Consider the following 72089-nt stretch of genomic DNA (forward strand, 5'->3'; position numbering starts at 1 on the left):
CGCGTAGCATGGCTCTGGACAAGCTTGAAACTTACTGATACGTCCATTTTGCATCATGTTTTCTTATTTTTTTTATGATGTTTTTATCCATAATAATGCTTTTTGGAGTAATTCTAATGCCTTTTTCTCTCATAATTTGCAAGGTACACACCAAGAGGGAGAATTTCGGCAGCTGGAAATCTGGACCTGTAAAAGCTACGTTAGGCTACCTATTCTCCACAACTCCAAACAAGCTGAATCTTCACGGAGATTTTTTATGGAATATTTAAGAATTATTGGAGCACATAACTACCAGAGGGGCCCACCAGGTGGGTACAACCCACCTGGGCGCACCAGGGAGCTCATGCGCGCCCTGGTGGGTTGTGCTCACCCAGGCCCATCTCCGGTGCCCATCTTTCGGTATATAGGTCATTTTGACCTAGAAAAAGATCATGAGAGGACTTTCGAGATGGAGCACCGCCGCCTCGAGGCGGAACTTGGGCAGGAGCACTTTTGCCCTCCTGCGGAGCGATTCCGCCAAGGGAACTTCCCTCCCTAAGGGGGAAATCATCGTCACAACTCTACCATCTTGGGGAGGGAAATCTCCATCAACATCTTCAACAGCACCATCTCCTCTCAAACCCTAGTTCATCTCTTGTGTTCAATCTTGTTAGCGAAACTATAGATTGGTGCTTGTGGGTGACTACTAGTGTTTATTACATCTTGTAGTTGATTACTATATGGTTTATTTGGTGGAAGATTATATGCTCAGATCCATTATGCTAACTAATACTCCTATAATCATGAGCATGTTTATCATTTGTGAGTAGTTACCTTTGTTCTTGAGGTCACGGGAGAAATCATGTTGCAAGTAATCATGTGAATTTGATATGTGTTCGATATTTTGATAGTATGTATGTTGTGATTCCCTTAGTGGTGTCATGTGAACATTGACTATATGACACTTCACCATATTTGGGCCTAAGGGAATGCATTGTGGAGTAGCAATTAGATGATGGGTTGCGAGAGTGACAGAAGCTTAAATCCCAGTTTATGCGCTATTCCGTAAGGGACCAATTGGATCCAAAATTTTAATACTATGGTTAGAATTTATTCTTAATACTTTTCTCGTAGTTGCAGATGCTTGCTGGAGGGTTAATCATAAGTAGGAGGTTTGTTCAAGTAAGAACAACACCTAAGCACTGGTCCACCCACATATCAAATTATCAAAGTACCGAACACCAATTAAGCCAACATGATGAAAGTGACTAGATGAAATTCCTGTGTACCCTCAAAAACGCTTTGCTTATCATAAGAGACCGTTTTGGCCTGTCCTTTGCCTCAAAAGGATTGGGCTACCTTGCTGCACTTTTGCTACTACGATCGTTACTTGCTCGTTACAAATTATCTTGCTATCAAACTATTCCACTACTTATAATTTCAGCACTTGCAGACATTACCTTACTGAAAAACTACTTGTCATTTCCTTCTGCTCCTTGTTGGGTTTGACACTCTTACTTATCGAAAAGAGCTACAATTGACCCCCTATACTTGTGGGTCATCACCTACCTTCGTAACTACCTAGTCACGGAGTAGCATTTGGTCGGCCCAAAGTAGGTCTGTCACCATCCCGAGTACATGCGCCAGCTCAGGTCTTAGGACATAGAACGTATGTTGTACTAGAGACTCACAGATGACATATCACCACGTCTCATAGTTGGGTCTGTCTGACTCGGACCTTATCTCGACTCGGATCCGACTACGTCGAATCCGATCAGATCCTTCCGAGTCCATATTATCCAGCTAGCTTCCAATGCTACATGGCTAGTGAGACCGAGCCATCCACTGTGTCATATGCTAGTCTAGTCGGCTGCGCGTGCACACAACCCTTTTGGCTAGGGACCTTTAGGACACTCATCATACAATGCATAGTCTCACAAACAAGTCACATACTTGTTGATACACATCACTGATAATGTCCAAGGACTATCTTTATTCATAAATGTATAGGAAATATCATCATACATGATTGCCTTTAGGGCATATCCTCAACAATTAATATAAACTCTTGATAGACATATACATTCTTCATAAAAATAAAAATAATTATATATACGCATGTATAGTATACACGTCATCCAGCACTAAAGAACGACTCGGACACTATTGGACTTAAAGTTCACTTCCTATACGAACTAGCATGCATGAGATGGCAAGCAGACATTAGCTCTACCACATATGACACCTAAACCAATTAGCAAACACACTAATAATTACCTAACTTGCTTAAACACAAACACTAAGTTAACAATATTAGAGGAAATATTGTAACCAACACATACTATGTCTATACCATGTCTGCTCTTGCTACGCTCCATACCCCACCGACACCACCCTACCGCATAGCCCACCAGTGCGCCACCTCTCCTCTCACTCAAACAAGTTCCATCACCCCCTTTTCAATGTCTAGAGGAGCCCCCTTTGACTTTCTCTCTCACCGCGCTCAGGAGTGTAACATCCCAAATTTTCAATTTGGAATGTTATACATTAGATCATCAATGCATATCATATTTTATTTGCATTTTGGTTGATCCTAGAAATTCTACGCAACTCAATGACCCACGGAGAGAGTTGGGGATTTCGTTATTTTCATATTTGAGTCTTCTCAAATTTTGAGAATAGGATCATTTGATTTTATTTATTTTATCATCAATTATTTCTATTACAAAAATATGAGAGAGGGAATAAAATGACTTTCCCAAAATAAAGAAATATTGAGGATTTAATAATAAAATCAAATAGGATTTTATTCCGGAGTTTTTCGGTGTTTTATTTGAATTTAGGAAAAAGTGTGTTTTTCAAAATTGCATTTAGGTCCCAAATAAATGTTCACCTTGTGAGGCTTGATTTTAGAAGCCCGTGAAAATTTATTTCGGAATTTTTGGAATCCGTTTAGTATTTATTTTTACTTTTCTTCCGAGCGGAATAATTTAAAAAAAATGAACCGACCTAACGGGCCGTGTTCGACTAGGACTCTGGCCCGACTAGGCAATATAAGCCGGCCCAGCCCCCCAGGAGGAAACCCTAGCCACCAGCCCCGCCCGCCCTCGATCCCCGCGCCGCCGCCGCCGCCCCGCCGCGCCGCCACCCCACGCCGCCCCGCCGACGCCGCTGCCCCGCCGCCGCCGAGGTTCGCCGCTGCCTCGTTTTCCGTGTCGTCTTTTAAAAAACCCGATCGGTTTTTGCCGGTTTATTAGTTTCGGTTTTTTTAAATAGATCGGTTTTCCGGGTTTTTTTAGCGAGCGTTCGTCGTTTTCCTTTTTCTCGGATTAAATCCGCGATTTTTCTGATCGCGATTCCTGATCCGATTTTCGTTTTAGTATAACTTTTCGCTCATTTATCGGAATCAGGCGATTCAAGCGCCTAGAGTTTCGTCTCGAAACCCTCTATCCGTTTAACCAACTTAAACAAGATTTTGCTACTGTAAAATTTGCCCTAGATCCAGATTACTAGAACGAAGTTGTTTTCTTTCGCCGTTTAACTTTCGTTGCTTCGTTCGATTTGATTCTTTTTGCCAACCGGAGTTCTTAAGTTGAACCTTCTGGTTAGATCTCTTATTTGAGTTTTACCTGTGCATTAGATGAGTACTTATTGCATGCTCGTTTGTTTGTTTGCGATAGAGTATCCGGAGTGCGCCGCCTGTTACTTCGAATCGCTAGGTTTCCCGGATCATCAGCAAGGCAAGTAACACTTTGATCATACCTTTTCTACTACCCAGTTTTATTGCATTAGATCAAACCTCACACATTGCATGATTAGGATCTAATTAAATTGTGGGATGGGAAGTAGATGAGGTAGTACCTATTACCAGTTTATTTTTAAAACCTTTGGGAGTTACTTCTACGTTTGCTTATCATGCCATGCTATGCTAGTAGACGTGGATTGGGTGAGTGAAATCCATGACAGATGTGAGATTGTTAATTAATGGTTTATCTAAGGTGGCAACTTAAACACACATCTGGGTGGATTGAGGCACCTGGGTATTCCAGGACTTGCCTGTTTTCTTTTGGACCGCCACCCAGGCTCAAAGGGATCATGAGACTATTCATACTAGAAACTTCCGTGTGCAGCCACAAGCTATTATGGGCTCTAGCATAGTTGACTAAGTTGTGTGAACTCTTACAGTGGTAGACTAGCAGATGTAGGGGATGTAGGTGGTACGGTCTACCCGATCGTAAGGTGCTAGCGCTTCTGAAAGACTATGTCTCAGTCATCCGTCTTCTCAAACACCATGTAGTGCGAGAAATCAAACAGAGGCGATCGAGTCCTGTGGGGAAAAGTGTGCAAACCTCTGCAGAGTGTAATAAACTAATCATGGTTAGCCGTGTCCCCAGTTATGGACATCTTGAGTATCTAGTACCTGGATTATCATGTGAATCTCAACATGTTACTCTAAATTAATTTTGTTGGGTTATGTTTAATGACGATGCTTAATTGGGATTGAGAATGCTGTCAACCATTCTCAATGTTTAACAACTACCATGATAGTTAAATAAAGTTATTCCTTTGAAGTAGGGAAAAATTGGCTTTACGCAAAAACTGTAACCATAGAGCTTTCCACCAGCCAAATATGCATATAGTATAGCTGTTTCATTCCATTACTCTCTATGTGTTACCTTGCCAGCATATTCCATGTGCTGACCCATTTTCGGGCTGCAACATTAATGTTGCAGACTTTTCAGACGACGATTAAGGTGTTTTTAGGTCGTGGTTCTATACTCAGTGATGCCGTTGGAGTTGATGGACTCACTTATCTTCCAAGCCTTCCGCTGTTATCGTTATTAGATGGCCTTAAGCCATATTTATTGTAATAAGTTCTCTTTTGAGACACTCGATGTAATAAGTGTGTGATTGCTACTCTGCTATAAATCCTCCGAGTACTGTGTGGTGTCAGCATTACTGATCCAGGGATGACACCGGAGCACAGAGATCAGACTGTTTGAGGTCTGGTCGCTACAGAGATGGTATCAGAGCACACGCTGACTGTAGGACACGGCCACTAAGCTAAAAGCCCTAGATCACTATTCACTCTCTTCTTTTCTGACTTCTCATCTTTTCTACTCTTTAGGATGGCGGATGCAAGGAACAAGTTCACACAACCGGATGAAGAAACACCCTTTGGACGACACTTGAAGGAAGTCACTAGATACCTGAACATAGGAGTACCAAGCTTCACGGGAACCTACAACGCCACTTTACCTGAAGAAGAGTGCTGGATGATTCAAGTTCAAGTTCCAGGAAGGACGTTCATGCCAGTCACTGAGCCCATAGAGTTTTCATTTGATGCACCAACTTGGAGTCTAGGAAAGAGCATGGCAGCTCACATCGCCATGGGACGCATTGGAGAAGTCTACCGCAAGGATCTCAAGGATACTATCTACCAGATTTGTGGGCGCCGAGATGAACACTGGGAGATGATCAGCACCAGGAAGGATAGATCAATCGCAGCTTTTATCCAGGAATTAAACCAGCACATTCGACGCCAGGAGAACCAGATGTGTGCCGACATGATAGATCTGAAGAAGGCTAAGACTAGAATCAAGGAACTGGAGGAAGAACTCAAGGCTACGCGGGAAGATTATGAAGAGGAAATTGAAGTATTGGTGGAGAAGAATGACGACCTGATCAAGAAGATTGGAATATTTATGGGAGGCCCGACACCAGTAGATGAAGACGAAGAACCCAAGGAGATTAGCACGGAAGACTACATCATCATCGACGGCACCGACTCGGAACCAGACAGTAGCGATGATGACTATGTTGATGAAGCTGGAGCAGATATCATGGAGTCTGCAACCGAAGAATATTTCTAGTAGACCACCTCATCAGTAGTAGTAGTCCACCATGTAAATATAGTAGTCCGAGCACTTTTGCGATAGATAGATCGATTGTATGCCCTTGTTTGATTGATTGAAGTGAAATGTTTGCTTTTGCCTCATGTGCATATGGGTAGTGTTTTCTCATTAGACCCCCTCTATTCTTATATCTCATCTTTTCTAAACCCTCAGATGCCTCCGAGACGTGACCCCGGATTTGCCTTTCCACCAGAGCTCACCCAGTTGATCCAGCAGCAGAACACATTGATGCAGTTGCTAGTCCAGAATCAGAATCAGGGGAACAACAACAATAACCCACCACCACCACCACCTGTTGACCACTTAGCCCGTTTCCTTAGGCTGAATCCGCCGGTGTTTTCCAGTAGCACCGAGCTGATAGTAGCAGATGATTGGCTCCGCAAGACAGCTAGGGAGTTGACCACAGCAGGATGCATAGATGCGGAGAAGGTGAAGTTTGCCGCACATCAGTTAGAAGGACGCGCAGCATCATGGTGGGAGAATTTCACAGCCACTTTTCCTGTAGACACCGTCACATGGGACCAGTTTCAGCAGGCTTTCCATACTGCCCATGTTTCAGTAGGAGCTATGGCCATGAAGAAGCGTGAGTTTCGTAACTTGCGCCAAGGAGGAGGACAGTTGGCCAGTATGTGGAGGAATTTAGTAAGTTAGCACGTTATGCCCCAGATGACGTCGCTACGGATGCAGCTAAGCAGGAGAAGTTTCTGGAATGACTGAATGATGAGTTGAGCATGCAGTTGATGGTAGCCACCTTCAACAACTACCAGGAGTTGGTAGATCGTGCTCTTATGATTGAAGGGAAGCAGCAGCAAGTTAAAAATTGCAAGAGGAAATATGGACAATGAAAGTACAATTCAGGAGCTCAGCAGAAGCCACGTTTTACCCCTAGACCGGGAGGACATTTTCAGCATACCCATGCAGGAGGTAGCTCGCACAATCACAATGGCACCAAAAATGGTAATGGCAATGGAGGAAGCAATGGCCAGAACCGCACCAACCCCTCAACCCCAGCCAAGAAGGACTTGAGCCAAGTCACTTGCTATAAGTGTTCGAAGACCGGACATTATGCCAATGAATGTCCTTAAGGCCAAAATGGCAATGGAAGTTCTGGGAAGAAGCCGAACCCTTTCAATAGGGGACAGGTGAACCACGTTAGCGTGGAGGAGGTTGAAGCTCAGCTCGATGCAGTAATAGGTAAGTTTTTGGTTAAGTCATTTACTGCACTAGTTCTTTTTGATACTGGTGCATCGCATTCATACATCTCAAGGGGATTTGTGGATAAGTATAACCTACCAACCCAAGCCCTTAGGTCACCCATGTTAGTAACCTCGCCCGGAGCAGAGTATGTGGCTAGTCTATGGTGTGATCGGTTACCATTAAGGATTGGTAACTATGTTTTTCCCTCAGACCTAATAGTATTGGAATCTCAAGAATTGGATTTGATATTAGGCATGGATTGGTTATCAAAGTATGAAGGGAATATTGAATGTGCTAGTAAGTCAATTTTTCTTACCACCCCAGAAGGGAGAAGGATCAAGTATGTATCCCGACATGTGCCAAAGAGGACCCAGGTAAATTGCCTAACAGGAGTTGTGCAGGAGGAAGTACCAGTGGTAAGGGATTTCCCTGATGTATTTCCATAAGAGTTTCCAGGCATGCCAACGGATAGAGATATTGAGTTCTTGATTGAGCTATTGCCAGGCACAGGGCCAATATCAAAGAGACCATATAGGATGCCAGCAAAGGATTTGGTGGAAATTAAGAAGCAGATTAAGGAGTTACTGGATAAGGGATATATCCGCCCAAGTTCTTCGCCTTGGGGATCGCCAGTACTTCTAGTGGAGAAGAAGGATGGATCATTAAGGATGGTTGTTGATTATCGAGGATTGAATGAAGTAACGATCAAGAACAAGTACCCATTACCAATGATCAACGATCTGTTTGATCGATTGCAAGGAGCTAAGGTATTTTCCAAGATCGATCTGTGATCAGGATACCACCAGTTGAAGATTCGAGAATAGGATATCCCGAAGATAGCTTTTACCACCAGGTATGGGCTGTATGAGTATACCGTTATGTCGTTTGGTATGACTAACGCACCTGCCTATTTTATGAACATGATGAACAAAGTGTTTATGGAGTTTTTGGATAAGTTCGTCGTAGTGTTCATTGATGATATCCTAGTTTATTCGAAGAATGAAGATGAGCATAAGGAGCATTTGCGTTTGGTACTTGGAAAGCTCAGAGAACATCAATTATATGCCAAGTTCAGCAAATGTGAGTTTTGGTTGAAGGAAGTAGGATTCCTCGGACATGTTATATCCGGTGAAGGTATAGCAGTAGATCCCGCTAAGGTTGAAACCGTGACCAAGTGGGAAGCCCCAACAGCAGTTGGAGAGATCCGGAGTTTTCTTGGACTCGCAGGATACTACCGGAGATTTATTGAGAATTTCTCAAAGATTGCGAAGCCTATGACAGAGTTATTAAAGAAGGATACCAAGTTCATATGGACAGAGGAGTGTGAGGCTAGTTTCCAGGAGTTGAAGAAACATTTGGTTACCTCACTAGTGTTGATTTTGCCAGACCAGACCAAAGATTATGAGGTGTACTGCGACGCTTCACGTCGAGGACTTGGAGCAATGCTTATGCAGGAAGGGAGAGTTGTTTCATATGCCTCAAGACAACTGAAGCCCCATGAGTTGAATTATGCTACGCATGATTTGGAGTTAGCAGTCGTAGTGCATGCTTTGAAAACATGGAGACATTTTATCATTGGTAATCATTGTGAGGTGTACACGGATCATAAAAGTTTGAAGTACATTTTCACCCAGAAGGAATTGAATCTCAGACAAAGGAGATGGTTGGAGCTTATCAAAGATTATGATATGAAATTGCATTATCACCCCGGAAAGGCTAATGTAGTAGCTGACGCATTAAGCCGTAAGAGCCATGTCAATACGTTAATGACGGGAGAAATACCCAAGGAGTTAGCAGAAAATCTTCGTGAACTATGTTTGGAAATAGTTCCGAGAGGCTATGTAGCAGCATTGGAGATTCAGTCAACTTTGATGGATAGAATCAGAGAAGCTCAGAAAACTAACAAAGAGATTGCCGATATAAAGGAGAAACTGAGCAAAGGAAAAGCTAAAGGATTTCGTGAGGATGAACACGACACCCTATGGTTTGAAGACCGTGTTTACGTGCCCAACGACCCGGAGATCAGGAAGTTGATTTTGCAAGAGGCACACGATTCACCATATTCAATTCATCCAGGAAATACCAAGATGTATCTGGATTTGAAGGATATTTTCTGGTGGACCGGAATGAAGAAGGATATAGCGGAGTCTGTAGCCGTTTGTGATGTATGTCAGAGAGTAAAGGCAGAGCATCAGAAGCCAGTAGGATGGTTACAACCATTGCCGATACCCGAATGGAAGTGGGATAAGCTAGGCATGGATTTTATCACGGGATTGCCTAGGACTCGTTCAGGCTATGACTCAATTTGGGTTGTAGTTGATCGATTGACGAAAGTAGCTCATTTCATCCCAGTAAAGACCACTTACACCAGTGCTAAGTTGGCAAAGATATACATGACCAGGATCGTATGTCTGCATGGAGTTCCAAGGAGTATCGTATCAGATAGAGGAACCCAGTTTACCTCAAAGTTCTGGAAGCAGTTGCACGAAACTTTTGGTACCAGGCTAGAATTCAGTACAGCTTTTCATCCACAGACAGATGGACAGACCGAGAGGGTAAATCAGATTTTGGAGGATATGCTGAGAGCTTGTGCGCTAGATTATGGATCTAGTTGGGACGACAATTTGCCATATGCAGAGTTCTCTTACAACAACAGTTACCAAACCAGTTTAAAGATGGCCCCTTTCGAAGCCTTGTACGGAAGGAGGTGTAGGACACCGTTGTCATGGGATGAAGTTGGAGACCGCCAATTGTTTGGACCTGACTTGATTAAGGAGTCTGAACAGAAGGTGAAATTGATTCGCGATAGGCTCAAGGTAGCCCGGTCCAGACAGAAAAGTTATGCAGATTCTAAACGCAAGGAGACAGTTTACGAAGTCGGAGACAAAGCTTATCTTCGAGTATCTCCACTTCGGGGAACAAAGCGTTTTGGAGTTAAAGGGAAGTTAGCACCACGATTTGTAGGACCATATCGAGTTTTGGAACGTATGGGGGAAGTGGCCTACAAGATGGAATTGCCCGAAGGATTGTCAGGAGTTCATGATGTGTTCCATGTTTCTCAGCTGAAGAAGTGTCACGCGGAGATGGCTGACATACCGTTGAGAGATACAGTGCCTTTGGAAACTATTTAGTTGGATAACGATTTGACCTACGAGGAGAAGCCAGTCAAGATTCTCGAGTTTGCCAACCGAGTTACTCGCAGCAAGGTTATCAAGTTTTGCAAAGTTCAGTGGAGCCACCACTCAGAGGATGAAGCCACCTGGGAGCGAGAGGAAGATTTGTTCAAGGACCACCCTCACCTATTTTCTAGCCAACCCGAATCTCGAGGGCGAGATTCATCTTAAGGGAGGTAGGTTTGTAACATCCCAAATTTTCAATTTGGAATGTTATACATTAGATCATCAATGCATATCATATTTTATTTGCATTTTGGTTGATCCTAGAAATTCTACGCAACTCAATGACCCACGGAGAGAGTTGGGGATTTCGTTATTTTCATATTTGAGTCTTCTCAAATTTTGAGAATAGGATCATTTGATTTTATTTATTTTATCATCAATTATTTCTATTACAAAAATATGAGAGAGGGAATAAAATGACTTTCCCAAAATAAAGAAATATTGAGGATTTAATAATAAAATCAAATAGGATTTTATTCCGGAGTTTTTCGGTGTTTTATTTGAATTTAGGAAAAAGTGTGTTTTTCAAAATTGCATTTAGGTCCCAAATAAATGTTCACCTTGTGAGGCTTGATTTTAGAAGCCCGTGAAAATTTATTTCGGAATTTTTGGAATCCGTTTAGTATTTATTTTTACTTTTCTTCCGAGCGGAATAATTTAAAAAAAAATGAACCGACCTAACGGGCCGTGTTCGACTAGGACTCTGGCCCGACTAGGCAATATAAGCCGGCCCAGCCCCCCAGGAGGAAACCCTAGCCACCAGCCCCGCCCGCCCTCGATCCCCGCGCCGCCGCCGCCGCCCCGCCGCGCCGCCACCCCACGCCGCCCCGCCGACGCCGCTGCCCCGCCGCCGCCGAGGTTCGCCGCCGCCTCGTTTTCCGTGTCGTCTTTTAAGAAACCCGATCGGTTTTTGCCGGTTTATTAGTTTCGGTTTTTTTAAATAGATCAGTTTTCCAGTTTTTTTTAGCGAGCGTTCGTCGTTTTCCTTTTTCTCGGATTAAATCCGTGATTTTTCTGATCGCGATTCCTGATCCGATTTTCGTTTTAGTATAACTTTTCGCTCATTTATCGGAATCAGGCGATTCAAGCGCCTAGAGTTTCGTCTCGAAACCCTCTATCCGTTTAACCAACTTAAACAAGATTTTGCTACTGTAAAATTTGCCCTAGATCCAGATTACTAGAACGAAGTTGTTTTCTTTCGCCGTTTAACTTTCGTTGCTTCGTTCGATTTGATTCTTTTTGCCAACCGGAGTTCTTAAGTTGAACCTTCTGGTTAGATCTCTTATTTGAGTTTTACCTGTGCATTAGATGAGTACTTATTGCATGCTCGTTTGTTTGTTTGCGATAGAGTATCCGGAGTGCGCCGCCTGTTACTTCGAATCGCTAGGTTTCCCGGATCATCAGCAAGGCAAGTAACACTTTGATCATACCTTTTCTACTACCCAGTTTTATTGCATTAGATCAAACCTCACACATTGCATGATTAGGATCTAATTAAATTGTGGGATGGGAAGTAGATGAGGTAGTACCTATTACCAGTTTATTTTTAAAACCTTTGGGAGTTACTTCTACGTTTGCTTATCATGCCATGCTATGCTAGTAGACGTGGATTGGGTGAGTGAAATCCATGACAGATGTGAGATTGTTAATTAATGGTTTATCTAAGGTGGCAACTTAAACACACATCTGGGTGGATTGAGGCACCTGGGTATTCCAGGACTTGCCTGTTTTCTTTTGGACCGCCACCCAGGCTCAAAGGGATCATGAGACTATTCATACTAGAAACTTCCGTGTGCAGCCACAAGCTATTATGGGCTCTAGCATAGTTGACTAAGTTGTGCGAACTCTTACAGTGGTAGACTAGCAGATGTAGGGGATGTAGGTGGTACGGTCTACCCGATCGTAAGGTGCTAGCGCTTCTGAAAGACTATGTCTCGGTCATCCGTCTTCTCAAACACCATGTAGTGCGAGAAATCAAACAGAGGCGATCGAGTCCTGTGGGGAAAAGTGCGCAAACCTCTGCAGAGTGTAATAAACTAATCATGGTTAGCCGTGTCCCCGGTTATGGACATCTTGAGTATCTAGTACTTGGATTATCATGTGAATCTCAACATGTTACTCTAAATTAATTTTGTTGGGTTATGTTTAATGACGATGCTTAATTGGGATTGAGAATGCTGTCAACCATTCTCAATGTTTAACAACTACCATGATAGTTAAATAAAGTTATTCCTTTGAAGTAGGGAAAAATTGGCTTTACGCAAAAACTGTAACCATAGAGCTTTCCACCAGCCAAATATGCATATAGTATAGCTGTTTCATTCCATTACTCTCTATGTGTTACCTTGCCAGCATATTCCATGTGCTGACCCATTTTCGGGCTGCAACATTAATGTTGCAGACTTTTCAGACGACGATTAAGGTGTTTTTAGGTCGTGGTTCTATACTCAGTGATGCCGTTGGAGTTGATGGACTCACTTATCTTCCAAGCCTTCCGTTGTTATCGTTATTAGATGGCCTTAAGCCATATTTATTGTAATAAGTTCTCTTTTGAGACACTCGATGTAATAAGTGTGTGATTGCTACTCTGCTATAAATCCTCCGAGTACTGTGTGGTGTCAGCATTACTGATCCAGGGATGACACCGGAGCACAGAGATTAGACTGTTTGAGGTCTGGTCGCTACAAGGAGTTGGGCTTAGAGTGGCCTTGGAGGTGGTATCAGTGAGATCCAAAGATTTGAAGGCGTTGGTTGCCGCTATGCCACTAGCGAGATCCACAATAGAGGGGGCAACCTTGGATCAGGAGATTGCAGTGGAGGAGGATTCGAGTGGAGAGAGCGGTGGAGAGGGTAGAGCACACATCAAAGAATGCACGGCTCGGGCCAACACTTGGTATCATGTCAAGAACCAATTAGGAATAGAGGGATCTTTTGTTTGCAATGGGTCCACCACTATCGATAGAGCTAATTCTCGCATGGGCAGCGGAAGAGGTTGTGTTGGCCTCTCAAGTGCAGAGAGCAAGATGGAGGATGTTCAGAGTGGAGATAAATTAGAGAGCTTGATGATTTTTATGCCACGTTGGTTGTGCTGGCTCAAGTGGATATGAGAAGAACTATCGTTTTATTGCTTCTGAGAGGTGCTCTGATGGGTTGGGTATGCCTCATTCTCCGTTGTTTTTTCTCGAGGATGATGGGGGCTTCAGTTTCAAACTGCAATGAGATTTTAGAGGGAGAAGGAAGATTGGACAATTCAACTAGGTGAAGGTGTGTCATTGCACAGTGGGCCCCGTCGTCAGCAAGGAAGATGAGGTGGGCATTATCTATTTTGCAAAGTCATGAGGGATCGATCAACTTTCCCCTACAAAGCTCAACCACCCTAACCTTAGGAAGAGGGAGTCGACGATCGTCTAGATCCCATGGAAGTTGCTCGTGGAGGTGAAGTTTAGGGTGGTTGACTGCTTCTCGACGAAAGGCTTTGGCAATTTGTTTGGCTCACTGGTGAATTTCAGTTGCTCATGCTTGTCCTGGTTTAGAGGCGCAAGGCCTTATTTCCGATTGATTCCATAGAAGTGCGAGATGGGTGATGGAGGCAGGGGTAGAGGTAGGGGTCATGGTGCCAATGGGCTGCAACAATAATATCATAAAGGGTTGCTAGAGTTCTGGGTGATGTGTGATACATCTCCAATGTATATATAATTTTTGATTGTTCCATGCTATTGTATTATCTGTTTTGGATGTTTAATGGGCTTTAATATGCTCTTTTATATTATTTTTGGGACTAACCTATTAACTGGAGGCCTAGTGCCAGTTTCTGTTTTTTGCCTATTTTAGAGTTTTGCATAAAAGGAATACCAAACAGAGTACAAACGGAATGAAACCTTCGCGATGATCTTTCTTGGACCGAAAGCAATCCAGAAGACTCTGAGTCGAAGTCTGGAACTTCACAAGGAAGCCACGAGGCACGAGGGCGCGCCCAGGGGGGTAGGCGCGCCCCACCCTCGTGGGCCCCTCGTAGCTCCACCGACGTACTTCTATCGCCTATATATACCCATGTACCCTATAAACATCAGGGAGAGCCACGAAACCACTTTTCCACCGCCGCAACCTTCTGTATCCGTGAGATCCCATCTTGGGGCCTTTTCCGGCGATCTGCCGGAGGGGGAATCAATCACGGAGGGCTTCTACATCAACACCATGGCCTCTTCGATGAAGCGTGAGTAGTTTACCACAGAACTTCGGGTCCATAGTTATTAGCTAGATGGCTTATTCTCTCTCTTTGATTCTCAATACAAAGTTCTCCTCGATGTTCTTGGAGATCTATTCGATGTAATACTCTTTTGCGGTGTGTTTGTCGAGATCCGATGAATTGTGGATTTATGAAAAAGATTATCTATGAATATTATTTGGTTCTTCTCTGAATTCTTATATGCATGATTTGATATCTTTGAAAGTCTCTTCTAATTATCGGTTTAGTTTGGCCTACTAGATTGATCTTTCTTGCAATGGGAGAAGTGCTTAGCTTTGGGTTCAATCTTGAGGTGTCCTTTCCCAGTGACAGTAGGGGAAGCAAGGCACGTATTGTATTGTTGCCACCGAGGATAAAAAGATGGGGTTTATATCATATTGCTTGAGTTTATCCCTCTACATCATGTCATCTTGCTTAATGCGTTACTCCGTTCTTATGAACTTAATACTCTAGATGCATGCTGGATAGCGGTCGATGTGTGTAGTAATAGTAGTAGATGCAGAATTGTTTCAACCTACTTGACACGGACGTGATGCCTATATTCATGATCATTGCCTTAGATATCTTCATAACTATGTGCTTTTCTATCAATTGTTTGGCAGTAATTTGTTCACCCACCGTAATACATGCTATCTTGAGAGAAGCCACTAGTGAAACCTATGGCCCCCGGGTCTCTTTCCTATTATATTACATCTCTTTTATTTACATGGCATCTCATTTACTATTTTGCAATCTTTACTTTACAATCTATACAACAAAAATACCAAAAATATTTACTTTACTATCTCTATTAGATCTCAATTTTGCGAGTGACCGTGAAGGGATTGACAACCCCTTTATCGCTTTGGTTGTAAGGTTCTTGATTGTTTGTGCAGGTACTAGGTGACTTGTGTGTTGTCTCCTACTGGATTGATACCTTGATTCTCAAAACTGAGGGAAATACTTATGCTATTTTGCTGCATCACCTTTTTCTCTTCAAGGAAAAACCAACGCATGCTCAAGAGGTAGCAATGCGCTGCCGCCCGCAGTTTGGTTATCCACCACCACTTCCCTATGACTGCCTTGGAGCACCACCATGGAAGTTTCCCGGTGGCTACCCTCCATATCCACCTCTGCCAATGTTTCATCCACAAAAAAAAAGAAATGGATTGCTCCAGTTCAACATCACAATGAAGGGCAACCTGAGGATCAACAAGTGCAAAATAAAGGGAGTCACCTAGATAGCAACAACAACATTAGAAAGAGAAGGGGACGCAAGAACAGAACAAGGGTGGGTAATTTTTCAAGGTAACAAAAATTGTTACTAGCACTTCACTCAGTAGGCTACGTACCAAATTTCACTTGTGGGGATCTATACCATCAACGACGCCGTTAGTCATCTTCCTAAGCATCACGGAAGTGTTGGCCCGACGAAGGTATTTTGGCCCATTATAGGACCATACTCAGTTTGGCCCAGCAATGGCCTGCTGCATTAATTAGGCCAACCCAAAGAGTTATAGGCCATACAGATTTCCCCCCAATGTGGCTCTATGTTTTTTTTCATCCATAAGTGTTTTGGTCCATTATGATGGGGGGTCCTATCTGCTCCCCGTGAGTGACAAATAGAGAAGGTTGTGCCTGAAGCGAGGCAGAACGGGCCGGCCTAGTAGCATTTCGTCGGGCGGGATCGAAACTTGTTCCGGTACATGTGTTTTCTTCGGTGTTGATTCATTTTTTCATTTGGTTCCTTTTTCATTTCTCTTTTTTGATTTTATGTCCAACTAGATGTTTTTTATATTTCCTTTCTGTGTTTGTTTTTTCTTCTGGTTTTATTTCGATTTCTTTGGTTTTGGTGGTCTTTTACGTCTTCTTTACTTGATTTATTTATCTTGATTTATTTTTGAAATATAAGTTTTTATACATTAAATATTTCAAATACATAGTGATTTCGTTTCAAATATAGTGAATATTTTCTAATATACGATGAACATTTTTTGCAATACATAATGAACATTTTTCAGTTACATGGTGAACAATTTTTTATATAAGTAGAATTTTTTAAAATTATAAGATGAACATGTTTTACTTAACACAATGAATACTTTAAATATATATATGTGTGTGTCTGTGTGCGCGCGCGCGTGTGTAGTGATACTATTCGTCACCTAGGGTGCAGAATAAGTTATTCTTCACCTGAGGTAATCTTACGATCATTTCATAATTAAATTACGTTTGGAATTCAAATAGTTACATTCCTATTGATTCATTACGTAAAATTTGGCATAAGAAAATAAAAATATAGGTCATAAGACAAGAAAATTTATAATTTATGTGTATTTTACACTGTTTTTAGGTTTGTAATTTTACATTACATAAAATATTTTTTACCACGATTATATATTTTTTTACGGTCTCTTTTTATGTCGAAAATAAGACAAAACTTACCAAACGTAAAATTACGGTGTATTGATGGTAAAATAGAGGGGTGAGAAGAATAATTTTTCCTCACCCAGGGTGACGAATAGTCAATCCCTGTGTGTGTGTAAGCTGAACATTTTTTATAATATACGGTGAACATTTTTAAAATACATGGTGAAAATTTGTATATACAGTGAAATTTTGCTAAAACAAACAGTCATATTTTTGGAATGTAGGATGGACATTTTGTGTATTGTTTTTACCTTTTAGTTATTTAGATTCATAAAATAATCATCAGCGATCTTTTTGTGTGAGGAGAAAATCTGCCTAGAAGATCGAAAAGAAAAACAGAATAAAAAAATGGTTCATGGGTTGGCTCCTCTATTTGACGCCAGTAGGAGTCAACTAGGAGCTCTCTATGAGTCCTATAGCTTTCGCCCATGGGACTTATGGATTTCAGCCCTTTGACTCGTATTGTTCTCGGTCCATGACCCATCTAAATTATTTTATCGTCTGTCTACAAAATAAAAAAGCTAGCATGGAGTGAGAATCGAACCCGGGATCTCTTGCCCCTGATAAACTACACTAACCATGCCTACCACAACACTTTTTTGTTTTAAATTCTATCTTTTCTTCTTTCTTTTTGTTTTGTTTTATTTTTTTCTCTACTTACATTTTGTGAACTTTTTTCCAAATCCGTGAACCTTTTCAAATTCACGAATGTTTTCGGTTTTTCGTTTTTCCCCCTTTTCTATTTTCTTTCTTTCTCAAATTTGATTGTGTACATGGGCCGGTGATGAGGACGTCAATACCATTGTTACACCTACAACCCCTGCTACTACACATACTGGATCAATTACTAGAACTCGCGCGCGCCAATTAAATTACCAGGTATTGTCGTTTCTTGGTAATGATTCTAATGTTCATGAGAATATGATGCCTAAATTATATATATTTGTTTTGCTTACAAATGAAGGGCCTAGCTTAGAGAAAGATGAACATTAGAGTAAGAACAATCATGGAGATGATGGCATGTGCAGGGGGAACAAGAACGGAGCATCAAGTGATGATTTCAGCACTTTGAAGCCACCGTAATGAGTGCATGAAGTCTTGGACAAAATATATAAGATGCCACTTCACAAATTTCGTCCAGAGACTATTATAGGTGTTGCGTCACCTTATTATTGGGCCAGGCCATGTAATTTTGAAATACTTAAGTATAGCCTGTTTTTAGAGTCCGTATGTGTGGGGAAAACAAAGTTAGGGTTGGTTTCGGACCCCTCCTACAAGGGGTCATGAAATTCCCCCCTACTCCTTCATATATACAACCCTTAGGGCGTTGTTTAGACTTTGTGTTTTGTTTAGATTAAAAGTTCGTCATAGCTGTAACTTCGCGTACTTCGTTTGTGTTCAACGACAGACCAAGACATCATAGAACCCCACCTTAATCAATAAAGTTTTCATCTTAAATTCACAATATCCAGATTGCAATCTTAGTTTCTTGCTTGTTCTTCATTTGCGTGCAGGAAATAGACCTTCGTGGTCAGGTTGATCGTGCTCCTGGGTGGTCAATAATCTTCCGGAGTTGGTTTAGCGATTGCTAAGGCACAATGTCCTCGCATGCTCGTAGTCGGATCTTTAAAGTCTACTCATCCGAAACGATAATCACCATCTCATCGAAAAGACGGGACACCGTTGCCTCTATCAGCTAGCCCACCAGCGCATACCCGTGGGCGCCATGGAGCTTCCTTGGCGCCTAAGGTTCTGACAAGGAGCTCCCCCGATGTCTTAAGTTTGAGCGGAGAGGTCGTCGTCAGCGCCTTAAGCGCCAACTAGTAAGCTAGCCCTCGCGTGAATGCGAGTGAGCCGCTGCACAACTTTATTCCAGCTACTCGCTTGCTTCACCCGCTCATCTCACCTGCTAGCTTTGTTTTTCGTTTTTTGTGATGTTGGACAGGTAGAAAAAACGCGACCAGTTTTTAATAATATTGGAGAAAAAATTGAAATAGAAAACTTTATGGATTTAAAAAAAATTCACTGATTTGGGAAAGGATTGCAAATTTGTAATAGTACATATCTTTTTTGCAGAAAATAGAAATTTCATGAATTTGCGAAGAGTCGTGAATTTAAAAATAGTTTATGAATTTGTAAAAAGTTTGTGAAATTTAAAAAAGTTCACCAAAGTTCAGAAAATACGTTCATGAATTCAAAAAAGTTCACAATTTTTTTAAAAAATTCATGATATTGGATAAATGTTCATGAAAAATGAAAAACGTTCATAGATTTTGAAAAAGATGTTCATGGATTTGAAAAGGTCCATCAATTTTGAAAAGATGCATTTGAAAAACATTCGTTCATTTGATAAAATAGTTCATGGATTCAAAAATATCATGGCTTTGAAATTTTCATGTATTTAAGAAAAAATTCACGGATTTAATTTTTTCTTCACAAATTTGAAATCTTCACTATTTTTAAAAGAGTGAGCGTATCTAGAAAAGGGGAGAAGAAAATAGAAAATAAAACATAACCGCAAAGAAAAAAAAAGAAAACTAGGTAGTAATGGCGCTGTGGTTTTTTACTGTTACATTTGACTCACAACAAGGAAGAAAGAAAGAAAATAAGTAGACACGGTACGTACCCTTTATGTCTTGTTACTGTGGTTTGTACTAAACCATGAGCTCGGGTGTTCAAATCTCACGCACGCACCCATTTTTTTGAAGCTTAAAGAAATGAAAAGAAAGTAAACGGGCCGAACCCAATACAGAAGGGGGGTATGCCGGTTTGTAGACTTGCCTAACTGACGCTCACGGCGTCAAATAGAAGTTGGGGTTAGAGGGTGGGCGAACCTAGGACGGAAAGGGGGCATGCTCTGGTTTGTAAACTTGCCTATAACCAGCGCTGAGGGCGGCAAATAGGAATTGGGGTTCGAGCGTGCCTGTCCTAAATGAAAGAAATTGAGTGTTCATATCCCAAACACCATCTAGTTAAGGCTAGCCACAATGATGAGTAACTAAGACTAGTGTCATGCATATGACACTAGTCTATATTATTACTTTCATAGTGGATAGTAGTATAAGTGTAGTATCATACAAACTTTTATTTATTTAGATGTAGATTCATTTTCCTTGGAGGTGCATTATGTTACGGTAACACATTATGTTGCCACAAACATCTCTTTTCGCATTAACTATCTGCCACATAAGTAAATTTGCCTTCTAAAGTGTTTTGTTACTAGCTAAGTTACTCCCACTATGACCAACTTAATGGGTCTATGTGCCGCTGCTGAGCACTGGTCGCCCGTGGCAAACCAATGGCCATGTAAAACAGTAAAAACACAAAGTTAACTACTACTATTTTCCTTTTTGAGAATAGAAAAGTTAACTAGAAATGAGTAGGGCATTTTGGAGACCGAGCTCCGTAGAGCCATTTATTTTGAAAAAAAATCAAAATTTAAAATTTTCAATGTGTGTTTAGAATGAAATACATTGAATTGCGAGCTGCACAAAGAAAACAAAATCATGGACTTTGAGAATGAACAATACATATGCTAAAAAGCCCCAGATTTGTCTTGTTTGTATAGCTCTCATTTTAATGTATTTTGACCTGAAAATTTGTACACATGTACATTATATCTATCTAAGCGTATCTTTATTTATCTTCACAACTTTTTGAAACTAAAACAATATATTAAAATTTGAAGTTTCCAAATTAAGGCCTTCATAAAGCTCGATCTTCGTTTGACATTTTCAACTAGAAATGGCCTACTTTGCATTTTTCCTTTTCATGCATAAGTCGGGAGGCAAACCGTTACATGGTTACTCGCATTGATCAAGCATGGCCCTGGGTCCCCGTGCACGTGCTGCTGCGCACCCACCAGTCTCCCCTCCCTCGCTGATAGTTATGTGAACCCGGACGACGCACGCACTAACCATCCAACACGCTACGGTGGCAGCAAGTGGCTTGCGTTGGGACCAAGATTTTACTATTTGCTGGCTTCTCACTTTCGTGCGTGCTTCGCGCAGACGTAAAAAGTATCTACAGTCGGACTCGACAAATCCGGCCACTCTCAAACGACCACGAACGCGTCCACCTCTAAAATATTGTGTCACACGTTCACATATCACAAATTTTGATTCTCAAATCCATAAAATTCATACACATTGATCATACGATACAAACTGTTCAAATGCCAAAATTCCAAACAAAGTGAAGCAAATCATAATTCAATAAATCGGACATGGCAAAATGAAATCAATGTCTGAGCGTGCTGGATGGCGGCTGGACGCCTGCTCCGAGTGGAATGTGTCGTGCTCCAGACGGAATGCGTCCTACTTGTCCTCCTCCGTCTGCATACGGACAGCCTCCTCCATCTGCATCTGGGCTGCCTGCTCTGCCTGCATCCGGTCTGCCTCCTCCGCCTGCATCCGGGCCGCAGTCGTCCTCGCCGCCTCGTACTTCCTACGGTCGTTGATCTTCACCTTCTTGTCCGCAAGCCACTTCTTCGCATGCTCATCCAAGATGGTCTATGCTAAAAACTGATCGGACAAGAGCAAAGAAAACGCATCGATTCTTGTTCGGTCATTCCGTCGAACATGTCGAGGGCAGCTCGGGCAGTGCCGGTGCCCGTGCTCATCCGTGCCCGAACGAGCTGCGGCGAGTCACACACGTCGACCGACGGCATCTGCGTGGGCGGAAAGCTATCCGGAATGGCTTAGCCGGCAGTCGCATCATCCTCTGTCCCAAGGGGGTCAGACGGCGTAATCCGCATTGGCGCTCGGAGGGAATGGGAGTAGGGATTCACGCGCGGCGGAGGAGACAACTGCTTCACCATGTACGAACCTTCCTACGACGCCGCCGTCGCCTCCGTCTCTCGCTGTCGGCGTCGGCGCAACTTGCAGGCGACGTTCTCCGCCTTGCAAGTCGCAGCCGACGAATTGACCCCGCAGACAGACGAGGTGGATTGCGTCTCCGTCGCGGCAGTGTGGGTCGAGCTAGACGACATCTTCGGCAGTGGATCGGGACCGAAGGTGAGGATTGGGAGTAAGGGTGGAGGACGGCGAGGGTCCGGGCGCGGGAAAGGTTGAAGGGCGGCGGGAGGAGGACAAAGGGTTTGGTGGTTTTGGTGTAACTTAGGGTGAGGTTGGGTTGTCGGGACCGACGTGGCGGGCGTGCCCGGGTGCCCCCATATCCGCCCCATATTTGGGCTGGATATGGCGGGTGCCGGTCAGCCTAGGCGTTTGAGGCCCGTTTAAGGAGCTCGTCTGGGTCGAAAATAACGTGACCGGACAGTGACCGGGTGGCCTGCCCGGGCATATGAAGCGGGTTTGAGGCGCACGACTGTAGATGATCTAACTCGCTGATCTCTTTTGACGTGATCGGTGATCCCGTGTCCTAGCCGCGGGGAAGGGGGTACTTGAATTAAATGAGATGTCAATTTTTTCCATTGGCCATTTCAGCTTTTTGTAGTGAAATAGAACCATATAAGACTTACTTCTTGATAAAGAAAACCAATATAATTATTCCAGCTAGCAAGTTAGTTCAATATGTACATTTTAGGGTAATTTATTAATCACACGAAACATATGTTTTTCACTAAAAATCCCCTAAAAAACAAGCACTATAGTTATGTATAAATCTTAAATATCGTGCAGACATTGCATGATTTATCCATCGAACTTTATTCAAATTTCAGTTGTTGGCACACATTAGATAGCCCCGCCTCTCACATGGCCCTTGATACGTCTCCATCATATCTACTTTTCCAAACACTTTTACTCTTGTGTTTCCCTCTAATTTACATGAAACTAATCCGGTTTGGCGCTATTTTCAGTATAACTATCTTGGTGTTTTTTATGCAGAAATAAAAGTTCTTAGAATTGGACCAAACTTCACGAAGATTTTTATTGAATATATAAAAATATTGGTGCAAAGATCTACCGAAGGGGGGCCACCAGCTGCCCACGAGGCAGTGGGGCATGCCTGGCTGCCTTGTGGGGCCCATGGGTGGTCGTTTGACCTAATTCCAACTCCATATATACCGTCTTCCCGAAAAAACCAGAGAGAAGTTTCGCCATGTTTTACGATACGGAGCCGCCGACACCTCCTATATTTTGTCGGGAGGCCTGATCTGGAGTCCGCACGGGGCTCCGGAGAGGTGGATTCGTCGCCGTCGTCATCTTCAACCCTTTTCTATCAACAATTCCATGATGCTCACCACCACAAGTGAGTAGTTCCTTTATAGGCTTGCTGGACGGTGATGGAGATGGATGGAATTTCTTATGTAATCGAGTCAATTGGTTAGGGTTTGATCCCTAGTATTCACTATGTTCTGAGATTGATGTTCCCATGACTTTATTTTGCTTAATGCTTGTTACTAGGGCCCAAGTGCCATGATTTCAGATTTGAACCGATTATGTTCTCATGACTATATTTGAGTTCTTGATCCTATCTGCAACTTATATGCACATGTTATTGTTTTGAACCGTAGACCCCATGGTGACAATAATTGGGATACTCTCCGGAACGACTGTAATTTGAGGAGTTCATGTATTCACTATGTATTAATGATTTTTTCTGGTTATCTATTAAAAGTTTCGCCTTAATTACCCTTAGTTTCCATTAGGACCCCGCTGCCACGGGAGTGTAGGAAAAAAGATGACATGCAAGTTCTTATTGCAAGCACATATGACTATACATTAAATACATGCCTACATACGATTGATGAATTAGAGCTATTGTTTATCGCTCTAGGTTGTGACTGTTACACATTGAATTTCATCCATATATCCGTCGTTGATCCAATGCCTACGTTTTGTTAATATTGTCTTTGCTCGAATTACTATTACTACTGCTACACTTGCTACAAAATTGTCGTTAATGCCACTATTACAGTTACTATTGCTACCGTTGTTGCATATTGGATTTCATCCAAATATGTATCGCCGATCCAATGCCTACGCTTTGTTAATATTGTCTTTGCTCGAATTACTATTACTACTCATACTATTACACTTACTACAAAATTGTCGTTACTTCTACTATTAGTGTTACTATTGCTACTACTGTTACCATTGCTATCAAATTATTGTGCTACTAATAACTTGCTGCAAGGAAGTGACTTCTTAGGTGTAGTTAAATTGACAACTCAGTTGCTAAGGCTTATAAATATTTTTTAGCTCCTCTTGTGTCGAATCAATAAATTTGGGTGAAACAATATCCTCGAAAACTGTTTCAATCCCATATACTTATGGGTCATTGATACGTCTCCAACGTATCTAATTTTTTTATGTATTCATGTCATTTTTATAATATTTTTTACATGATTTTGGTATGATTTGGGTAGAACTAACCTCGACTGACGCTATTTTTAGCAGAACTACCATGGTGTTGTTTTTGTGCAGAAATAAAAGTTCTCGGAATGCGCTAAAAATCAACGAAGATTTTTTCTGGAAAATATAAAAAATACTGGAACGAAGAGTTACCGGATGGGAGTCCCGTGGGACCCACGAGGGTGGAGGGCGTGCCCACCCCCTGGGGCGTCCCCTGTGCCTCGTGGACTCTCTGTGGGGCCCCCTAACTTGTTCTCGACGCCAACCTCTCCTATAAATCCCCAAACCTCTAGAAAATAACCTAGATCGGGAGTTCCGCCGCTGCAAGCCTTTGTAGCCACCAAAAACCAATCGGGATCCTGTTCCGGCACCCTGCCAGAGGGGGGAATCGTCACCGGTGGCCATCTTCATCATCTCGGCGCTCTCCATGACGAGGAGGGAGTAGTTCACCCTCGGGGCTGAGGGTATGTACCAATAGCTATGTGTTTCATCTCTCTCTCTCTCTCTCTGTCTCGTGTTCTTGATGTGGCATGATCTTGATATAACGCGAGCTTTGCTACTATAGTTGGATCTTATGATGTTTCTCCCCCTCTATCTCCTTGTGATGAATTGAGTTTTCCCTTTGAAGTTATCTTATCTGATTGAGTCTTTAAGGATTTGAGAACACTTGATGTATGTCTTGCATGGGATACCTGTGGTGACAATGGGGTATTCTATTGATTCACTTGATGTATGTTTTGGTGATCAACTTGCGGGTTCCGTGACCTTAGGAATCTATGCATAGGGGTTGGCACACGTTTTCGTCTTGACTCTCTGGTAGAAACTTTGGGGCACTCTTTGAAATTCTTTGTGTTGGTTGAATAGATGAGTGTGAGATTGTGTGATGCATATCGTATAATCATACCCGCGGATACTTGAGGTGACATTGGAGTATCTAGGTGACATTAGGGTTTTGGTTGATTTGTTTCTTAAGGTGTTATTTTACTACAAACTCTAGGGTTGTTTGTGACACTTATAGGAATAGCCCAACGGATTGATCGGAAAGAATAACTTTGAGGTGGTTTCGTACCCTACAATAATCTCTTCGTTTTTTCTCCGCTATTAGTGACTTTGGAGTGACTCTTTGTTGCATGTTGAGGGATAGTTATATGATCTAATTATGTTATCCTTGTTGAGAGAACTTTCACTAGTGAAAGTATGAACCCTAGGCCTTGTTTCGAAGCATTGCAATACCGTTTGTGCTCACTTTTATCATTAGTTACCTTGCTGTTTTTATAATTTTGGATTATAAAAACCTATATCTACCATCCATATTGCACTTGTACCACCATCTCTTCGCCAAACTAGTGCACCTATACAACTTACCATTGTATTGGGTGTGTTGGGGACACAAGAGACTCTTTGTTATTTGGTTGCAGGGTTGTTTGAGAGAGACCATCTTCATCCTATGCCTCCCACGGATTGATAAACCCTAGGTCATTCACTTGAGGGAAATTTGCTACTGTCCTACAAACCTCTGCACTTGGAGGCCCAACAACGTTTACAAGAAGAAGGTTGTGTAGTAGACATCAAGCTCTTTTCTGGCGCCGTTGCCGGTGAGGTTAGTGCTCGAAGGTATATCTTTAGATCTTGTAATCGATTCTTTTAGTTTCTTGTTTTATCACTAGTTAGTTTATAAAAGAAAACTACAAAAAATAATGGAATTGAGGTTACCTCACATGCTTCATCTTTTTAATGTCTTTCGTGAAAATAAGGATTCCGATAATTGTGCTCAATTGCTAGAGGAAGAATGCATTAAAATGTTTGACACTAAATCTTTGAATGATGAGCATGATTGCAATGTTTTTAGTATGAATTATTTGAATATCCATGATACTAGTGATATGCAAGGCCACAAGCTTGGGGATGCTTTGTTTGATGAAGATGATACTTTTTGTCCCCCAAGTTTTGATGAGCAAATTTACTATGATGAAAGAATGTCTCCTATCTATGACGATTATTGTGATTACACGCATGCTATAGAGAATAATGATAACAATGAAACTTGTCATCTTGATTTCAATTTTCCATCCCATGATAGTTATTTTGTTGAATTTGCTCCCACTATTCCGAATGAGAAGAATTTTGCTTATGTGGAGAGTAGTAAGTTTTCTATGCTTATGAATCATGAAAAGAATGCTCTATGTGATGGTTATATTGTTGAATTAATTCATGATGCCACTGAAAATTATTATGAGATAGGAACATATGCTTTTACATATTGCAATAATATCAAGTTTCCTCTCTATGTGTTGAAAATCTTGAAGTTATCCTTGTTTTACCTTCCTATGCAAGTTGATTCTTGTTCTCACACGTTGTTTGATCACAAAATCCCTATGCATAGGAAGTGGGTTAGACTTAAATGTGCTTGTCATATGCTTCATGATGCTCCCATTATGTTTCGATTCTTATCTTTTATGTGAGCATCATTGAAATTATCATGCCTAGCTAGAAAGGCATTAAAGAAAAGCGCTTGTTGGGAGACAACCCAACACCTTTACCTACTGTTTTTGTGTGTTCACATGATTAAGCTACTGTAGTAATCATGTTTTATAGCTCTTGTTTCAATAAAGTGCCAAGTAAGACCTTTGGGATGATCTATGGTGATAGTTGATTTGATCTTGCTGAAAAACAGAAACTTTTGTGCCCAGGAGATTAGTTTTCATTTTTAAAAAAAGCACGATAAAGTACTGATTCTTTTTGCAGAGGATTTATAAACAAATTTCCTTGGACTTCCTAATTTCTCAGGATTTTTGGAGTTACAGAAATATTCGAGAGTTATAGATTACTACATACTGTTCTATTTTTGACACATTCTGTTTTCGATGCATAGTTTGCTTGTTTTCTAGTTTCTATGGCTTATATTGCTTAATATAAATTGTAGAAATGATATGGTACAGTAGGCATCATGTGAGAAAAATTATGAATCTTGTCTTAACAGTACCTAAGTGGTGATTTGATTTCTTATACTAACGGAGCTTACGAGTTTTCTGTTGAGTTTTCTGTTGTGAAGTTTTCAAGTTTTTGGTAAAGTTTTGATGGACTATGGAATAAGGACTGGCAAGAGCCTAAGCTTGGGGATGCCCAAGGTAGCCCCAAGGTAATATTCACAACCAAGAGCCTAAGCTTGGGGATGCCCCGGATGGCATCCCCTCTTTCGTCTTCGTTCATCGGTAACCTTACTTGGAGCTATATTTTTATTCACCACATGATATGTGTTTTGCTTGGAGCGTCATTTTATTTTATTAGTATTTGCTTTCTTCTATTTAGAGTAATATTTTGCATCTTTTAGTTCAATAAAAAGGTCAAGTATAGCCTTTACCATGCTTATTTTTCAAGTCCTTATGTTGCTGTTTTAGATAACAGAAAGTTTGCCATTATGTTTTGAATATTTGTGAATGGTCAGAACATGATAAAATCTTCAAATTTTTAAACAATCAGCAACAACAAATTATCTACAGTGTGGTAATTTTTCAGAATTTTTTGAGTTAGGAAGTATGATTCCTCTTGCATTCCTTACAGACTATCCTGTTTAGACAGATTGCTGTTATGTTTGCAATGTTTGCATATGTTTGCTTGTTTAATGATTCTATTTAAGGATAAGACTCTTAAATATGCAAAGCCATTTAGTACACGTTGTCAAATTATAATTTTAGTGATTTTCTACAGTAGAGAATGATAAGGTTTAGCATGGATTTATACTAACTTATCTCACGAGTTCTTGTTGAGTTTTGTGTGGATGAAGTTTTTTAAGATTTAGGGAAACCGCGATATGAAAGGAATTAAGGAGACACAAAAGCTCAAGCTTGGGGATGCTCAAGGCATCCCTACTCAATATTTCAAGAAGTCTTAAGCATCTAAGATTGGGGATGCCCCGGTTGGCATCCCACCTTTCTTCTTCAACAACTATCGGTCAGTTTTGGTTGAGCATAAGTTTTTGCTTCTTCACATGATATGTGCTATCCTTGAAATGTCATTTTATTTGTTTTCCTTGCTATTTAAATAAAGGACTTAAGATCTGAAATTTTATTTATGAGAAGGAGTCTTCACATAGTTACATAATTATTTGACAACTCATTGATCTTCACTTATATACTTTGGTGTAGTTTGTCATTTGCTCTAGTGCTAAACTTATATATTTTTAGAGCATGGCGGTAGTTTTATTTTGAAGAAATTGTTGAACTCTCATGCTTCACTTTTACTATTTTGAGTAAACAGGATGGTAATTTTCTTAGGTTATGAATTTAGTGTCGTGGTTCTAAGTCTGACAGTAGTGTAGGGGGGTAAGTATGGAGAGGCAAGATCTTAGCTATGGAGAAGTTGTAAGAATGCAAGGTTTACGAGTTCAGGCCCTTCTCGGAGGAAGTAATAGCCCTACGTCTCGGATCCCGGAGGCGGTCGACTGGATTATGAGAGTATGAATTACAGAGGGGCGAACCCTTGTCTCGGAGGAGGGGGTGGCTTATATAGAGTGCGCCAGGACCCCGGCCAGCCCACGTTACAAAGGGTTCAATGTACATCAAGGCAGGGCGTTACTGGTAACGCTAGTAATAAAGTGCTATGATGACCATAAAAGCTACTTAATGACCGACCGTTAGCGTGCGGAGTGACTTTAGGTCTCCTGGCCGTCGAGTGGTTGGATCTTGGTCGAGTGATTGCTTCTTGGTCGAGTGTCTTCGAGTTTGTCGAGTGGAACACCTCCAAGTCGATTGAAAGGTGATTTCTTCTAGAGATGTCCTTGGGTAGGGCAGTTAGGACAGGTCCATGACCCTACCCTAGGTACATAGCTTCATCATTAGCCCCCGAATGGATCAAGGTTTGAGTGGGGAAGGAGTTGAGAACTTCTCCGACTCGTTTTTCATGCCATGAGCATATCTTGTTTCGGATCAATGGACCTGAGTGATGGCAGCAACTTCCTTTTCAGTCGCCTTGATCCATTCTTAGTTTTCGTCGAGTGAGTTTATTTACTTGTAAGGCTCCGAGTGACGGTGCGGAGGAGGTCTTTGGTCCGACAAGTTGTTTGCTGCCCGCAGATTTCGCGGGATCCGAATTTTGGGAAGCGCGTGGGACGGGGGAGGCCGCAGTAATTGGATGGGATAGAGCGGAGCCGCCTTGATCCCCGCGCCACCTTTTTCACCACGTATCACGTGCGCGATCGTTACGGGATTTGACAGAACCACCCGGGCCTACCAGTCAGCCACTCAGAAGCGGCCTCATATAAGGCGTTGGACCGAGGTCTCCCGAACAGTGCGTCCCCATTATCTCTTCTCCTCTTCACGCTCCTCCGCTGCGCCCACTCTCGCTCTCGCGCCGCCGTTCCGTACGCGTCTCGCCGGCGACGATGGGGAAGGAGAAGATGGCGGCTCTGGAGCGGGCAAAGAAGGCGACGACGAGGTCGAAGGGGAAGGCGACCTGTTGGGGCGGATCCTCCTCGTGAACCGGCCTGCCGAAGGGCTAGATCTAGGGCGACTGGATCCACTTGAAGATCTCCCAAGAAGACCTCGACGACCTGGCCGAGGGAGGGCTGATCCCCTACGACTCGGCGCGGCTTCCGGGGAAAGAATCGGAGCCGCAACCCCGGGAGGGTGAGCGCGTTCTTCTTGCCACCCACGTCGACCGTGGATTTTCCTTGCCTCCTCACCCTTTCTTTTGAGGATTCCTAAACTTCTTTGGGGCACAACTCCACCATTTTACTCCCAACACAATCGTTTATCTCGCCACTTTCATTTCTTTGTGTGAGAATTTCCTAGGTTGCCGGCCTCACTGGGGTCTTTTCAAGCATATTTTCACTTGTCGCTCCCAGACAGTGAAAAAGGCTAATCCGAGTGACGAGAGGACCCAAGTGATCCAGATGTGCGGGGGTCTTGGTATCCAAATGAGAGGAAAAAGTTCCTTTCCGGCCATGATTCTTCCCGACTCAGTTCGCGGATGGCAGTCGACCTAGTTTTATTGTAAAGACCAGTCGACACCAGGGCAGTCGACTGGCCTCCCTCCCTTTACCATGGACCGAGTGAGGAAACCATCCCCCTTGAAGGTGCTCCCGGAGGAGAAGGCGCAGGTGAGGGTGCTGGTCGATCGAGTGGTCCAACTTATCCGTGACGGGGTCACCGGTATGGATCTCTTGGAGGTCTTCCTTCAGCGGCGCATCCAGCCTCTTCAAGCCCGAGACCATCCGATGTGGATGTATTCGGGTCTTGAAGACTCCACTCGGATCCACCCGGAGGAGGTTGATGATGACACCCTGGAGAAGTGGCTGTCAGGCATTACCGGGAACAAGGACAACCCTAGGGGAGCTAGGAGAGTCCCTCCATTTGACTAGTCTCATGCACCAAAGAAGGTCTGATTCTGAGTTTTTGCTTGTAATCTGAATTCACTCACGCAGCTGCCTAGACTGCGTCGACTGACTTTGTTCTCTCTGCTTTCTTTTAGGCAATTATTGAAATGTATTCAATGCCCAACGGTGAGCAAGAGCAAGCTCTGGAAGGCGAGGCGAGTGGCGGCGACAGTGGCAAGTGGACTTCCGACGGTGAAGAGGATGGAGGAAGCGACGACTCAAGCGATGGAGAAGAAGTCGAGTCGCCCCCTCGCAGGGAGAGGCGATCCAAGCTTGACCAAGAACGGCCGAGTGCCCGCGACAAGGCAACTGCTCAGGCTGGTCAGTCTTCGAAGCGTCCTCGGATCTCTTCCCCAACCCCGACTGAGAAGGCGCCAAAGAACCCCAAAGTTGCAGAGCCGAAGACTCGGAAGGTGTTGCCGAAGATCAAGATTGATATCCCCGTCACTTCCGCGTGAGTGTCTCTCTTTGTATTCACTCGACGCTCCGCGCTGTTTGTTTTTCTTGTTTTAACTGGACGAACTTTGGAACTGTCAGCGCTGCCACCTCCGGGACCTCAGCTTACAGGGACGATGATGAGGTGATGGAGGATGCGGTCACTTCTAATCCGGGTATGATTTCGGCCATACTGTCTTTGTTCGGTCGATTCAACTGCAATGTGCATCATTGGGTGACGTGATTTTGGCAATTGAACTTTGCGCAGCTCCCAACATTATTGACCTCCCTGATGATGATGAAGAGCCCGAGAGGCCTTTGACGAGGAAGAATAGGCGAGCTCCTGCAAGCGAGGCGCTATAGTCGACGCCGAGGGCGGAACCAGTCGTTCAGGACACTGGTGATGTCAATCGGGGTTCTGTTACCTTCGCCGTGCCATTGTCGAGTGCCTTGCCTTCTTCGTCGACTACTCAGGCCCCTATCGACCCGCCTTTAGTTTTTGCGACTCATCATGTCCTAGAGGACGAGGTGAATGCTGCTAGGGAAGCCATACGCCAGGCGGGCATTATGATGGAGAAGATGAAGACGTTGCGGGACGCCAGCCAAGCCGCCTATGATGCCAGCTCGGCTCTCCAGAGCAACGTTCAGGTTAGTCGGCTATCTGAAGACTCTTTCCAAAAATCTTTGCATCTGTACACCCACTTGGTGCGTCGATTGAATTTTTGGACTAGTGGGGGCACGCTGAGTGCACCCACTGGGTGTAGTCCCCGAGACTACGGTGGACTGCCGGCAGTCGACTGTAGTCTTTGTATTTTTTCGAGTGAAAACCGAATTGTTAGTTTGTTTCTTCCACTCGATCTGATCGAGTGGGATCAGAACCGGTGGGGGCACGCTGAGTGCACCCACTGGGTGTAGTCCCCGAGACTACGGTGGACTCCTGGCAGTCGACTGTAGTCTGAGTTCTACTTTCTCTCTCTCTTTTTTTTGGACTCGACTCCGGCGGGCCAGTCGAGTGGGATCAGAACCGGTGGGGGCACGCAAAGTGCACCCACTGGGTGTAGTCCCTGAGACTATGGTGGACTGCGGGCAGTCGACCGTAGTCTTAGTACTTAATGTATTTGTCGTTTTTTGCCGTGAAATAATTTCTCCCCTTTGATTTCAGAAATCTTGTGATCTTGGAGCTCGCTTTGCTGATTTGGAGAGGCAGCAAATTCAACTGAACCTTGACTTGGAGCTGGCCAGGACAGAGCTGCAAAAGGTCAGAGACGGCGCCGCTAGTAAGACGAGTTTGTCGACTGGTCAGTTTTAGGCTTGAGTACCCTTCTGCTATTTCTGAATCCATCATCATTTCTTTGCAGAAAAACTGAGAGAAGCTCTGGCGAAGAAGGATCAGGATTTGGCTGCTGCTCGTAAGGAGGCTGATGACAGGACCGCTCTGGCTGAACAGAAACTGGCTTCGGTCGGCTAGTTGGAAGAAGAGAATACCAAGCTGAAATCAGCTCTGAACGAAGCCAACAGGGAGTGTACATGCTGGAAGAAGGATAACCTCAACCTGGGCGAGAAGATGGAAGGCATCGCTTGCAGAAGGGATGATCTGGAGAGCTATCTGAGGAGCCTTGCCAAGAAGTTGTTCATCAAGCTTGAAGGTGCACATTTAGTTCCGACTGATGTTTTTTTTCCGTCGACTCAGTGTACGAAAATTGACTTATCCTTGTGAATGCAGAATTTTGCCAGAACTTCGAGGAGGAGACTGGGCGGATTGAGCCAGGCTTGGACCCAATCAATTTTCCCGTAAAAGATGAAATTGCCATGGATCTGCTCCGACTGGAATCCCGCATCGATGGTGTCGTGGAGTACTTGGCTCGACTGAAGGTCGCCATGTCGCGGATCGACCCGGCACTTTGGCCAGAGACCACGCCCCAGAATGATCTTGAGTCCCTAATGACTCGACTTAACGAAATCCCTGATCGAGTGCAGGAGTGGAAGAAGTCTGCTGCTCGGTGTGGCGCTGACGTGGCTCTGTCTTTGGTTCGTGTCCACTGCAAGGAGGTGCGACAAGACAAACTGGCAGCAATCAAGGTCGCCAACACCCACAAACATGACTTCCGAACCTTTATGGAGACTTTCATCGCTGCAGCCACTCGGATAGCCGACGTCGTCGACCTGGATGAGTTCGTCGAGCCTGCCAGCCCTCCTCCTGCGGAGTGAACAAACTCTTATGTCCCACCTTAAATTTGCCTTGGAATGCCGAGTGGTTTTTGTAACCGTTAAACTATTTCGGGCTGCATGCCCGAGTACTTCGATCTGTGATCCGGAACCTTTAGGATTTATCTGAACTTGGTTTATCGTTGAATATCTTCATGAATCTCCTGCTGAGTGAACCCATTCTTCATTCGAGACAACTTTTGTATTCACAGCGCAGCTCCGAAGGAGAGGGAAGAAGTCGACCCATGTCTTGTCGCCCTTGCGGGTCGGCGACGGAGTGCGCATTGTGTTTGTGGCGAAGCTCTCCAGGGGAAAGCGGCGGTCGACCCACACCTTGTTACTGCAGAGCGGGACGGAGCGCACATTGTATTTGTGGCGAAGCTCTCCAGGAGAAGGTGGCAGTCGACCCGCACCTCGTTATTGTAGAGCGGGATGAAGCATGCATTGTATTTGTGGCGAAGCTCCCCAGGAGAAGGTGGCCGTCGACCTACCCCTCGTCGTCCTTGAGGATTGATATGTGTTTCGTACTTAGGCGAGTTTTGGACTGCAGCTAAGCCTCCAAGTGGGAGGCCGGCTCACCACTTGGTAGGATTTTCCGATACTTAGGCGAGTACTGGACTCCAGCTAAGCCCCCGAGTGGGAGGATTGCTCTCCACTCGGTAGGATTTTTTCAAACTTAGGCGAGTGCCGGACTGCAGCTAAGTCTCCAAGTGAGAGAACTTAGGCGAGTACTGGACTGCAGCTAAGCCCCCGAGTGGGAGGATTGCTCTCCACTCGGTAGGATTTTTTCAAACTTAGGTGAGTGCCGGACTGCAGCTAATTCTCCAAGTGAGAGAACTTAGGCGAGTACTGGACTGCAGCTAAGCCCCCGAGTGGGAGGATTGCTCTCCACTCGGTAGGATTTTTTCAAACTTAGGCGAGTGCCGGACTGCAGCTAAGTCTCCAAGTGGGAGAACTTAGGCGAGTACTGGACTGCAGCTAAGCCCCCGAGTGTGAGGATTGCTCTCCACTCGGTAGGATTTTTTGAACACTTAGGCGAAACAGATTCGCAGCTAAGCCCCCGAGTGGGAGGCTGGCTCGCCACTCGGTAGGAAATTGTTTTTACAAACTTAGGAGAAGCGGATTCGCAGCTAAGCCACCCACTGGGGGATTTCTTACGCAAACAAAAACAATAATAATCACTGGGAAAATTATAATGCTCTTGCCTTTGATAAATAAACTACATGAGTTTTTCTTATTACATCTCGTCTGAGTGAGAATTCAAGTATAAAAGGGGCGGAGGAGCTCCGCATTCCAGGCTCGCGGCTCATCAATCTGGCGATCGACATTGTAGAGGTGGTATGCTCCATTCTGGAGGACTCTGGTGACTATGAAGGAGCCTTCCCAAGTAGGAGCGAGTTTGTGTGGTTTCTGCTGATCCACTCGGAGGACTAAGTCTTCTTCTTGGAAGGCTCGACTCTTCATGTTTTTGGCATGGAATCGACGCAAGTCTTGCTGATAGATGGTTGATCGGATCATGGCCATTTCTCTTTCTTCTTCCAGGAGGTCGACTGCGTCCTGCCGGGCTTGTTCTGCTTCATCTTTAGAGTAGAGCTCGACTAGGGGAGCGTTGTGATGCAGGTCACTCGGCAAGACTGCCTCGGCTCCGTAGACCAGAAAGAATGGGGTTCTGCCGCTCGATCGGTTCGGGGTTGTCCTCAATCCCCAAAGGACTGATGGAAGCTCGTCGACCCACGCACCTGCTGCGTGCTTCAGATCGCGCATCAACCGGGGTTTCAGTCCTTTGAGAATCAGGCCGTTTGCCCTTTCTGCTTGCCCATTCGACTGGGGGTGAGCGACCGAAGCATAGTCGACTCGGGTACCCTGAGAGGCGCAAAAGGCCCTGAATTTGTCAGAATTGAAGTTTGACCCATTGTCAGTGATGATGCTGTGCGGAACTCCGTATCTGAATATCACCCTCTGACAAAACTGATAGCAGTGCAAGCGTCAAGATTCTTGACAGGCTTGGCTACAATCCATTTGGTGAACTTGTCGACTGCTACTAGCACATGAGTGAAGCCACTCCTGCCCGTTCTCAGTGGTCCAACCATGTCCATCCCCCAAACAGCGAAGGGCTAGACGAGTGGAATGGTTTTCAGGGCTGACGCGGGCTTGTGCGACATATTGGAGTAATACTGACATCCTTCACACTTGTCGACTATCTCTTTTGCCATTTCATTGGCTCTTGGCTAGTAGAATCCCGCTCGGCATGCTTTAGCCACAATGGTCCGAGAGTACGCATGATGACCACAGGTCCCCGAGTGGATATCATCAAGGATCATCTGACCTTCTTCTGGTGTAATACACTTCTAGCTGACCCCAGTCGTGCTTTCTCTATATAACTGTCCTTTTATGACTGTAAAGGCCTTGGATCGACGGACGATCTGTCGAGCCTCTTCTTCATCCTCTGGGAGTTCTTTCCTTAGGATGTACGCGATGTACGGTACTGTCCAGACGGGAGTGATGGCCAAGACTTCCGTGATCAGGTCGACCACAGCTGGAATTTCAACTTCAGTCGGATCCGTGGCACTTTTCGGCTGCGGGGCTTCTTCAGTGAAGGGATCCTCCTGAACTGATGGTGTGTGGATGTGTTCCAAAAACACATTGCTGGGAATGGCTTCTCTTTTGGAACCTATTTTTGCCAGATCATCAGCTGCTTGATTTTTCAGTCGGGGTACGTGATGAAGCTCTAACCCCTTGAATTTCTTCTCCAGCTTTCTCACTGCATTGCAATAACCAGTCATGGCTGGACTTCTGATGTCCCATTCCTTCATCACCTGATTAACCACCAAATCTGAGTCGCCATAGACCATGAGGCGACGGACGCCGAGTGAAATGGCCATGCGCAACCCATATAAAAGTGCTTCGTATTCTGCCTCGTTATTGGAGGAATCAAAGTGGATTTGAAGAACATATCTGAGTTTATCTCCTCTGGGGGAGACCAACACCACTCCAGCACCGGAACCATTCAGCATCTTGAAGCCGTCGAAGAACATAGTCCAATGCTCTGAGTGAACCTGAGTCGGCAGCTGCTGTTCGATCCACTCGGCGACGAAATCTGCAATTGCCTGGGACTTGATAGCTTTCTTTGCCTCAAACTTGATATCTAGGGGAAGGAGTTCATTCGCCCATTTTGCCACTCGACTAGTTGCATCCCTGTTATGCAGGATCTCTGACAATGGAGCGTCGCTGACGACTGTAATGGAATGATTAGAGAAGTAGTGAGCAACTTTCTTTGTGGTCATATAAATCCCGTATACAAGCTTCTGATAGTGAGGATATCTTTGCTTCGATGGGGTCAAGACTTCAGAAATATAATATACTGGGTGCTGAACTTTGAAGGTTTTCCCTTCTTCTTCCCGCTCGACCATAAGTACCGTACTGACGACTTGTCCTGTGGCTGCAATGTAAAGCAGCAAAGGCTCCTTGCTGATTGGGGCAGCAAGCACCGGCTGGGTGGAGAGCAGAGCTTTGAGCTCTGCAAACGCTGCATCAGCTTCATGAGTCCACTCGAACTTGTCGGACTTCTTCATCAATTGGTAAAGAGGCAATGCCTTTTCACCGAGATGAGATATGAATCGACTTAGAGCGGCCAAGCAACCAGTAAGCTTCTGGACGTCGTGCACTCGCACAGGACTTTTCATTCGGAGTATAGTGCCAAACTTTTCTGGATTGACGTCGATTCCCCGTTCGGAAACGAGAAAACCGAGTAATTTTCCGCCAGGAACTCCGAATGTACACTTTGATGGATTAAGCTTGATATCATACCTCCTGAGGTTGGCAAAGGTTTCAGCAAGGTCAGTCAGCAGGTCGGAACCCTTCCGTGACTTGACCACAATATCATCCATGTATGCTTCCACATTCCGACTGATTTGAGTGAGTAAACACTTATGAATCATCCTCATGAATGTGGCTCGAGCATTCTTGAGGCCGAACGGCATGGTAACATAATAGAAGCACCCGAATGGAGTGATGAAAGCTGTCTTGATCTCGTCAGGTCCATACAGACGGATCTGATGGTACCCGGAATAGGCGTCTAAAAAAGACAGTCTCTCACATCCCGCAGTCGAGTCGACTATCTGGTCGATGCGGGGGAGAGGAAAATGATCTTTCGGGCAGGCCCGATTGATATGTTTAAAGTCAATGCACATGCGAAGTGACTTGTCCTTCTTGGGGACCATGACAACGTTGGCGAGCCACTCGGAGTGGTAGATTTCTCGGATGAACTCCGCCGCTAAGAGCCGAGCCACCTCCTCGCCAATGGCCTTTCTCTTCTGGACGGTGGACCGTTGGAGATGTTCCTTGACAGGTTTTACTTTTGAGTCGACTCTTAGGCGGTGCTCAGCCAGCCCCTTGGGAACACCCGGCATGTCAGAAGGCTTCCATGCGAAAATGTCCCAGTTCTCACGGAGGAACTGGATGAGCGCTTCTTCCTATTTGGAGTCGAGTGTTGCAGAGATATGAGTTGGAGCAGCGCTGGGGTCAGTCGGGTGGATGTGAGCCGTCTTCGTATCGCCAGTCGACTGAAAAGCTGATTCTGTAGCGGGCTTCTTGACTCGCAACAAATCACTCGGGTCTGCAGTCTTCTGGTATTCCTGTAACTCCACCACTGCCATCTGAGCATCGGCGATCTTCGAACCTTTCTGAAAACATTCTTCCGCTTTCTTCCGATTGCCCGTAATAGTGATCACACCTTTGGGGCCAGGCATCTTCAATTTGAGATACACATAACATGGTCGGGCCATGAAGCGTGCATAAGCCGGCCTGCCCAAAATAGCGTGGTAGGCACTCTGGAAGTCTATAACTTCAAATGTCAACTTTTCCTTGCGGTAATTCTTGGAATCACCGAAAACCACATCAAGAGCAATCTGGCCGAGTGATTCAGCCTTCTTCCCAGGAATGACTCCATGGAAACTCATGTTGCTGGCACTGAGTCTAGACATCGGAATGCCCATCCCTTTCAACGTCTCAGCATATAATATGTTCAAACCACTGCCTCCATCCATCAAGACTTTGGTCAGTCGAGTGCCTTCAATAACTGGGTCGACCACCAAAGCTTGCCTCCCAGGGGTGGCGATGTGCGTTGGGTGATCGGACCGGTCAAATGTTATGGCAGTCTGAGACCACTTCAGATAATTGGGTGTCGCCGGAGCAACCATATTCACCTCTCGGTTGATAACTTTTAGTCGACTTTTGCTTTCAACATCAGCAAAAATCATCAGGGTGGAATTAACCTAGGGGTATCCATCATCACTATCCTCCTTGTCCTCAACTTTGTCCGACTCCTTTTCCTTATCTTTGGGCTGCTTGCCCTGGAACTACTGGATCAAGAGTCGACACTGTCGAGTGGTATGTTTCGGGTAAATGAAATTACCCTCTTCATCTTTCTTTGTGTGGATGTGACACGGCAAATCCAACACATCATTTCCGTCTTGGTCTTTAACTTTCTTGGGGTTCCAAGGTCCTTTGGGTTTCCCCTTAAATTTTCCTTGAGTCACAGCCAAGGCTTCCCCAGGAGCAGCTGGCTCGGCTTTCCGCGTCTGTTTCCGATTGGAATTTCCTCCGGCTTCTTGAGCGACTAGCTTGAGCTTGCCACTCCTGAGTCGATCCTCATCTTCACCATTAGCGTACTTGGTGGCAATCTCCATCATCCGATTCAGAGACATATCTCCGGTTCGACTGAACTTCAGATTTAGTTCTCTGTACTTAACGCCTTCTTTGAAGGCACAAACCGCTTGGTGGTCGGGCACATTCTCAACTGTGTGATGCAACGTGATCCACCTCTGGATGTAGTCCCTCAAAGTTTCATTCGGCTTCTGCATGCAAGACCGCAGTTCCGTCAGCCCTGCCGGTCGTTTGCATGTTCCCTCAAATGTGGTGACAAACACTCAGGCGAGGTCTTCCCAAGTGTAAATGCTGCTGGGTGCCAACTGATTCAGCCACGCTCTGGCCGAGCCCTCCAACATGAGAGGCAGATGCTTCATGGCCACTTCATCATTGCCGCCGCCGATCTGGACGGCCACTTGGTAGTCTTCAAGCCAAGTATCGGTTTTGGACTCACCAGTGAACTTACTGACTCCAGTCGCCAACCTGAAGTTGGGGGGAATCACAGCGGCCCTGATGGCTCTGCTAAAGCACTCTGGCCCCGAAATGTGTACTCTGCCGCTGGTAGGTGCATCTCTGTCGTGACCTTCTCGGTGAGCTCTGTTCCTGTCGACCAAACCTTGAACGAGAATGGATCTTGCATCAAAGCTTGGTTCCCTGGGGTCGACTGAATCCTTGGTCCAACACTATGAGGGCGCCTGTCATCTTGCCGTCGAGGCGCATACGACCCGCTCCTCGGGGGAGGGGCGGGCACTCGACATCGGTCATCATGATCTAATCGGTGATCATACTGCTCACGGTTCTCGTATGGATTACGTCGGTCTCCACGTCCCTCACGCCTCGAGGGCGATCTCAGGCTATGGGCCGACTGGACTGTGTCTGCAGCAACGGATCTGCTATGAATCTTGTTCCGCGACTGAGAAACAGCGGAATTCTGGTCTCCTGTTGCCCGGAGTAACGCTCTGATATGCAGAAAGCCTCTACCAGCCTCCGACTGGGAAGGCTGAATCGACTCCGCTATGCGGGCTGCAGCTGCTAAATTCTGAATCGGAGTTCGATATACCCGCGGGGGCGGGAAGAGCCGACGTCGACTGGATTCGGGAACCCGTTGTCGCGCACGCTCGTCGAGTGCTCGCTGGAGGTTCTCCAGTCAAGCGCGCTCGGCCAAGTTTGCCAGGCGCGCATCTTCCAAGGCACGAGCCTCGGGGGTTTCTCCAACGATAGGAGTGTGCAGTGCATCCATGTTCCGGCGGCGAAGTTCTTCTCTCTGCAGCGACGTGAGAGGCTCGGGAAGATACTCCTCATGGGGACGCGATGGGCCGCCTCCACCCGCGCCTCCGTCGGTGCGGGTAAAACTGGGAGGACTGGGCGGTCCATCGACCATCAGAACCTCCGCCGCCAAATTGCTGCTGTCACACTCGGATGCGGTCTCTACGGAGCCAGTCGAACAGGCCGTAGAGGGATTCGTCGGGCTCGATCGCCGTGACTTGAGGGGTGGCCGACTGGCGTGCCACTGCGTGTCTCACCCACCGCTGAAGTCTCGACCGACCGGAGCGCTTGCGCCGGCGGGAAACAGGAAGGGAGGACAACACAGGAGCCGACCGATAGGGGGTCGACGGTTGCCGCAGGAGAATGCCGCGGACGTACGCACTAAAGTGCGTTTCCCCACGGACAGGGAGTGCGTCCACATCGAGCGGGGCCTCCTGAAGCCACGCGGAGTCATCGGCGATGAACGTGAGCGCGCCGAGATGGATCTCGCGGCCCTCCACCAAAACTCCGCTGAAAACCATGATGATTCGGGTCGGAAAAGATCGCAACTCCTCCAACAAAACGCTAAAACACCGGCCCCACGGTGGGTGCCAACTGTCGTGGTTCTAAGTCTGACAGTAGTGTAGGGGGGTAAGTATGGAGAGGCAAGATCTTAGCTATGGAGAAGTTGTAAGAACGCAAGGTTTATGAGTTCAGGCCCTTCTCGGAGGAAGTACTAGCCCTACGTCTCGGAGCCCGGAGGCGGTCGACTGGATTATGCGAGTATGAATTACAGAGGTGCGAACCCCTATCTCAGAGGAGGGGGGTGGCTTATATAGAGTGCGCCAGGACCCCGGCCAGCCCACGTTACAAAGGGTTCAATGTACATTAAGGCAGGGCGTTACTGGTAACGCTAGTAATAAAGTGCTATGATGACCATAAAAGCTACTTAATGACCGACCGTTAGTGTGCAGAGTGACTTTAGGTCTCCTGGCCGTCGAGTGGTTGGATCTTGGTCGAGTGATTGCTTCTTGGTCGAGTGTCTTTGAGTTTGTCGAGTGGAACACCTCCAAGTCGATTGAAAGGTGATTTCTTCTAGAGATGTCCTTGGGTAGGGCAGTTAGGACAGGTCCATGACCCTACCCTAGGTACATAGCTTCATCATTTAGTCTTAATATGATGGGCGTCCAAGAGGGATATAATAAAAACTTTCATAATAAGTGCATTGAATACTATGAGAAGTTTGATTCCTTATGATGGTTTTGAGATATAAAGATGGTGATATTAGAGTCATGCTAGTAAGTAGTTGTGAATTTGAGAAATACTTGTGTTAAAGTTTGTGATTCCCGTAGCATGCACGTATGGTGAACCGTTATGTGATGAAGTCGGAGCATGATTTATTTATTGATTGTCTTCCTTATGAGTGGCGGTCAGGGACGAGCGATGGTCTTTTCCTACCAATCTACCCCCCTAGGAGCATGCGCACAGTACTTCATTTTGATAACTAATAGATTTTTGCAATAAGTATGTGAGTCCTTTATGACTAATGTTGAGTCCATGTATTATACGCACTCTCACCCTTCCACCATTGCTAGTGAGGGAGTCCTGGATTAGGGGGTGTTCGGGTAGCCGGACTATACCTTTAGCCGGACTCCTGGACTATGAAGATACAAGATTGAAGACTTCGTCCCGTGTCCGGATGGGACTTTCCTTGGCGTGGAAGGCAAGCTTGGCGATGCGGATATTCAAGATCTCCTACCATTGTAACCGACTCTATGTAACCCTAACCCTATCCGGTGTATATATAAACCGGAGGGTTGTAGTCCGTAGGCAATCAACTCCATATACAACAATAATACCATAGGCTAGCTTCTAGGGTTTAGCCTCCTTGATCTCGTGGTAGATCTACTCTTGTACTACCCATATCATCAATATTAATCAAGCAGGACGTAGGGTTTTACCTCCATCAAGAGGGCCTAAACCTGGGTAAAACATCGTGTTCCCTGCCTCCTGTTACCATCCGGCCTAGACGCACAGTTCGGGACCCACTACCCGAGATCCGCCGGTTTTGACACCGACATTGGTGCTTTCATTGAGAGTTCCTCTGTGTCGTCGCCTTTAGGCCCGATGGCTCCTTTGATCATCAACAACGATGCGGTCCAGGGTGAGACTTTGCTCCCCGGACAGATCTTCGTCTTCGGCGGCTTCGCTCTGCGGGCCAATTCGCTCGGCCACCTGGAGCAGATCGAAAGCTACGCCCATGGCCATCAAGTCAGGTTTGGAAGCTTAAACTAGATGGCTGACATCCGCGGAGACTTGATCTTCAGCGGACTCGAGCCACGGCCAAGCGCGACGCACTATCTCGAGAGGCATGATCTAGCTCTGCCCCCGGACAGTGTCCTGGAGGCCGCACACGCATCGGTTCCGACCCCTAACTCGGAGCCTATTGCGTCAATCGAGGATGAGCGGTTGGACGTCATCTCGGGGGCTGCGATCCCAAAAGCGATCGAGCTAAACGCTAGCCCCGCACTCTGCACGACCCATGACTCCGAGGATCCGGACTCCTCCCCGGACTCCGAACCCCCCGCGCCCCTGCCAATCGAATCCGATTGGGCGCCGATAATGGAGTTCACCGCCGCAGACATCTTTCAGCGTTCGCCTTTTGGCGACATCCTGAATTCTCTTAAGTCTCTCTCTTTATCAGGAGAGCCCTGGCCGGACTACGGTCAGCGAGGGTGGGATACGGGCGATGAGGAAATTCAAAGCCCACCCACCACCCACTTTATAGCCACTGTCGACGATCTAACCGACATGCTTGACTTCAGCTCCGAAGACATCGGCGGCATGGACGACGATGTAGGAGACGAACAGGAACCAACACCTGTAGGGCGCTGGAAGGCCACCTCGTCATATGACATACATATGGTGGATACTCCAAAAGATGGAGATGGCGATGGAACAGTGGGGGATGACGCCCCCAAGAAACAGCCAAAGCGCCGGCGTCAGCGGCGCCGCTCTAAATCCCGCCAAAGCAAAAACGGTGATTCCGGCACGGGAGATAATACTACCCCGGATAGCGCCGAAGAACACCCACCTTAGCAAGATTCAGCACAGGAAGATGGAGAAGCCAGCCCTCATGAGAGAGCGGCAGACCGAGAGGTCGAGGATGATAACTATACACCTCCCTCCGAAGACGAGGCAAGCCTCGATGACGATGAATTCGTCATACCATCAGACCCCGCCGAACAAGAGCGTTTTAAACGCAGGCTTTTAGCCACGGCAAGCAGCCTCAAGAAAAAGCAGCAACAGCTTAGAGCTGCCCAAGATTTGCTAGCTGACAGATGGACTGAAGTCCTTGCGGCCGAAGAGTATGAAATCGAACGCCCCTCCAAGAGTTACCCGAAACGCAGACCGCTACCCCGATCAGAGGAGGAAGCACCTACATCACCAGCGCATGACATGGCAGACCGGCCACCTCGCGGCCGCGACAGAGAGGCCTCTCGGCCCTCCACCCAAGCCATGCCCCGACGCTGCTCAACTAAGGCACGGGAAAATGCGCCCGACCTGCGAGACATACTGGAGGATAAGGCAAGACAATCAAGATCGATCTACGGATCGCGCAGGCGCCCTACGGCATGTGACAATGATCTTCACTCCGGATACAACAAATCCGGCCGGGCCGAACACAACAGACATAGCTCTTCCGAGCTGCGTCGTGATATAGCCCAGTACAGAGGCGCCGCACACCCGCTATGCTTCACGAATGAAGTAATGGATCATAAAATCCCAGAGGGTTTCAAACCCATAAACATCGAATCATACGATGGCACAACAGATCCGGCGGTATGGATCAAGGATTATCTCCTTCACATCCACATGGCACGCGGCGATGATCTACACGCCATCAAATACCTCCCGCTCAAACTTAAAGGACCGGCCTGGCATTGGCTTAACAGCTTGCCAGCAGACTCAATCGGTTCTTGGGAGGACTTGGAAGCCGCATTCCTCGACAACTTCTAGGGCACTTACGTGCGACCGCCGGATGCCGATGACTTAAGCCACATAATTCAGCAGCCAGAGGAATCGGCCAGACAATTCTGGACACGGTTCCTAACAAAGAAAAACCAGATAGTCGACTGTCCGGACGTAGAGGCCCTAGCAGCCTTCAAGCACAACATCCGCGACGAGTGGCTTGCCTGGCACCTGGGACAGGAAAAGCCGAAATCCATGGCAGCCCTCACAACACTCATGACCCGCTTTTGCGCGGGAGAAGGCAGCTGACTAGCTCGCAGTAACAACTTATCAAAGAACCCTGGTAATTCGGATACCAAAGACAAAAGTGGCAGGACATGTCGGAATAAGCAAAAACGCGGCGTTAACAGCGACAGCAATGAAGACACAGCAGTCAATGCCGGATTCAAAGGCTATAAATCCGGTCAGCGGAAAAAGCCATTCAAAAAGAATACTCAGGGCCCATCCAGTTTGGACCAAATACTCGATCGCCTGTGCCAGATACATGGCACCCCCGAAAGGCCAGCCAATCACACTAACAGGAATTGTTGGTTGTTCAAGTAGGCAGGCAAGTTAAGGGCCGAAAACAGAGACAAGGGGCTGCACAGCGACGACGAGGAGCCCAAGCCGCCGAACAACAATGGACAGAAGGGCTTTCCCCCACAAGTGCGGACGGTGAACATGATATACGCAACCCACATTCCCAAGCGGGAGCGGAAGCGTGCGCTACGGGACATATACGCGATAGAGCCAGTCGCCCCAAAGTTCAACCCATGGTCCTCCTGCCCGATCACTTTTGATCGAAGGGACCATCCCACTAGCATCCGTCATGGCGGCTTCGCCGCATTGGTTCTCGACCCAATCATCGACGGATTTCATCTCACAAGAGTCCTCATGGACGGCGGCAGTAGCCTGAACCTGCTTTATCAGGATACAGTGCGGAAAATGGGCATAGATCCCTCAAGGATTAAGCCCACAAGAACAACCTTTAAAGGCGTTATACCAGGTGTAGAAGCCAACTGTACAGGCTCAGTAACACTTGACGTGGTCTTCGGATCCCCGGACAATTTCCGAAGCGAAGAGTTAATCTTCGATATAGTCCCGTTTCGCAGTGGCTATCACGCCCTGCTCGGACGAACTGCATTCGCAAAGTTCAATGCGGTGCCGCACTACGCATATCTCAAGCTCAAGATGCCAGGCCCTCGAGGAGTAATTACGGTCAACGGAAACACCGAACGCTCCCTCCGTACGGAGGAGCATACGGCGGCTCTCGCAGCGGAGGTACAAAGTAGCCTTCTCAGGCAATTCTCCAGTCCGGCCATTAAAAAGCCAGACACTGCCAAGCGCGCCCGGAGTAACCCACAGCAGGACCGCCTGGCACACTCTGAGCAAGCGTAGCAATGCGGCCCCAACCCCAGCTTTCGCGACATAGCGAAACCAGTACCTCGCGTACATAACTACGCCCTTGAAATACCATGGGCACAGGGGAAGGGGCACAATAACGGCACGCCCAGAATACGGCTTAAAACGTACTAGGGGCTGCCGGATTCCTTTTTTTTAATTTTTTCTTACTTTCAGGACTCCATACTTCGGACGACCTGTTCGGCAATTTGACTGCCGCACAAACGATGCAAGATCCAGGGAGGCAGACAAGCCATGCCGCATTATGGAACTCCCAGGTGGTCTCTGTTACGAGCGGTATACCTGTTTTAAATACAATTCCGCGGCCTGCCCCTGGTCAGGACATACTGAATAGTCCAATATCTTTTGCTTACCGCACTATTTGTATCGTTCGGCTTTGATAACTAGCCTCTCTATAAACAATGCATAGCTTTTGTCTATTTTCTGCATTACTCTCTTTTATATATGTTCATTAATGACATGATTGCACCTGTACACTGTGGTACGGCAAGTACGCCAGGGGCTTCAGTACCCTTTAATATGGTGTGAGAAGTCCGTACACTTTCACAAGTGCGGCACCCCGAACTTATAGCACTATATGCATCGGCTTCGAATCATGATTTGGGTCAATAGTTGGGTTTGCCCGGCTCCTATGTTTTGGTGCCTTACGTTCCGCTATATCGACTAAGGTAGCACCAGGAGAACCACTGCGATTGTGCCCCAGTTGAGATGGGTTAAGCACCGCAGTGGAGAAAGCTAAAACTGACTGTCATGATGAGGCGAGAGACCGGTCGCTGTTCGAGAGGTTTTTCGAGTCCCTAAAGACTTATGCCGCTTCGAGCAAGGAGCCGGATTTGTCCGGCCAAGGAGTGGATAGCGCCCCGAACTCGGTCTTCCGAACTAGGGGCTTCGCCGAAATTTAAAATTATAAAGTTCTATGGCTAAGTGAGAGTGTTCAAGCATTATAGTCTGATTGCCTGGTTCGTTGTGCTGAGTGCCTCCCTCGAAGGACCCAACTATGGGAAAAAGAGCGCTCAGGTTTATCCCGAACACCCCAGCACTAGTGGCATGGGGGCAGAAGCCGACGACTAGCCATCTCTCAATTTTTTGATAAACGGCCGCATAGAAAATAATATTTTAAATTTAACAAGCATTGCTTAAGCGCCTATGAACAAGTTTTCAGCGCACAGGATAAAAACAAGCAAGTTTATTCAAAAATTACATCCTTGGTACATTCATCCGCTACAAGGCGGGCACCCGCAAGAACATCCTTGTAATAGTTCTCGGGCTTGCGATGCTCCTTCCCCGGTGGCGGCCCGTCCTTCACAAGCTTCTCACCATCCAGCTTACCCCAGTGCACCTTTGCACGGGCAAGGGACCGACGGGCACCTTCGATGCAGACGGAGCGCTTGATGACCTCGAGCCTTGGACAGGCCTCCACCAGCCGCCGCACCAGCCCGAAGTAGCTCCTAGGCAGGGCCTCTCCGGGCCACGGCCGAACTACGAAGCCCTTCATGGCCTGTTCGGCCGCCTTGTGGAGCTCGACCAGCTGTTTCAGCTGGTCGCTCAAGGGCACAGGGTGTCCGGCCTCAGCATACTGAGACCAGAACACCTTCTCCGTCGAGCTGCTCTCTTCAACTCGGTAGAATGCGGCAGTGTTGGATATGCTGCGGGGAAGATCTGCGAATGCCCCTGGAGAACTCCGGATTCGGGTAAGTAACAAGTAGTTTACTTTTATATTTCTGCTTTGCATAAAGAATGCCTTACCCGCTGCTATCTTCTTCATCTCCTCCAACTCCTGGAGGGCCTTTTGGGCTTCGGCCTTGGCAGACTTGGCAGTCTCAAGGGCCGCCGCAAGCTCGAACGCTTGGGTCTTTGACTCAAGCTCCAAACTCTCATGTTTTTTCATGAGAGCCTGAAGCTCTTGCTGCACCTCGCCGACCTGAGCCCCAAGTTTCTCTCGATCGGTGCGCTCCACGGCCGTTTTCTTTTCGGCCTCGGACAGCGCCTGCTTGAGGGTCGCCACCTCAGTCGTGGCCCCTATAATAAGCAGTGCAATCCTGTTATTTTTTGCAATCAAGCCTCTCTATATGCACTTTTTCTGTAAGGTATTTCCTACCTTCTTTTTCCTCGAGCTGTCGCTTGGCAAGGCCGAGCTCTTGCTCGGTCCGCTTGAGGTCCTGTTTCAGGACACCCACCTCCACAGTCAGTGCGGCGGTGGATAGCAGCGAAGCCTGCATACGCATATTGACTCTTTTTGTTAGACTCCTGCGAAATTTAATAGATCCTCTATTCGGCTTTTCTTTCCGAACGCCAAACAGAGCATCAGGGGCTACTGTCTATGCGGTTATATTTTTACATATTTTTACTTACCTCAAAGCCTTTTAGGAGGCTAGCGCAAGCTTCACTCAGTCCGCTCTTGGCGGACTGAACCTTCTGGATCACCGTACTCATAATAGTACGGTGCTCCTTGTCGATGGAAGCGCCGTCAAGCACCTCGAGCAGATTGTCCGGCACCTCCGGTTGGACGAAGGCTGCCGGCTTAGAAGGCTTGCTCCTCTTGGAAGGAGTTCGCCTACCGCGGTCCGGAACTGTTGAAGATTCCGGCGCGGTGTCCGGCACAAAGCCGGACTTGGAGCCCTGGGGGGTCTTGTCCCCTTTACTCCTGGGGTCCGGGAGGTCGCCTTGCGGCTCCTCCAGGACCACCTCCTCCTGCCCCGGAGCTCGTTGCGACGCCACTTCGGCATTGTCCGCAGTGCGGGGGGAGACAGCAGGCAGAACTGAGTTCACGTCCGATTAATCCAGGGAGCCGCTCGACGACTCGTTGAGTTCGGCCCGGGGCGGGCTGCATAATTACGTTCGACATTAGGGAAAGCTGTGTAACAAAGGAACATCATGAGTTATTCTGATATCCGAACTTACGATTTCGCCGGACGCTTGGCCTTGTTTGGCCACTCCTCTTTGCCCTCTTCGGCGTTGGGGGCGTAGTCCGGCGGAGGGGTCTTCCTTTTCCTAGACCCCTCGGCCTCCCCCATTGGGGCGGCCTTCCTCTTCTCTCCTCCCTCCGCTGGGGGGGGGAGAGTTTTCTTCTTCCTCCTCGTTTTCGCGGGAGGAGGGCGTCTCGGACTCATCAGATGACGAGTCCGACACCACCACATTACGGGCACTCTTTCGAGTCCCCGTGGCCTTCTTCTTCTTGGCCTTCTTCTCCGGCACCACATAAGGCGCCGGACCCAGCAGCTTCACTAGGAGAGCAGGGGCTGGGTCTTCGGGCAAGGGAGCCGGATAGTTAATCGATCCGGACTTCGCCCGCCAAGCCTGTCAAAGGTAAGGGAGTTTAGATCCCGCATAGAGTCAAACTATGAAAAAACTTAACATCCTGTAAAAGGTGAAAATAGCTTACCTCGCTAGCGTGACGCTGCGAGCTGTATCCGCGATCCTCGGAAGCGGATGTGGGAGCCTCGGCACCTTTGGTTAGCACCTTCCAGACGTCTTCATATGTCGTGTCGAAGAGCCTGTTAAGGGTTTGGTGTTGCGCCGGGTCGAATTCCCACAGATTAAAGTCCCGTTGTTGACACGGGAGGATCCGGCGGACGAGCATAACCTGGACTACATTGACGAGCTTGATCGGCTTGCTCACCAGGGACTGGATGCATGTCTGCAGTCTGGTCACTTCTTTTTCGTCGCCCCATGACAGGCCCGTCTCTTTCCAGGACATAAGCCACGTGGGGGTCCGGATCGGAACTCGGGGGTTGCGATCCATTTCGGATCGCGCGGCTCGGTGATGTAAAACCACCACGATTGCCACCCCTTCAGGGTCTCCACGAAGGAGCCCTCGAGCCATAGGACGTTGGCCATCTTGCCCGCCATGGCGCCTCCGCACTCCGCCTGGCTGCCGCGCACCACCTTGGGCTTGACATTGAAGGTCTTGAGCCAGAGGCCGAAATGGGGGCGGATGCGGAGGAAAGCCTCGCACACGACGATAAACGCCGAGATGTTGAGGATGAAGTTCGTGGCCAGATCGTGGAAATCCAGGCCGTAGTAGAACATGAGCCCCCGGACAAATGGGTGGAGTGGAAAACCCAGTCCGCGGAGGAAGTGGGGGAGAAATACTACCCTCTCATGGGGCCTTGGGGTGGGGAGAAGCTGCCCCTCCCCGGGAAGCCGGTGCGCGATGTCTTTGGACAAGTATCCGGCCTTCCTTAGCTTTTAGACATGGCCCTCCGTGATGGAGGAGACCATCCACTTGCCTCCCGCTCCGGACATTGCTGGAGAAGGTTGAGGTGGGAAGTGCGGGCTTGGGCGCTGGAGCTCGAGTGCGCAGGAGATGGATAGGCAAAGGAGGAAGAAGGCGTGGGTAAAAAGGTGGATCCTTATCCCCTTATATGGTCGGATGCGGTTGTGCGTCCCCACCAGCCTAGTAAAACTCGCTTGCCTCCCAAGCGCCGTGATAAATGGCGCGGTTGGGTTACCCACGTCCGTATTGATGAGAATCCCGTAAAGGGGGTACACGATCTCTGCTTTGACAAGACGTGCCAAGGAAACCGCCTCGCAAAACATGCTGAGGTGGAAAAGTAAAAACGATTCAAGTAAAGGACTTGGCCATAGTGTGATGACACACTGTGGAATACGTCAGTAGTTTTGATTTGTGTTAATATTATTCTCTCTATGGCGATACGTGGAAGCTTATTTTGCGGAGCCGGACACTACTCTTGGTGTTTACAATCTTCTATGAAGGACTTGGAGGAGGAACCCGCCTTGCAATGCCGAAGACAATTTGCGCGCCGGACTCGTCGTCATTGAAGCCTGGTTCAGGGGCTACTGAGGGAGTCCTGGATTAGGGGGTGCTCGGGTAGCCGGACTATACCTTCAGCCGGACTCCTGGACTATGAAGATACAAGATTGAAGACTTCGTCCCGTGTCCGGATGGGACTTTCCTTGGCGTGGAAGGCAAGCTTGGCGATGCGGATATTCAAGATCTCCTACCATTGTAACCGACTCTATGTAACCCTAACCCTATTCGGTGTCTATATAAACCGGAGGGTTGTAGTCCGTAGGCAATCAACTCCATATACAACAATCATACCATAGGCTAGCTTCTAGGGTTTAGCCTCCTTGATCTCGTGGTAGATCTACTCTTGTACTACCCATATCATCAATATTAATCAAGCAGGACGTAGGGTTTTACCTCCATCAAGAGGGCCCGAACCTGGGTAAAACATCACGTTCCCTGCCTCCTGTTACCATCCGGCCTAGACGCACAGTTCGGGACCCACTACCCGAGATCCGCCGGTTTTGACACCGACAGCTAGCCTCTCTTGTGCCACGCAACATTCGCCGGTACCATAACAGCCACCATTACCTACCTCAAAACAGCCACCATACCTACCTATTATGGCATTTCCATAGTCATTCCGTGATATATTTCCACGTAACTTTCCACCGTTCCGTTTATTATGACACGCTTCATCATTGTCATATTGCTTTGCATGATCATGTAGTTGACATCATATTTGTGGCAAAGCCACCGTTCATAATTTTTTCATACATGTCACTCTTGAGTCATTGCACATCCCGGTACACCGCCGGAGGCATTCATATAGAGTCATATTTTGTTGTAATTCTTGAGTTGTAAGTAAATAAAAGTGTGATGATCATCATTATTAGAGCATTGTTCCAGTGAGGAAAGGATGATGGAGACTATGATTCCCCAACAAGTCGGGTTGAGACTCTGGACGAAAAATAAAATAAAAAAATAAAAAAAGAGGCCAAAAAAAGAGACCCCCCCAAAAAAGAGAAAACAAAAAAATGAGAGAAAAAGAGAGAAGGGGCAATGCTACTATCCTTTTACCACACTTATGCTTCAAAGTAGCACCATGATCTTCATAGTAGAGAGTCTCCTGTGTTGTCACTTCCATATACTAGTGGGGATTTTCCATCATAGAACTTGGCTTGTATATTCCAACGATGGGCTTCCTCAAATGCCCTAGGTCTTCATGAGCAAGCAAGTTGGGTGCACACCCACTTAGTTTCTTTTTGAGCTTTCCTACGCTTATAGCTCTAGTGCATCCGTTGCATGGCAATCTCTACTCACTCACATTGATATCTATTGATGGGCATCTCCATAGCCCGTTGATACGCCTAGTTGATGTGAGACTATCTTCTCCTTTTGTCTTCTCCACAATCACCATTCTATTCCACCTTTAGTGCTATATCCATGGCTCACGCTCATGTATTGCGTGAAGATTGAAAAAGTTTGAGAACATCAAAAGTATGAAAGAATTGCTTGGCTTGTCATTGGGGGTGTGCATGATTAAATATTTTGTGTGATGAAGATAGAGCATAGCCAGACTATATGATTTTGTAGGGATAGCTTTCTTTGACCATGTTATTTTGAGAAGACATGATTGCTTTGTTCGTGTGCTTGAAGTATTACTGTTTTTATGTCAATATTAAACTTTTGTTTTGAATCTTATGGATCTGAATATTCTTGCCACAATAGAGAATATCACATTGATAAATATGTTAGGTAGCATTCCACATCAAAAATTCTGTTTTTATCATTTACCTACTCGAGGACGAGCAGGAATTAAGCTTGGGGATGCTGATACGTCTCCAACGTATCTATAATTTTTGATGTATTCATGCCATGTTTATAATATTTTTACATGATTTTGGTATGATTTGGGTAGAACTAACCCTGACTGACGCTATTTTCAGCAGAACTACCATGGTGTTGTTTTTGTGCAGAAATAAAAGTTCTCGGAATGCGCTGAAAATCGACGGAGATTTTTTCTGGAAAATATAAAAAATACTATAACGAAGAGTTACCAGAGGGGAGTCCCATGGGCTCCACGAGGGTGGAGGGCACGCCCACCCCCCTGGGGCGCACCCCTGTGCCTCGTGGACTCTCCGTGGGGCCCCCTGACTTGTTCTCGACGCCAACCTCTCCTATAAATCCCCAAACCTCCAGAAAATAACCTAGATCGGGAGTTCCGCCGCCGCAAGCCTTTGTAGCCACCAAAAACCAATCGGGACCCTGTTTCGGCACCCTGCCAGAGGGGGGAATCGTCACCGGTGGCCATCTTCATCATCCCGGCGCTGTCCATGACGAGGAGGGAGTAGTTCACCCTCGGGGCTGAGGGTATGTACCAGTAGCTATGTGTTTCATCTCTCTCTCTCTCTCTCGTGTTCTTGATGTGGCACGATCTTGATGTAACGCGAGCTTTGCTACTATAGTTGGATCTTATGATGTTTCTCCCCCTCTATCTTCTTGTGATGAATTGAGTTTTCCCTTTGAAGTTGTCTTATCGGTATTGCGTGGGATACCTGTGGTGACAATGGGTATTCTATTGATTCACTTGATGTATGTTTTGGTGATCAACTTGCGGGTTTCGTGACCTTGGGAATCTATGCATAGGGGTTGGCACACATTTTCGTCTTGACTCTCCGGTAGAAACTTTGGGGCACTCTTTGAAGTTCTTTGAGTTGGCTGAATAGATGAATCTGAGATTGTGTGATGCATATCATATAATCATACCTGCAGATACTTGAGGTGACATTGGAGTATCTAGGTGACATTAGGGTTTTGGTTGATTTGTGTCTAAGTTGTTATTTTACTACGAACTCTAGGGATGTTTGTGACACTTATAGGAATAGCCCAACGGATTGATCGAAAAGAATAACTTTGAGGTGGTTTCGTACGCTACAATAATCTCCTCGTTTGTTCTCCGCTATTAGTGACTTTGGAGTGACTCTTTGTTGCATGTTGAGGGATAGTTATATGATCTAATTATGTTATCCTTGTTGAGAGAACTTTCACTAGTGAAAGTATGAACCCTAGGCCTTGTTTCGAAGCATTGCAATACCGTTTGTGCTCACTTTTATCATTAGTTACCTTGCTGTTTTTATAATTTTGGATTATAAAAACCTATATCTACCATCCATATTGCACTTGTATCACCATCTCTTCGCCAAACTAGTGCACCTATACAATTTACCATTATATTGGGTGTGTTGGGGACACAAGAGACTCTTTGTTATTTGGTTGCAGGGTTGTTTGAGAGAGACCATCTTCATCCTATGTCATCCACTTGAAGGAAATTTGCTACTGTCCTACAAACCTCTACACTTGGAGGCGCAACAACGTCTACAAGAAGAAGGTTGTGTAGTAGACATCATTCATCGGCCCTTCTCTAGTGACTAGAGGAAATCCTAGTTGTGCCGCTGCTACCTCCCTTCGTCGCATGTCACTCTTCCTCCTCCAATCGTCGCCACCAAAGGCGTCCGGCATTGAATCCCCTGCAGGCTCTAGGTACGATGGCATTATGATGTGGCGATGACAGTAGGTTAGGCATGCCAAAAAGCTGTGGGCATCATTGTTGCTTAGCTACGCAAGGTGGGTTTGCAGAAGGTGGTGGTGGCCGACACTGGTTGTTGAGCAACATCTCATGGACGAGCTCTTTCCAAACCCATGCGGGGGCTTATGGCTGATGCGCTGAACTGGCTTCACCTACGGGGGTTGTGAGTATGTGAGGTGCGTCTCGATGGTGGGCGCTTCCTATGGCCGTCATGGGCATCCCCTGGCCCCGGCATTGTGGCGATAGCTGACCGACATCCTGGCTATGGTGGTGGGGTGGTGCCGATATTGATAATGGCAGACCTCAAGGGTGATGTAGTGGGAGTGGTGTGATGCAGCTTGAACTACGTCGGTATTTCCCCAAAGAGGAATGCAGCACAACTACGGTAGGTATTTCCCTCAGTGATGAGACCAAGGTTATCGAACCAGTAGGAGAACCACGCAACACCACGTAAACAGCTCCTGCACACAAAGAACAAATATTGCAACCCGACGTAAGAGAGGGGTTGTCAATCCCTCACGGGTAAAAAGATAGGTAAAATTGTAGTAGATTGGATAAATATATCTCACGGGAACGCGAGATAGAATAAATAATAATGAATTGCAGCAAGGTATTTTTGTATTTTTAGATTAATAGATCTGGAAATAAAAGGAAAAATAAAAATAGATCGCGAAGGCAAATATAATAAAGAAGAGACTCGGGGGCCGTAGATTTCACTAGTGGCTTCTCTCAAGAAAAATAGCATACGGTGGGTAAACAAATTAATGTTGGGAAATTGATAGAACTTCAAATAATCATGATGATATCCAGGCAATGATCATTATATAGGCATCACGTCCAAGATTAGTAGACCGACTCCTGCCTGCATCTACTACTATTACTCCACACATCGACCGCTATCCAACACGCATATAGTGTATTAAGTTCATGGAGAAATGGAGTAATGCAACAAGAACGTTGTCATGGTATAGACAAGATCTATTTATGTAGAAATAGACACCATATTGTTATCCTTAATAGCAACGATACATACATGTCGGTTCCCCTTCTGTCACTGGGATCAAGCACCGTAAGATTGAACCCATCACAAAGCACCTCTTCCCATGGCAAGAAAAATCGATCTAGTTGGCCTAACTAAACCAAAGATTCGAAGAAGAAATATGAGGCTATAAGTAATCATGCATATAGAGATCAAAAGACTCAAATAACTTTCATGGGTAAAAACATAGATCTGATCATAAACTCAAAGTTCATCGGATCCAAACAAACACACAGAAAAAAGTTACATCAAATAGATCTCCAAGAGACCATTGTATTGAGAATCAAAAGAGAGAGAGATGAAGCCATCTAGATACTAACTACGGACCCGTAGGTCTACAATCAACTACTCACGCATCATCGGAGAGGCACCAATGAGGATGATGAACCCTGATAACCCACAAGTATAGGGGATCGCAACAGTTATCGAGGGTAGAGTATTCAAACTAAATTTATAGATTCGACACAAGGGGAACCAAAGAATATTTGAAGGTATTAGCAGCTGAGTTGTCAATTCAACCACTCCTGGAGATTAATTATCTGCAACAAAGTGATCAGTAGCAAAGTAGTATGATAGTTTTGATAATAGTAGCAGCAGTAACGGTAACGATAACAATGAAAGCAATAGTTTTGTAGCAAGTGGAACTGTGATGATAGCAGTAGTAACTTAACAAGACAATATAAGATAAATTCGTAGGCATTGGATCGGTGACTTGTTGGATGATATCCATCATGAGACAGATATAACCTAGGGTGATACGGCACTAGCTCCAGTTCGTCGATATAATATAGGCATGTATTCCGTAAATAGTCATACGTGCTTATGGAAAGAACTTGCATGACATCTTTTGTCCTACCCTCCCGTGGCAGCGGGGTCCATATTGGAAACTAAGGGATATTAAGACCTCCTTTTAATAGAGAATCGGAACAAAGTATTAACATATAGTGAATACATGAACTCCTCAAACTACAGTCATCACCGGGAGTGGTCCCGGCTATTGTCACTCCATGGTTGCCGGATCATAACACGCAGTAGGTGACTATAACTTGCAAGATCGGATCTAGAACATGGATATAATGGTGATAACATAAATAGTTCAGATATGAAATCATGGCACCCGGGCCCAAAGTGACAAGCATTAAGCATGCCAAAGTCATATCAACATCAATCTAATAACATAGTGTATACTAGGGATCAAGCCCTAACAAAACTAACTCGATTACACGATGAATCTCATCCAACACCTCATCGACCAGCGAGCCTACGAAGGAATTACTCACTCCCGGTGGGGAGCATCATGGAATTGGTGATGGAGAAGGGTTGGTGATGACGAAGAATGAAGATCCCCCTCTCCGGAGCCCCAAACGGACTTCAGATCTGGCCTCCCGGTGAAGAACAGGAGGTGGTGGCGGCTACGTCTTGTGGATCCTGATAATTCTTTTTCCTAAAAAAATAGGATTTTATAGCGTAGGTTTCAGGGTCTGCGGGGCCACCCTGGGCGTGCCAGGAGAGGGGGGGGGAGGGGCGCCCTGGTGGGTTGTGCTCACCCAGGTGCCCCCCACTGGTGGGTCTTGGCTCTAGAAATTCTTATTATTGATATAAAAAATTCTCGCAAAGTTTCGTTCCATTCCGAGAACTTTTATTTCTGCACAGAAACAACACCATGGTAGTTCTGCTGAAAACAGCATCAATCAGGGGTTAGTTTCATTCAAATCATGCAAATTAGAGTCCAAGACAAGAGGAAAAGCTTTAGGAAAAGTAGATATGTTGGAGACGTATCAACTCCCCCAAGCTTAAACCTTTTCTTGTCCTCAAGCAATTCAGTTGATAAACTAAAAGTGAAAAAGAAAAACTTTTACAAACTCTTTTGCTCTTGTTTGCATAAATAAGCTTAAACAGCACCCGGGTTTTCAAACAACATTATAACTAACCATGCCGACAATAACTCTTAAAGATTATATCAACTCATATCAATGACATAATCAACTAGCGAGCGATAATAAGACATCTCAAATGGCAACACGTTGTTAAAACAACCATGATGTAATATGACAATAGTGGTATCTCGCTAGCCCTTTCTGAGACCGCAAAACATAAATGTAGAGCACCTCCATAGTCCAAGCAGCGACTAAACATTGTAATTCATGGTAGAAAAGATCCAGTCATGATGCACCCAACATTAGCTACACATAATTCATAAGTCATGACAGTTGTGCTCTCACGTTCTAGTGTTTGTTTTAGAAGGTGATGACACAACATAAAAGTAAATAGATAGTCCCTTCACAGAGGGAAGCAGTGATTTGTAGAGGTGCCAGAGATCAAGTTTTAAAACAGAGATAAATGATATTCTGAGACATGCACCCTTCTCATTTACTTCACGACCATCAGTTATCAATATATCCCATGCTAAACAAGCTAGTGGTGGTTCCCAAGCGATAAAAGTAAAGGTTTTGACTCCATTGGGAGTTTTGTTTGATTATTCGAGCGATTAACTCTTTTTGTATTTTGCAGTTTGGGAATGTGCATCCCTATTACCGCCCTTTTCTCGTGCGATGGCGAGTGAATAAACACTCGACCTAAGAATAACCCGCTTAGCATGGAAGCTACCGACTACCTCCCGTCGTTCCATGAACGATCCATGCACACAAACAGATATTTTTTAGAAGTTTTTTAGAGGTGGCACATGCAAATTTACTTAGGATGGCAGGGTAATACCGCATATAGGTAGGTATGGTGGGCTCATCTGGAATAACTTTGGGTTTAAGGTTTCTGATGTACAAGCAGAATTCCCACTTAATACAAGCGAAGGCTAGCAATTAGATTGAGAAGCGGCCAGCTAGAGAGCAACAACTATCATGATCATGCATTATGCATAAGTAACACTGGACACTAGCATGAGTAGGATATGATCACCATGAACATAAATATCATAGAGGTTATGTTGGTTTTGATTCAACTACATGCATGAACATGTGCCAAGTCAAGCCACTCGAACATTCAGAGGAGGATACCTGATACGTCTCCAACGTATCTATAATTTTTGGTTGTTCCATGCTGTTGTATTATCAATCTTGGATGTTTTATAATCATTTTATAGTCATTTTATATCATTTTTTGGTACTAACCTATTGACATAGTGCCAAGTGTCAGTTCATGTTTTTTCCGTGTTTTTTACATCGCAGAAAATCAATATCAGACGGAGTCCAAATGCCACGAAACTTTACGAAGACTTCTTATGGACTAAAAGGAACATGTTGGGCCTTGGTTGCACCTGGGGGGAGTCCCGAGGAGGGGATAACCCACCAGGGCACGCCAGTCGGCCCAGGCACGCCCTGGTGGGTTGTTCCCACCTCGGGTGCCCCCGGACCGCCTCTTTGTTCTATAAATACCCCAATATTTGCAGAATCCTGGGGGAGTCGACGAAATATTCATCTAGCCACTGTAGAGTCCAGAACCACCAGATCCAATCTAGACACCATCTCGGATGGGGTTCACCACTTCCATTGGTGCCTCTCCGATGATGCGTGAGTAGTTCTTTGTAGACCTTCAGGTCTGTAGTTAGTAGCTAGATGGCTTCATCTCTCTTTCTTGATTCTCAATACAATGGTCCCTTGGAGATCCATATGATGTAACTCTTTTGCGATGTGTTTGTTGGGATCTGATGAACTTCGAGTTTACGACCAGATCTATCTTTTTATATCCATAAAAGTATTTGAGTTTCTTTGATCTCTTTCATGCATGCTTGCTTATAGCCTCGCATTTCTTCTCCTATATTTGGGTTTTGTTTGGCCAACTTTATCTATTTATCTTGCAATGGGAAGATGTGCTTTGTAGTGGGTTCGATCTTACGGTGCATGATCCCAGTGACAAAAGGGGAACCGACACGTATGTATCATTTCTACTAAGGATCAAATGATGGGGTCTATCTCTACATAGATAGATCTTGTCTACATCATGTCATCGTTCTTATTGCATTACTCCGTTTCTCCATGAAGTTAATACACTAGATGCATGCTGGATAGCGGTCGATGTGTGGAGTAATAGTAGTAGATGCAGGTAGGAGTCGATCTACTAATCTTGGACGTGGTGCCTATATAATGATCATTGCCTGGATATCATCATAATTATTTGAAGTTCTATCAATTGCCCAACAGTAATTTTTTCACCCACCGCTTTGCTATTTTTCTCGAGAGAAGCCACTAGTGAAACCTACGGCCCCTGGGTCTCTTTCTTATATTATTTGCCTTTGCGATCTATTTTATTTGCTTTTATTTCCAGACCTATTAAACCAAAAATCCAAAAAACCTTCCTGCAATTTATTTTATTTGGCATTCGATCTATCAATATTTACAACTCTCTCACGCCCGTTTGCCTATCTTGAGGCACCGTACCCCAAAAGGGATTGACTACCCCTTTAACACGTTGGGCTACGAGGATTTGTTATCTATGTGCAGGGGCTGTTTATGTTGTGTTGCTTGGTTCTCCAACTGGTTCGATAACCTTGGTTTCATATCTGAGGGAAATACCTACAGCCATTGTGCTGCATCAACCCTTCCTCTTTGGGGAAATACCGACGTAGCTTCAAGCGACATCAAAAGGAATTTCTGGCGCCGTTGTCGGGGAGGATCTACAACATATACCAGGTTCCTAATCACAAATCTCATCTCCTCGCAATTGACATTATTTGCCATTTGCCTCTCTTTTTCCTCTCCCCCACTTCACAAAAAATTGCCGTTTTATTGGCCTCTCTTTTTCGTTCGTCGTTTTCTTGCCGGATATGTTTTTGAGTGCAATCTTGTTGTGTGGTCATCATGACTCAAGAGAACACCAAGTTATGTGATTTCTCAAATACTAACAACAATGATTTTATCGGCACTCCACTTGCTCCTCTCGCCACTAGTGCGGAGACTTGTGATATTAATAATGCTTTGCTGAATCTTGTTATGAAAGACCAATTTTCCGGTACTCCTAATGAGGATGATGCATCCCATCTTAATACCTTCATGGAATTATGCGATATGCAAAAGAAAAAATATGTGGACAATGATGTGGTCAAGATGAAATTATTTCCGTTTTCCTTGCGTGATTCTGCAAAAATTTGGCTCTCTTCTTTGCCTCGCAATAGTATCGATTCTTGGAATAAGTGCAAAGATGCTTTTATCACTAAGTATCTTCCTCCTGCAAAAATTATTTCCCTTAGAACCCAGATCATGAATTTCAAGCAACTTGAACATAAGCATGTTGCACAATCTTGGGAAAGGATGAAAATGATGCTAAGGAATTGCCCAACTCATGGGTTAAATCATTGGATGATCATACAAAATGTTTATGCGGGGTTGAATTTTGTTTCTCATAATCTTTTAGATTCCACCGCGGGTGGTACTTTTATGGAAATTACTTTGGGTGAAGCCACCAAATTGCTTGATAATATTATGGCAAATTATCCGCAATGGCATACCGAAAGAGCTCCTACTAGTAAAAAGTTAATTCAGTTGAAGAAATTTCTTCTTTGAGTGAAAAAGTTGATGCTCTTGTGAAATTGGTTGCTAGTAGAAGTGCTCCTATTGATCTTAATGATATGCCTTTGTCTACTTTAATTGAGCAAAATAGTGATTCCATAGATGTGAATTTTATCTCTGGAAATAATTTCAACAACAATGCTTATAGAGGTAATTTTAATCCTAGGCCTTTTTCTAGTAATTCCTCTAATAATTATGGTAATTCCTATGGAAATCAATATTATAATAATAATAGGAACACCTCTGATCTTGAGAATAATATTAAGGAATTTATCAACACTCAAAAAGCTTTCAACACTTCCATATAGAAGAAAAGTTGAGTAAGATTGATGATTTGTATAGAAGTGTTGATAGAATTGCTCATGATGTGGAAAATCTCAAGATGAATTTTTTGTGCCTAAAGTAGATGAATCAATTAAAGCTCTTTATGTTTCTATGGATGAAAGTAAGAAAAGAACCGCTATGCTTAGAGCTAAAAGAGAATTTTTAGAAAAAAGCTTTTTCTAGTGATTTCTTTCGCAAAAGTGATGAAGATCTTAAAATGATTGGTGTTTCTTCTATTGATTCCTTGTTTTGTAAAGTTAATATTTATGAAAAAGGGACTGGAGAAGAGTCAACTTTAGGTATAAAGCGTCCCAATATTTCGGAGGGTGAAAATCTTGTTGAGGAAATTGATGAAAGTGGGTTTGGAGAGTTCAAAACTTAGCTAGTGACGTGCCCACTCTTTTGGATTACAAAGACTTTAATTATGATAGTTGCTCTTTGATTGATTGTATTTCTTTGTTGCAATCCATGATAAATTCACCCCATGATTATGAACAAAATAAAGCTTTTACTAAACATATTGTTGATGCTATGATGAAAGCTTTTGAAGAAAAAATGGAATTAGATGTTTCAATTCCTAGAAAATTGCATGATGAATGGGAACCTACTATCAAAGTTAGGATTACAAATTATGAGTGTTTTGCTTTGTGTGACTTGGGTGCATCTTATGGATCTCGATCCAAAGATGACAAAACTTAGATCCTTGCCTTATGCCTAGCTAAGGGCGTAAAACTATGGGAGGCAACCCAATAAATAAATTTTATTTTTCCTTTTTGATTCCTGTTTTTGTGTGTTAACACAATTGTGCTACTATTATGATTGTGTTTTTTATGTTTTAATTAGTGTTTGTGCCAAGTAAAGCCTTTAGGATCTTCTTGGGTTATTGTAGTTTGATCTTGCTAAAAAACAGAAAGTATGCGCTCACGAGAATAATTTTCATTTTTTACCAGAGAGCGATAAAATACCAATTCCAATAGGAGTAGACCAATATACAAATTATTTAGGTTGTCCTAATTTTTCATAATTTTTGGAGTTACAAAAGTATTCAAAACCTCCAGATTGCTACAGACTGTTCTGTTTTTGACACATTCTATTTTTCGTGTGTTGTTTGCTTATTTTGATGAATCTATGGCTAGTATCGGGGGGTATGAACCATAGGGAAGTTGGAATACAGTAGTTTTAACACCAATATAAATAAATAACGAGTTCATTATAGTACATTAAAGTGGTGTTTTGTTTTCTTATACTAACAGAGCTCATGAGATTTTCTGTTGAGTTTTGTGCTGTGAAGTTTTCAAGTTTTTGGGTAAAGATTTGATGGATTTTGGAACAAGGAGTGGCAAGAGCCTAAGCTTGGGGATGCCCAAGGCACCCCAAGGTAAAATTCAATGACGACCAAAAGCCTAAGCTTGGGGATGCCCCGGAAGGCATCCCCTCTTTCGTCTTCGTCTATCGATAACTTTACTTGAGGCTATATTTTTATTCACCACATGATATGCGTTTTGCTTGGAGCGTCTTGTATGATTTGAATCTTTGCTTTTTATATTACCAAAATCATCCTTGCTGTACACACCTTTTGGGAGAGACACACATGAATCGGAATTTATTAGAATACTCTATGTGCTTAACTTATATCTTTTCAGCTAGACAATTTTGCTCTAGTGCTTCACTTATATCTTTTTAGAGCATGGTGGTGGTTTTATTTTTAGAAATTATTGATCTCTCATGCTTCACTTATATTATTTTGAGAGTCTTTTAGAACAGCATGGTAATTTGCTTTGGCTATAAAATTAGTCCTAATATGATAGGCATCCAAGATGGGTATAATAAAACTTCCATATAGAGTGCATTGAATACTATGAGAAGTTTGATACTTTATGATTGTTTTGAGATATGAAGATGGTGATATTAGAGTCATGCTAGTTAAGTAATTGTGAAATTGAGAAATACTTGTGTTGAGGTTTGCAAGTCCCGTAGCATGCGCGTATGGTAACGGTTGTGTGACAAATTTGAAGCATGAGGTGTTCTTTGATTGCCTTCCTTATGAGTGGTGGTCGTGTAGCGACCCGACCCGAATGGATCAAGTCTCTGTGTTTAAGTGTCATCCCTGGATCGGTATGCTGACACACACAGTACTCGAGGATTTATAGCAGAGGTAAATCACATGTAAAAGTAACGTAAATACTATTACCTCAATCCAAAAATAGCGGAAGTAACAAGGTTGTGGATTCCCATCAACACCAACGGCAAAGTTGAGTGTAGAAATCGTAACCCTAACGTATCACTTACTCATCGTAAGATAATCCTGCAACATGAGACGTTGCAGCCACAAAGGGTCAGTACATTGAATGTACTGGCAAATTCACACCATAGAGAATGATGAACAATGGCTATCACTACATGCATATATGGCTGGTGGAAAAGCTCTATGGTTATAAGGTTTTTGCAAAAAGCCAATTTTTCCTACTGCAAAGGAATAAATTTTATTTAACTATCATGGTGGTTGTTGAACATTGAGAATGGTTGACAGCATTCTCAATCCCAATTTAGCATCATCATTAAAACCCAACAATATTCATTTAAAGTAACGTGATGAGATTCACATGATGTTCCAGGTACTAGATACTCAAGATGTCCATAACCGGGGACACGGCTAATCATGATCAGTTTATACACTCTGCAGAGGTTTGCACACTTTTCCCCACAAGACTCGATCGCCTCCGTTTGGTTTCTCGCACTACATGGTGTTTGAGAAGATGGATGACTGAGACATAGTCTTTCAGAAGCGCTAGCACCTTACGATGGATAGACCGTTACACCTACTTTCCCCTACATCTCCTAGTCTACCCTGTAAGAGTTCGCACGACATAATCAACTATGCCAGAGCCCATAATGGCTTGTGGCTGCACACGGAAGTTTCTAGTATGAATAATCTCATGATCCCTTTGAGCCTGGGTGGCGGTCCAAAAGAAACAGGCAATCCTGGTCTACCCAGGTGCCTAGACAGGCAATCCTAGAATAACCAGGTGCCTCAATCCACCCAGATGTGTGTTTAAGTTGCCACCTTAAGTAAACCATTAATTAACAATCTCACATCTGTCATGAATACTCTCAAAACCCAATCCACGTCTACGAGCATAGCATGGCAATGTAAGCATAACGTAATAGTAACTCCCAAGGGTTTGATAATAAACAGGTAATAGGTTCCTACCTCATCAACTACTTCCCATCCCACAATTTAATTAGATCCTAATTATGCAATGTTTGAGGATTGATCTAATGCAATAAAAACTGGGTATGAAAAAGGTATGATCAAAGTGTGAACTTGCCTGCAATGTTGATGAAGATGATTCACACTCAAAAATCTTGATAGCTCTACTCGTCACACTCTGGTCAATCTATCATAATCAAGAAATAGTAACCACACATAAGCAATCACTCAAAAGACCAGAAAGATCAAAGAAGTCGATTCGGACAACATCAAAACCAAGCAAATAGCTCTTGCAACATAAAACAATTTCTAACAGTACCAAAATTATGTGAATTTGGCGTTATCAGAAAGTTTAGGTCAAGAGCTTCGTTTTGCAAAAAGAATCAACTCAAACGGAGCTACGAAACTCAAGTTATGATCAAAGGAAGTTTGAATTCAAATCTGATCTAATTCAAATTTTAAACTTTTCAAAAACATGTTCGGGTTGGATTACTAGATAGAGGAGATCATAACGAAGACGTGAGCGTTGGTTTCGTTGGATTTGGATAAACGGGTAAAAAGTAGTGATCGTTTGAAGTTCAGGGACTAAACTGTAGGGAAACTAATTACGAATAGGTCCCTGACTAAAATTAATAGAAAAAGAAAAGACTAAATAACGAATGTTCGTTTTATAAACCTAACCAGAGAACGTTCTCTAAATAAATAAACCTAAACAAAACTGGCTTTAAAAGAAAACCAGAGAAAACCTATAAGAATATAAAATAAACCGGACCGGGGGTGGTTTATACCGGTTCGGGGTGGATCGGATCCGGCGGCGGCGGACCAGTCAACTCCGGCGGTTTTCGTCGGTTTTTTCTTCATCGACGGCTGCGCGGTTAACGACGAGGTGGGGCGGCGGCTCCGGCGAGCAAGGCAGCACCGGCGACGGCAGTAGGCGGCGTGGGCGTCGGCAGACGGTGCGGCGGCGGCGCAAACGGCAGCGGCGTGCAGCGGCAGGAGGCGACGGCGGCGAGGCGGCGGTGCGGCGCGGTGGCGGATCTTGCCGGGGCGGCGTCGGGTGCTGCGAGGTGTGGCGCGGTGGCGCGGGAGGAGGAGAGGAGAGGCGGCGGCGACGGGATTTATAGGGGGAGGGCGAGGCGATGGCGTGGGCGAGGGGCAAGGAGGAGGAGAGGCAGGGCGGAGCACGGCGGCGGCGAACGGCGTCGTCCGGGCGGCGGACTCCTCCCAGAGTCGGAGGCGGCGGTGCGGTGCGTTGGGCCGCTGCTGGGCTGGGCCGGCTGGCCTGGCGCGGGGAGAGAGAGAGAGCAGTGCTGGGCTTCGGCCTGGCACTGTTCGAAGAGTTTTTTTAAAAAAAAAACATTTTTCACAGACAACAAAAATAACAAAAACAAAATAAACTAAAATATTATATAGACATATAATATATCAAAATTTTCAGAAAAAGATTTTCTACGACGTGAACATTTTTATAACTTCGAATAAAATCCACACAAATTCAGATAAATCAAAGAGTGCTACTGGTCTATTAAAATCCAATAAAAATCATTTTAAAAATACCAAAATGATTTCAAATTAATTTTTTTCTCCAATTTTCTAATGTAGGGAATCATGTTACCCTAATTTCCATATATTTTATTTTTGGAGAAAAATAATTTGAATAAAACTCAAATAACTCCAAATTGAAAATAAATTCAAAAGAACTTTGAATTTAAATTCTTTTAAAACTTCCAACTCATATTTCATATAATTTGAAGAAGTCATTTTATCTTCTCTCATGAAAATCATTGAGCTGCATGAAGTTTATGAATTGAAATATTTCCAAATGAAATTCAATTATTTTCAAATACCCTTTCATTTAAACAAATGGAAGAAGTCATGTCATCTTCTCTCCAGGGTTTCGTGGTGAAAAGAATTTGAATTCACGGAGATCACGAATGAAAAATGAAAGTTTGGGAAAGTCCTTTTATTCCCTCTCATTTAACTTTCAAAAAGTTTGGAGTTCACTCACTTTCAGTCAATCAATCAAACAATCAATCAAATCTATCTATTTAATATAACATTCCAAAATTTAGAATTTTGGGATGTTACAGGTCGGGGACGAGCGATGGTCTTTTCCTACCAATCTATCCCTCTAGGAGCATGAGCGTAGTGCTTGGTTTTGATGACTTGTGGATTTTTGCAATAAGTATGTGAGTTCTTTATGACTAATGCTGAGTCCATGGATTATACGCACTCTCACCCTTCCATCATTGCTAGCCTCTTCGGTACCGTGCATTTCCCTTTCTCACCTCGAGAGTTGGTGCGAACTTCGTCGGTGCATCCAAACCCCGTGATATGATATGCTCTATCACACATAAGCCTCCTTATATCTTCCTCAAAACAGCCACCATACCTACCTATTATGTCGTTTCCATAGCCATTCCGAGATATATTGCCATGCAACTTTCCACCGTTCCATTTTTTATGACACGCTCCATCGTTTTCATATTGCCTTGCATGATCATGTAGTTGACATCGTATTTGTGGCAAAGCCACCACTTATAATTTTTATACATGTCACTCTTGAATCATTGCACATACCGGTACACCGCTTGAGGCATTCATATAGAGTCAATTTTGTTCTAGTATCGAGTTGTAATTTTTGAGTTGTAAATAAATAGAAGTGTGATGATCATCATTATTAGAGCATTGTCCTGTGTGAGGAAATAAAAAAAGAGAGAGAAAGGCCAAAAAAAGAGAAGGGGCAATGTTACTATCCTTTTTCCACACTTGTGCTTCAAAGTAGCACCATGATCTTCATGATAGAGAGTCTCTTATTTTGTCACTTTCATATACTAGTGGGAATTTTTCATTATAGAACTTGGATTGTATATTCCAACAATGGGCTTCCTCAAAATGCCCTAGGTCTTCGTGAGCAAGCAAGTTGGATGCACACCCACTTAGTTTCTTTTGTTGAGCTTTCATACATTTATAGCTCTAGTGCATCCATTGCATGGCAATCCCTACTCCTCGCATTGACATCAATTGATGGGCATCTCCATAGCCCATTGATTAGCCGCGTCGATGTGAGACTTTCTCCTTTTTTGTCTTCTCCACACAACCTCCATCATCATATTCTATTCCACCCATAGTGCTATGTCCATGGCTCGCGCTCATGTATTGTGTGAAAGTTGAAAAAGTTTGAGAATACTAAAGTATGAAACAATTGCTTGGATTGTCATCGGGGTTGTGCATGATGGGAGCATTTTATGTGAAGAAAATGAATCATGGCCAAACTATATGATTTTGTAGGGATGAGCTTTCTTTGGCTATGTTATTTTGAGAAGACATAATTGCTTGGTTAGTATGCTAGTATTAAACTTTTGTCTTGAATCTTTCGGATCTGAATATTCATGCCACAATAAAGAAAGTTATATTGAAAGTTATGTTAGGTAGCATTCCACATCAAAAATTCCGTTTTTATCACTTACCTACTCAAGGACGAGTAGGAATTAAGCTTGGGGATGCTTGATACGTCTCCAACATATCTATAATTTCTGATTGTTCCATGGTATTATATTATGTATTTTGGATGTTTAATGGGCTTTAATATGCACTTTTATATTATTTTTGGGACTAACCTATTAACCGAAGGCCCAATGCAAATTGCTATTTTTTTTGCCTATTTCAGTGTTTCGCAGAAAAGGAATATCAAACGGAATCCAAACGGAACGAAACCTTCGCGAGGATCTTTATTGGAACAAATGCAACCCATGAGACTTGGAGTACAAGTCTGGAATCCCGCGAAGCTTCCACGAGGTAGGGGCGCGCCCCGAGGGGGGGGGTAGGCGTGCCCCACACCCTCGTGGGCCCCACGGAGCTCCACCGACGTACTTCTTTCGCCTATATATACCCATGTACCCTAAAAACATCCACGAGAGCCAGGAAGCCACTTTTCAACCGCAGCAACCTTCTGTACCCGTGAGATCCCATCTGGGGGCTTTTACCGGCGATCTGCCGGAGGGGATTCGATCACGGAGGGCTTCTACATCAACACCATAGCCTCTCCGATGATGTGTGATTAGTTTACCACAGACCTTCGGGTCCATAGTTATTAGCTAGATGGCTTCTTCTCTCTCTTTGGTTCTCAATAAAAAGTTCTCCTCGATGTTCTTGGAGATCTATTCGATGTAATACTCTTTTGCGGTGTGTTTGCCGAGATCCGATGAATTGTGGGTTTATGAATTTGATTATCTATGAATATTATTTGGTTCTTCTCTGAATTCTTATATGCATGATTTGATATCTTTGCAAGTCTCTTCGAATTATCGGTTTAGTTTGGCCTACTAGATTGATCTTTCTTGCAATGGGAGAAGTGCTTAGCTTTGGGTACAATCTTGCGGTGTCCTTTCCCAGTGACAGTAGGGGCAGGAAGGCACGTATTGTATTGTTGCCATCAAGGATAAAAATATGGGGTTTATATCATATTGCTTGAGTTTATCCCTCTACATCATGTCATGTTGCTTAATGCGTTACTCCATTCTTATGAACTTAATACTCTAGATGCATGCTGGATAGCGGTCAATGTGTGGAGTAATAGTAGTAGATGCAGAATCCTTTCGGTCTACTTGACACGGACGTGATGCCTATATTCAAGAAATTCTCTCTTGATTCACTTAAATTAATTTGAGAGAAAGAAAAATATATTACGCTCATGATCTTCACTTATATTTGTTGGACCTTGTCAAAAGCAACACATGAAAATTAGTCCCAAAGTGATAGATATCCAAGAAGGATATAATAAAAACTTTCATGAAGATCATTGGATAAAATAAACTTGATTCTTAGTAATAGTTTTGAGATATGATGATGTGATATGTGAGTTATGTTGGTGAGTAATTATGCTTTAGTAAGAATATTGGTGTTAAGGTTTGTGATTCCCTATGCAAGTACGAAAGTCAATAGTCATGCAATGAAATTAAATCCTACTTGTGGTGCATTATTCGATGTTATTTATGCTTAGTTCTTGCTTATGAGATTATTCGTTTCTTAGTTGGTCGCTTCCCAATCTTTTGCTAGCCTTCATTTTGCATTAAGTATGATCACTACTTGTGCATCCAAAAACCTTTAACCCAGTTTTGCCACATGAGTCTACTATATCTACCTATATGCGGTATTCTTTTGCCGTTCTAAGAAAATTTGCATGTGCCATCTCTAATTTTCAAATTAATTTGTGTGTTTGTGTGTTTTTTTCGCTCGCGGAGCGGTGAGGGGTGGCTAATATTTTCCGCGCTAGATGTGTTATTCTCAAGATGAGTGTTTATTCACTTGTCATTGCACGAGAGTAAGGCAAAGGTATTAGGGATGCCCAGTCCCAAAATGCAAAAAAATTGAATTTACTTTATGTTGTCAAATAATAAATTCCTTGAAAAGTGTTGGTATGGAGGGCAACCATGGATACGGCTAGCCATGGAAAGTGAAAGTATGGTGGAAAAAGGAATAAACTTTATTTTCTTTTTGGGAACCGCCTATGATATATCTATGCATGGAAAGTATTGGGAACTCTAAGTCGTTTTCGTTGGTGGGATGGATACACCTCTCAAAATGTTTTTATCTCTAAGTGTTTTTTCTTTGAGCTCTGGCACCTCTACAAATCCCTACTTCCCTCTGCGAAGGGCCCTTCTTTTACTTTATGCAATTTTTATTTTGAGTCTCCATCTTCTCTTATAAAAGCGTCAACTAGGAGGCAATATTATCGTACTTAAGTATTGGGTGTGTTTAATGAATGGATCAATGTTTGAGCATGATGGGCTAGGGATAGCTTATTTTAGCGTTGATATTTTGGAAGACATGGTTGCTCGTTGATATGCTTGAGTATCTAAATTATCATGTCAAAACTAGACTATTGCTTTGAACAATATAAAAGTCCAATTGTCCATGCTATAAAGAAAGAAATATGATATGACATGATAGGCAGCATTCCACATCAAAAATTCTGTTTTTATCACTTACCTACTCGAGGACGAGTAGGAGTTAAGCTTGGGGATGCTGATACGCCTCCAACGTCTATAATTTTTGATTGTTCCATGCTGTTATATTATCAATCTTGGATGTTTTATAATCATTTTATAGTCATTTTATATCATTTTTTGGTACTAACCTATTGACATAGTGCCAAGTGTCAGTTTATGTTTTTTCTGTGTTTTTTACATCACAGAAAATCAATATCAGACAGAGTCCAAATGCCACGAAACTTCACGGAGATTTTTTATGGACCAGAGGGAACATCTTGGGCCCTGGTTGCACCTGAGGGGAGTCCCAAGGAGGGGACAACCCACCAGGGCGTGCCAGGAGGCCCAGGCGCGCCCTGGTGGGTTGTGCCCACCTCGGGTGCCCCCCGGACCGCCTCTTTGCTCTATAAATACCCCAATATTTCTAGAACCCTGGGGGAGTCAACGAAATATTCATCCGGACGCCGCAGAGTCCAGAACCACCAGATCCAATCTAGACACCATCTCGGATGGGGTTCACCACCTCCATTGGTGCCTCTCCGGTGATGCGTGATTAGTTCTTTGTAGACCTTCAGGTCCGTAGTTAGTAGCTAGATGGCTTCATCTCTCTCTCTCTTGATTCTCAATACAATGGTCTCCTGGAGATCCATATGATGTAACTCTTTTGCGGTGTGTTTGTTGGGATCCGATGAACTTCGAGTTTATGATCAGATCTATCTTTTTATATCCATGAAAGTATTTGAGTTTCTTTGTTCTCTTTTATGCATGATTTATTATAGCCTCGTATTTATTCTCCGATATTTGGGTTTTGTTTGGCCAACTTGATCTATTTATCTTGCAACGGGAAGAGGTGCTTTGTAGTGGGTTCGATCTTATGGTGCTTGATCCCAGTGACAGAAGGGGAGCCGGCATGTATGTATCGTTGCTAGTAAGGATAAAACGATGGGGTCTATCTCTACATAGATAGATCTTGTCTACATCATGTCATCGTTCTTATTGCATTACTTCATTTCTCCATGAACTTAATACACTAGATGCATGTTGGATAGCGGTCGATGTGTGGAGTAATAGTAGTAGATGTAGGAAGGAGTCGGTCTACTAATCTTGGACGTGATGCCTATATAATGATCATTGCCTGGATATCATTATAATTATTTGAAGTTCTATCAATTGCCCAACAGTAAGTTGTTCACCCACCGCTTTGCTATTTTTCTTGAGAGAAGCCACTAATGAAACCTATGACCCCCGGGTCTCTTTCTCATATTATTTGCCTTTGTGAACTATTTTATTTGCTTTATTTTCAGATATATTAAACCAAAAATCCAAAAATACCCTGCTGCAATTTATTTTATTTGGTGTTTGATCTATCAATATTTACAACTCTCTCACGTCTGTTTGCCTATCTTGAGGCACCGTCCCCGAAAGGGATTGACAGCCCCTTTAACATGTCGGGTTGCGAGGATTTGTTATCTGTGTGCAAGGGCTATTTACGTTGTGTTGCTTGGTTCTCCTACTGGTTCGATAACCTTGGTTTCATATCTGAGGGAAATACCTACCGCTGATGTGCTGCATCATCCCTTCCTCTTTGGGGAAATACCGACGTAGCTTCAAGCGACATCAATAACATATCATCATACTACATCACAATCATTTTAACGCAATGTTGATATCCAAGATAAATCATTATTCACTCCCAGCTACTTATGAATGGCATGAGAAACTACAATCTCTAATTGTCATTGCAAACATGTTTAATCATAATGGGCAGAATCATGGGTAATAGGTTAAACATATTTACACAAACAGAACAAGTCGAATTCATACCAGTTTCTCTCTGCCATGGCCAGTTCATCGAATATCGTCATTATTGCCTTTCACTTGCATGACCGAATGATGTGAAAATAATAATAGTGCAAGAGTGCCATGGACTAAGCTGGAATCTGCAAAACATTTTATTCAACACGGGAAGACAAGGTAAAATGGGTTCTTTATTAGTTCAACAATTATTCATATGGGAGCCACTCAACATTTTCATCGTGGTCTTCTCCTTGGTACAGCTCGAAATAAAAGAAAAGAACTTCAGAGAAAC

The sequence above is a fragment of the Triticum urartu genome, chromosome 1A, assembly GCF_056163025.1.
Source record: "Triticum urartu cultivar PI428250 chromosome 1A, HENAU_Tu73, whole genome shotgun sequence".
NCBI lineage: Eukaryota > Viridiplantae > Streptophyta > Magnoliopsida > Poales > Poaceae > Triticum > Triticum urartu.